Source organism: Neolamprologus brichardi, chromosome 18 (assembly GCF_056152115.1).
Source record: "Neolamprologus brichardi isolate AB-2024 chromosome 18, ASM5615211v1, whole genome shotgun sequence".
NCBI classification, from domain to species: Eukaryota; Metazoa; Chordata; class Actinopteri; order Cichliformes; family Cichlidae; genus Neolamprologus; species Neolamprologus brichardi.
Genome location: NC_142121.1, coordinates 522,995 through 587,995, shown reverse-complemented (window position 1 = coordinate 587,995; position 65,001 = coordinate 522,995). Strand labels below are relative to the sequence as shown.

The 65,001-nt window shown below is 43.2% G+C and overlaps 3 protein-coding genes and 1 pseudogene across 5 annotated transcripts; 3 read left to right on the top strand and 1 right to left on the bottom strand.

Moving 5' to 3' along the window:
- Window positions 1–6,066: 6,066 nt before the first annotated feature.
- On the top strand, window positions 6,067–16,275 carry LOC102784602 (uncharacterized). 2 transcript variants are annotated; one of them, XM_087831898.1, is made up of 2 exons: window positions 6,067–6,172; window positions 14,834–16,275. In XM_087831898.1, exon 2 carries the CDS (start codon window positions 14,858–14,860, stop codon window positions 15,950–15,952), a length of 1,095 nt encoding a protein of 364 aa, XP_087688024.1. In that variant the 5' UTR covers window positions 6,067–6,172; window positions 14,834–14,857; the 3' UTR covers window positions 15,953–16,275. The 2 variants fall into 2 exon arrangements, with proteins under 2 accessions (XP_087688024.1, XP_006807046.2); XM_006806983.3 differs by having other exon boundaries at window positions 6,107–6,172; window positions 14,843–16,275.
- Window positions 16,276–17,786: 1,511 nt separating this feature from the next.
- LOC148097213 (uncharacterized) lies at window positions 17,787–23,723 on the top strand (annotated as a pseudogene).
- Window positions 23,724–26,277: 2,554 nt separating this feature from the next.
- Window positions 26,278–33,951, top strand: LOC148097212 (uncharacterized). The gene is made up of 3 exons (XM_087831860.1): window positions 26,278–26,535; window positions 27,310–27,591; window positions 32,344–33,951. The coding sequence occupies exons 1-3, from the start codon at window positions 26,364–26,366 to the stop codon at window positions 33,537–33,539; spliced, it is 1,650 nt and encodes a 549-aa protein (XP_087687986.1). The 5' UTR covers window positions 26,278–26,363; the 3' UTR covers window positions 33,540–33,951.
- Window positions 33,952–55,031: 21,080 nt separating this feature from the next.
- LOC148097211 (uncharacterized) lies at window positions 55,032–61,320 on the bottom strand. 2 transcript variants are annotated; one of them, XM_087831861.1, is made up of 3 exons: window positions 61,032–61,320; window positions 59,973–60,251; window positions 55,032–56,544 (listed from the first exon to the last, which is right to left on the bottom strand). In XM_087831861.1, exons 1-3 carry the CDS (start codon window positions 61,201–61,203, stop codon window positions 55,358–55,360), a joined length of 1,638 nt encoding a protein of 545 aa, XP_087687987.1. In that variant the 5' UTR covers window positions 61,204–61,320; the 3' UTR covers window positions 55,032–55,357. The 2 variants fall into 2 exon arrangements, with proteins under 2 accessions (XP_087687987.1, XP_087687988.1); XM_087831862.1 differs by having other exon boundaries at window positions 55,032–56,512; window positions 60,211–60,251.
- Window positions 61,321–65,001: the final 3,681 nt, after the last annotated feature.

Sequence of the window (65,001 nt, the reverse complement as noted above, 5' to 3'; positions counted from 1 at the left end):
CACAGTTACTGTCCCTCTGTTTACAAAGGCAGAGGCGTCACGCTGTGATTATTTTACATGTAGTTGTTTTTTTCCTGTGTAATAATGTTCAACATTGCATCAATACATTTTTCAAAAAATGCAAAATGTGTTCAAAAACATAAACAGCTGTTGGATCCTGTTTGTCTGTGATTTGAACCGGGGAACAAATCGTGTCAGGATCAGCCTGATGTTATTTGTATCCTGCTGTAACTTTACTGTATAATGTATAGTATAGTATGTATATCTCCAAAATGTCAGGAGTAGTGAGATATTGACAGATTGTCAATATCTCACTACTAGAGTCATTACAACAAGTGTTTGTGCACTACAAATCAAGAATGTGGGATCCTGTTTGTCCGTGATTTAAACAGCCCAGCGCTGCTCCCAACACAGGGAAACCAATCCTGCAGGGAGACCTACCTCTGCACCTGTGCAGGTGAAGCCAAAGGGAAGATTTGCTTCACCATATTTTCTAGTCTTTGTCTCAGAATGAAGTTGGTTTGGAAACATATTCAGCGATGCTTCATCTCCTGCTTTGCGTTTGTGTGGGCGCCCCGTGCTAGCAGTGTCCAAGCGTTTTGTTTCTTTCCCCCCCCTTTTCATACCGTGCCCCCTAGGGGGCGGGCCCCACACTTTGGGAAGCTCTGGGTTAGGCTAACAGAGAACAATAATTGTGGTTCTTCTTATGTAAAACTGATTATCTGTGAACGAACAGACTCCAGAACAGCTTTTACAACAGCCCTCATCAACGCTCACAGCTGAGCTGATTGGCTCCCTCCCTGGACTTTTTTGGGGCAATAACAATAATAATAAACATGCACTCATTCTTTTATTTATTTCCTTTTTTGCGCTTACCTTTCTGACACTTCAAGTTACAGTGTTGTGTTTAGTTGTGCGTAGCGCCGACATGCGACAGTTTGAAGTTGTGCTTGGTGTGACCGTGCAATGACAATAAAGACTTGTATTATGTTAACAGGCTTTTGGGTTTTGTTTAACCCAGAGAAAGCTGGCTCTCTGCAGCCCTGAGACCAAAGCTGACAGCAGGCGTCTGCAGCCTCGGCCTGATGGGAACCTGCTGGCCTGCTTTGGTTGTTCTGACAGAACATTTCCAGCGATGATGTTTGCTGTTTTGTTAAACTGTCCTGCTCGTCCCCCTCGTGTCCGCTCAGACAGACCACATGTTTGAGCGAGAGTAAACAGTGAAGGATCCGCGTGCACGATCCCTGCTTCTGCTCCAGGAAGCAGCTGTGATTAACATTTATGTTGCTGCAATCGCAGTGATTTAGTTTGGTCACACATCTTGTTGGAGATGAAGTGAAGCTTAGGTTGATGACTTTAGGACCAGCTGTGGGTCATCGTGGGCTGCTGAACGCGTCCGGATCTGTTCGCACGACGAACACCGTCACTGAATGTCGTCAGGCAACTTTGTAAATCCACAACAGGATCTGAATCACCGCGAATCACACACAGATGAACAGTGCTGTCTGTTTCAAAGTTCCTCTCAGCTGTTGTCTCGCCACAGCAGACGGAGCCACAGACACCCCCGTCTGTCCAGCCTTGTGACCTCTGACCCACGGTTCACAGGCGCTTTGCCGCAGAGCCACAGCTGAGAGCTGGATTTCAAGATCCAGATCAAAGAAGCAGCTTCATCTATGACAGAAACGCTGAAGTCGCCCATTTCTTGGCTCCACTGGGTTAAAATAGATGCTCTGCTCTGTATGAGCCGGTTGCCATGGTGAACGCTCAGCATGGGTCCTAGCAGGAGGCGAGGAAGAAGCTGCAGCTCAGGAGTTATTCACTGACTCTGCTTTCACACCAGCACGTGTGTTTATTGAGCATTTCCATCAGTTTGCATCGCGCTGACTCGAGGCTGCAGGCGCTCTGTGAACGACGACTCTGGGGTCGCTCTCCTCCGTGACTCTCAGTTCACTGTTTGGATTAAAGTTACAATAAAGTATCATTAAACCTGAACTCCCCAACATGAATCTGCCGTTAAAGGTCAACGTGGCGTGCTCGACCCGTATGAGGCCAGAGGCCTGTGACCGTTCTGTGCTTCCTGAGTTCTGTACGTTCAGGTGCTGTGGCTGGTCTCCGGTCGGCCTCTGTGCACGTGTCAATGAAGGAAAACAAGCAAAGAGTCTCAATGATGTCAAAGCTTTCCTCCAAGGAGTTTGTACTCCAGATCAGGCTGTCAGTCGCAGTTTCTCGCTCCGTGAACCTGATAAACTCCTCCTCCTCCTCCTCTGCAGCTTCTCAGCTTTCTGTGGGCACCAAACTGCACTTTTTCTTCTGCCTGTCTGAAGGTAATCCTCAAATAAAACAAAGACTGCTGTTCATGACTCGGCACACAACATGTTCATGTTCTGTAATTTCACAACATTTACAGTTCTCGTGAGTTATGAGGAGGCGAGGAGAGGTTGGTGCTCTGTAACCCAGCCTGACGATGCCGTCCTCTGCACTAAACACTCGTTAGTGAGTACAGCAGGATCATCTTCCCCTTTCATCACCCTGCTGTTCCTACACTGTAAGCTTTTAGACACCTTAAATAAGAGAAGATAAACCTTTATCAGGGAAATTTGCTTGAACATGAAACAAAGTGGACGATACAAAGATAAGAGCGGCAAAAATTAAGAAAAACAGTAGAATTGAATAGAATTTAATGTCAGTTGTTGTATCGGAAACATTGTAGCAATACTGTACATAAGAGAGACGAGAGGCGACCATTGTGTGATGTTATCTGTAAATCAGCTTCAGGAGAGTTAAAAGAAACTGTTGGATCTGTTTGTAGAGCTGCTGGTTTCCCAGCCGAGCATTCACATTCACAGCAAGTGTCATGAAATTCTTGTGATGTTGGGAAGAAGGAATGTCCAGATGTAGAAGCAGGAAGCGGAGCGAGGCGGCACACATTCGCTCATTATTAAAGTAGAAATCACGACTTGTTCTGTGTGTCAGATTCTCAGCACAGCTGCTCCAGGCTTGCTGATCATTTATTATTATTATTATTATTTATTATTATTTATTTATTTATTATTATTATTATTATTATTATTATTATTATTATTTATTATTTATTATTATTTATTTATTTATTATTATTATTATTATTATTATTATTATTATTATTTATTATTTATTATTATTTATTTATTTATTATTATTATTATTATTATTATTATTATTATTATTATTTATTATTTATTATTATTTATTTATTTATTATTATTATTATTATTATTATTATTATTATTATTTATTATTTATTATTATTTATTTATTTATTATTATTATTATTATTATTATTATTATTATTATTATTATTTATTATTATTTATTTATTTATTATTATTATTATTATTATTATTATTATTATTATTATTATTATTATTATTTATTATTTATTATTATCGACTGAATGCTTCATTTTCAGCTTCTCTGATTTTGGTCAACAGTCCTCGACAGTGATCAGATTTCTGTTCTAACAGCAGCTCTGTACTGCACACGCACAAATGTGCAAATATGAGTAAAGCTCCACGTTGTGAGAGGCAGGTTGATCTCAGTGTGTTATAGGAGGCACGAGTGCTGAGTGTGTTCACACAGACGAGCCCACTGCGGGCTGCTGGAGGGCCCGATCACCTGTGATGACCTCGGTCCTCTCCTGGTGATGCAGGTAGCTGCGCTCACTGGGACTGGAAGAGGAGGAGGCGGTCTTGTGATTCATATTTGGACTGGAATGAAGTTGAACCTGATAGCTTCTTTCTGCTGCCTGCTCTTAAACACAGCAGCTGGTTTCTGTCCGCTGCTGTCGTGTCTTGCAGACGTGCGACGGACTGGCGCGAGTTTGGGTTCGGATCAGAACTCGCCTTTAATCTGCAGAGAAGAAGAGAAACTCTTGGCTGTCTCTCAGAATTAAGATGCCTCAACTGGACAGAGAAAAGTTCTGCTCGATCTGTCTGGATCTGCTGAAGGATCCGGTGACTCTTCCCTGCGGGCACAGCTGCTCCATGCTCTGCATTAACAACCATTAGGATGGAGAGGATGTCGCCCGTGTCGCCCGTATCAAGAACCGCTACTGGCTCCACGAATGTATTAGACCAGCATCCAGTCCGTGTTTATGACACAGCGTTCCTGTCATGATCCGTCTGCCACCGTGCACTTTGATGTTTTATTATTGTTGTTACACATGAGCGTAAAATTCAGTTTTACAAAAAATCAGATTATTATTTGATTAAAGCGGTTAAGTGACGTGACGGAGCTGCTGGCTCAACTATAGGTGTAAAAACATGAAGTCACGTGTTTGTGTTTCCTTGATTTAACACGTTTTGACAGAATCTTACAGGATCCGAGTTTCTCCTTTTTATGGCAGGTAGTCTGATATTGTTTGAGCACTTCACTGGTTTATTAAAGCGTCTGTATCTTATTGTTTGGTGGCGCTACTTATTTCTTCGTGTTTGTGGAGATTTATGCTTGTGTTGTAGCGCCCTCTAGAGGACACTGGGCGCACATAAACCCTGGTAAAGCCTTCGGGTCACGTGTTGGTCTGTTTGTTACATTATTCCACTCGTGATATTTTTGTACCTCCATGCTGAAGATGTTGGATCAGAGCAGCGTCTCCTTAAACTGCAGACAGACCACAAACCCTTTGTGGGCGTAAATTCATATGATCGCGTGTTTCTGAGAATTCACAGCAGTGTTTGCAGTAATTATTGGTTACAAAGTAGCCCGCAGCCCTTATGATCTATAGATGAGTTATATGAGTTTTATTTGCACTCAGCTGAAGCAGACTTATATAAACTAGGTAACATTTATTCACAGAGAGGTCGTAGGTCAGCTGCAGCACTAAACAGGCCGAATGTTAACAGAAGCTGTGATTGTAAAGAAGCTAAGCAGACTTTGGTTTTGCAGCCCTCAGGACTGCCACAACTCCATGACTGAGCACCTGTGTGCACAGAGTTTTAAAGATCACGTGCCTTACATCGTTTACAGGAGCTGCAGCGTTATTTCAGTGTGGTACAGAGTGGACGCAGCAAGAAGGAGCTGCCCGCTGATGTCACTGCATCGCATGTGGGGCAGGAAGTGTGGTCCATCAGAGCTGAGAAGCCATTCTCCTCACTCGCGCAGGAGATGGTCGATGCCCCCGCAGTCAGGAGTGCCCGAGTGCTCCGGCTGCAAAATGTCAACACATCAAAACTCTTAGAATGTGTTGCATATGTGAAGATGCTGCTCTTCTCTGTGTCAGCCTGCTGAATGACCACAGCATCGCGCTCTGCCTCCATACAAACCTTCAGTAGAAGATATTATGAGTGCACTCTGACGCTGTGCTGCCATCTCTACACACGACAGCTTGTTGCCACGCTCTGCTGCTCTTTGTGCCCTGAGTGAAGCTAACTCAAACCTGTTTGTGTCTACGTGGATTTATTTCACATTTCCATAACAGGACATGCTTTAATCATCATCATATCTCATTAACTTTGGCACAGAGAGGTGTGCGTTTGCATTTTCAAATCTAGACGTTATGTTTTGAACTTTTTCCACCAATGAAGACTCTGAGCACGCCACAAACACATTTAATTCCTCATTTATTTTAGACCTACATCAAACAATAAAATATTATAAAGCCGTGTGTTAGTATTCATTCACATCAGACTCTTTGGTGTTGAGTATGTGAATGATCAGTAGTAGAATGGATATGATTCATTATGGATAAAAACCTGAATGAGGCCTTTTCTTTCCATTTTCTCTCCTTTATTATTTATAACACGCTGTTTATGTATTTATGGCTCAGTTTGGTACATTTAAATAGGTTTTAGGAAGAAAGAAGGACGTTTATTCCAAGCGGAACAAAGTATTTGAACATCCTGCTCCTGCCGGAACTTCAGAGCGGGACATCCGGTGGAAGTAAACAATGAAAAGGCGGCAGTATGGTTGTTCCAGCGTGAACTTTTGGAGGCTTTGTGCTGTGTGTGAGCTGTGGCAGCAACAATGCCTTCAGTTCAGTATCTGAGAGAGTTTATCAACGAGCGACTAACTGCTGCTGCTGAACAAATATTCTTGGAGTTTGAAAAAACGATCGTCCAGTACGAGGAAGAGATCGACCGTCAGCGCAGACTGCTGGATATCACCTGGAAACCCGAAATCAAGCTGCACAGGACAGGTGAGTGTCCCTCTGAGGGAGGATCCTGATCACAGCTCTGCGGGACGTTAAGTCTGCGCACAGACGCGCGTGCACCGAACAAAAGGTCTCGTGCGTGCTGCGCGGTCTGGGCTCTCTGGAAGGTCGCCAACAGCTCAGCCACGTGATCAAATATCAGCTGATCGATTTGCAGCGTACACACGTGGTAAACTGTCGCGATCGACTCCGGACGTGGCCCCTGACGTCACACTGGGTCTGTTTGATGAGCCCGTCTCCTTTCCCTGACCTGGAGCGCGAGGGCAAACTACGTCACCACCATGTTGTCTCTGTTTGTGAAAATAAACCCGGGCTTCATTAAAGCGTGGGTGAGGACACGCCCCGTGGGCTCTCAGGCAGCAGGGATTTAAAAAAGCTCTCTACCGGCTTACCTGAGCACACCTGCTCGGTCCGCCTCACACCACCTCCACCTGTTTTATAGGCGTGGGTCAGCTCCAACCAGGCGCAGATGCGTGTTGATCCTTAACTGTGGGCCTGTCAGGAAAGAAAAACCCAGAGTTATGAAGGTCGTGTAACCGTACAGCACCACCACGCCATGAGCTCGCTCTGACAGCAAACCGTGGTGCAGTCAGCTGTGCCTCTCAGAGCTCTGTGTTATCACTCAGCTCTGCCTCCACCTGAGGCTCAGTCCTCAGGTGGAGGCAGATTATCAGCAGAGTTCTCCCTGATGGCACAAACGTCCTCTCAGACAGAAACACAACCTGCGTGCTGCTGTTTGAGCTGCACGGCTGTCGGCTGCTTATTATTAGTGATGGGCAGATGAAGCTTCATGAAGCACTGAAGCTTTTCATCCAATTGGTTCACCCCAGCACAAAGTGTCTTGAAGCTTCATTTGCTCTAGTAGGACACCTACTGGACGTAAAAATATTAGTTGGCATGAATTTGAAGAGTGTGGCCTTTTGCACACAGCCTGTAAATGTCAACAACAAAAGGAGTGTGTAAAACATGTATATTGTAGTGATGCAGTATACTGTGTATATTTTTACTGGCAGTATGGAAAATGATCATTTGGAAATGCTTAAAATGGAAATGATCATTTACTGTGAGGTGTGGTTGGGGTGTGGACAGTGGTTGTGCTTTTGTAACATTGAGGTATGGACAGCTACACACTGAGGCCTCAGTCCTGCCTGTTCACATTTTATTCTGTAAAAACTAAATTTTCACTGCTTTTATGGCCTTTTTAGTGAGGAGAACATAGCTAGGATTTAATGATTTAACAAATCTTTTAAATCCTTTGTCCTCCACAATGCTAAATGGCTGGGAGTCCTCAATCACCATGCTAACCAGGTCTTCATCTATTTGAGATTGTTCTCCTGAGGAAAGACAACAAAAACAAAGCACAAATATAAATATCACACACGTCACTTATTGCATTGTATAATATTGTGATATCATTTAGTAACATTACTGCATGCTATATCATCATGGCATTTGATGGCTCACCTGGTCTTGCTCCACAATCGGTGTTTCCCTTATTCTCATGCAAAGCTCTGTAGTGCCTCAGCATGGATGAGGTGTTGTTGTTATATCCCAGCTCCCTGGCACATAGCAAACACTTCACCTTGTACAAAAGTAAAGACAGCTTAACATAAATTGTATTGCACCATCATTATTATGAAAATACATCTTCTGTAGAAATTTACATGCCTTGTTGGGAGGAATCAAATCAAAATGTTCCCACACAGGGGAGGACATCCTCCTCTTCTTAGCTGGCTCCATTCTCTCCTGACTTTCTCTCCTCACTCTCATAAACCTCCAAACTGTCTCCAAACTCTCACTAACCGCAACTCTCCATCAAACACCCACATTTTTGAATGAAGTCTGAGGGGTTTATATCGATGTCATATCTCGCGGCAAAGTTCGAACCACTTCATGAACCAGTCACGTGGTACAGCCGGGCAGCGAGGCTTCGGACGTCATCATTTTCAGCTCCTCCCATAAATGAAGCAAGCCTCGATACGCGCTTCGCGGAAACGCCCCCTCAATTACTCGACACACGCTTCGAAGCCTCGATACAGAACGTCACATCACTACTTATTATTACACGTTGTTGTTATTGTCACCATACGTAGCAGTTATTTAATCCTATTGTTTTTATCTGCTTTTTTATTTAAGTGTTTATTGAAGTTATGTATAAAATGAAATGCACATCGTTTAACGGCTTGCTTAGTTTTAAGACTCGTATAAGTACAGAGGAGCATTGTAGTCTAGGTGTGTGCACTCACTTCAGGTACTTCTCCTTCACACAGGTGTGAGGACAGAAAAACTACACATGTACAGATAAATGTAGTTTGTAACTACGTACATGCATGGTGACATTAGTACGTGTTACTATACAGAGTAAAAACATTTAAACATTTATTCCTTCAACGGTGACTATCAGCAATATCCAGTGAAGCCATGTCTCCTACTCTAAAGTCAATAAAGTTTAAAATAAAGTCTTTTCCATCTTATAAATCTGTAACGTTACATGAGTCCAGCTGGGTAATGTTGGTGGATCCTGTGTTTGCCATCTTTTGGTCAGCAACACACCAAATATTTATCTACACCCTGTGTGTCTGAGGGTGTGTGTCCTCTAGGGCTGCCACATAATTTTGATAGTCGACTAATCAGATCATCATCCATTGGACGTAAAACGTACAGCTTATTGCACCAGCAGCATCTGCTCTTATATAACTATCATTAGCTTACAGCTTTAAGTGTTTAAGGTATGTGCTAACTAAAAATAAAGACAAGATGATAGTTTATTACATTTTAATGAAATTTGCAGATTGTTTTGGTGAAGTTTAATAAACTCCTTGCTATCTAAAATATAACAGGACACCGGAGTAAATTCTGGAGCATCTCACACTTCTGATAATCAGCTGTCTGCTTGACGTTTATTCAGCTGTGTAAAAACTATAACTTTAATCTCAGCCAAACCGATTTACTCAGGAACAAATAAAATACTGAAAAAAGCCAAACAATAACATTTTTAAGTTATCTAAGTGACTTATATATCATGTTTAACCTGAGTAGCGAAAGACGGCGGTGGGTTTGAAAACGATTAGCCGGGAGTCCGGTGTTCTCACGGCTCTAGTTAGCCTAGCCCTCGGCTAGCTATCGAGCTAGTGGGTAACAGACGTCTCCGAAAACGTCGGAGCGCTTTTGAAAATATGTGGTGTCTTGATAAACTGAGCAGATATTTGAGGTTTACACAGCTACATTCTCGCCTGAAAATATGTTAAACGTTTATTTTGTGACCCAGAAAGAATAATAAGAGTAATATTAAAACTAACTAGCTGCCGCCATTGTTGGAAACTGAGCTGGGCTGCGCTATGAATTCTGGGACACAGCTTCTTCTTCTTCGGGTTTAACGGCAGCTGGCATCCTTGTACATGCAGTGCTGCCATCTTCTGTTTCAGTCCGTTATTACACTCTTAAATCCTGCTACTTATTCCTGCGTCTTTTGGGATCTTACAAAGCTTCAAACGACGCGTCGACTATTAAATCAGTCGTCGACGATTTTGATCGTGATCGTGACTAGCCGATTAATCGTGTCAGGCCTAGTGTCCTACAAACATGGATTTGAAATCAAAGAGTAAATATGTGATAAAGATGTTTGTATCACTTTATGAACGTCTCTGCAGCAGTTCTTAATATTCTTACAGTCCCAACACACATGGTAGTGGTGCGCTGCCTCGTAGCCACAGTTGTTGTTGAAATCATGAAGACTTTTGTATATTTGTGAGATCACAGCTTTCTTAGTTTCTGACCTTTCAGCATTTAGAAAGAGTTGGATGAACGGCCTCGCTGCAGTGGTTTTTGGTCTTTAATGTTTCGAGTATAGAAGTTTCTTAGCTGGAGATGTCTGTAGTGGTCTCGATTTTCTAAATGAAATGTTTGCTTTAAAGTTTGGAAACTTCATCTTCCTTCACAACGCCACATATGGAGTCCTTTTTCTATCCAGTTTTTGAAACTAGCATCTATCTGATTCTGAATCATATGCACACATTTTGATATTTTGTACACTTCTCCAGCTTATTTTCTTTTATCACCATTTTACCCTGTAGAGTTGTGTCTGCCAGCACTGCCTGTACATGCATATTGTTGTTCCATATGATGGATCCCACCAGTGCATCATTGCTCAAGTCTAATATGTTTTTGAACGCGGTGGGCCCAGCCATTGTTCTCTTTTAATGTTTTAGAGCTCGTTTTATCCTGTTCAGTAAAATCTTTGTGATTAATCCTGAGTGGGAGGCTCTGAAACACTGAAACATACAGAAATCTTTTGCTGGTTTCTATTGTAGAGCTTATGCTCGGAGGTATGATCCTGCCTGGTTGTAATTTTGTTTTCCATTTCAGTGGGTCTGCTTGTTTGGGTTTTTAACATGGACATGGACCTCAGTTTACATCCTGTCGTTGGACCAATGTTTTTGAGTTCTTTACCTCAGGCAGGGACTGCTCGGGTGTTTTGAAGTATAAAAGTACATCATTGACATTTAACACCTGTGATTTTTCTGTTGCAGCAAAGAGACGAGGCACAGCCATGTCTCACTCACCTCTCCAATGTTAGACGTTGAGGTGACCATTAATCTTAAGCCTTGCAGCTGGAGTGTCATATAATGCCTTTACATTGGTTTTAATGAGCTGGTGATGAGCAGATTTCTGCAGTTCTCTGTATCAGCACTGCCAACTAACAGAGTCAAAAGCCTCTTCAAGGATCCCAGCCCGCTCTGTGTCGCTGTCTTGTATCCTCCTGGGTTTATGTTCATGTTGAACGCCAGCTTGATCTCCTTTTTTGTGCATTGATGTTTCTGTGCCAATCATTTATGTCTTTGTCTACAAAGTAGCATCTGTTCAGTCTCAGAGTGTATCTGAAGTTCATTTGATTTCTTGTTTTAGTGTATTCAGATTCCGGTTCAGTGCACGGCTGTTTTCCAGCTCTTTTTGGGAATCGTGCCGTTTTTCCTGCTAAACTTTCTTTTTCCTTGAGGCTGCTGCAGTCGTTTTATCTTTGAGGACACCTCTCCATTATCATTTTCTTTCATGTACTTTTGAATTTCATTGCTCATTTCTTTCCTGAGATTAGCATCATTAGGCTAATCTTAGGCTGGGCCTAAGTGTCCATGTTGTTTCTCTTTAGTTTCCCTCTAAGTCGACTACAATATTTATCAGGGCGCATTCGCTCAGGTTCCGACGTCCGACTCAATAGTTCTCGATCTGTCCCTGCGCTGGACAACGAAATGGTCTATTCTGATATGATGAGTGTGGAACAGGGAACACCAATCAAACCCACGCCCTCCATCAGCTCTTTCACTTTTTACCGGTGGTTTTGTTGGAGCCTGTTTGTTTGGGGTTTAAGTGCATGTTCAGACCTCCACACACCTTTAGACTGGCTATTCATCAACTTCTGCTTGTAAAAAGAGAAAGTACTGCAGGGTGGGATATACACACCTGTAACTGCCTTTTACTATTATTTTGGTTCTTACTGAGGAGATTTCCTTCAGCAGACCTGGAGCTCGTCTCTGCTGCTGCCTGATGCTCCATGCTCGCTGGATCAGCTGCTCCACAGGACAATCAGATAATCATGATCGAAATAAATCCTCCAGTTTGTTGCCTTCATGTCTTTCTTAATCCGTGACTGAGAACCTTCACAGACGTGCTTCAAGCAGAATTTCGTTTCGTAGTGTGAAAGGTGATCACTATCGATCTGAGTCTTTCGGTGGAGGCGGGCTTGGAGGCGAGCGCTCTGTGTCATCGCTCAGTGTCCGGTGGACTGTCCGGGTTTTCTCTGAGTTTCTCCACAAAACCTCCCCTCTTCATTTTCTGTGACATTATACATCCTAATATTGTCTCTCCTGTCGAGCTTGAGCTTTGAGCACATGTTTCATCACCTGCTCCAGTATTTGAGCTCTGCTTTCGCCTGCTTCAGTCCGCTTTTCCACCTCTCCGATCCTCCTGTTAGTCTAAGACATCTAAGGTAAAATTACCTTTTATATCTTTGAGCTGTGTGTTTTGCTCTCCTTTTGAAATTCTTGAATTTCTTGTAAGATTTTCTCCGTATTTACCCCAGCAGGTTGGTTGATGTCTGCCTCATGTTGTCTTCAGCATTGCCAGCACACAGTAGGCCCACGAGTGCTCATCCATTTACTGCGTCAGGTTCTTTCTTTTCCAATCGTTTCCATTTTTCCTGCTTTCAGCGTTTTTAACATCAAACAGGTTTTAAACCTCAGTTTGCAGGTTTCTGTTTTTGATCGGAGGAGGTGTGTCTATGCGACCATCATGAGAGAGGGCGGAGGAAGCCCTCATCGTTTGTTTTCATTCCTCCTACGTGTCATGCAGCCGTCTGCCACCAGGTGGAGCATGACTGTCCAGAAACACTGTCAGAGTCAGAGAGACTATTAATCCTTTAAAGCCGGTTGGAGCAGCACGCTCTGTTTTGCGTAACTATTTTTAAATCCCGGTAGCTCTGCAACCACGTGAGCTAGCGCAATAATTTTCTTTGCATATGAAACCGGAGGAGTTGTACTTACATCTTATGCCATCAGCTTGTCCTCGGTCACAGTTTCCTTCCACATATAGCTTTGCAAAAACTGCATAAAAAGCACTTGCAGCAACAAAAACATAATATTCCAGAAACACGCTTTGCCGATCCGATCAGCTGTTTGTAACACTTCCTACATTGGAATAGACGTCAGCGTGAACTATCGCATGTCCTCCATGACCTGCCCGAAACCAGAAGTGACGTCATTTCGCGGTAAATGTAGTTTGTTTTTTTTTTTACCATCAGAGCCTCATGAGCCTATACTGGTGTTTTTAAAAGTTATGTTTGACTTTATGACTTTCTGTGTGGTTTCTGGGATGCTTAGGACTCATATTGCACTGCTGGAAATAGTTTATTTTGATGCATATGCTGCTTTTTTGCAAATTTGCACTATAATATTTATTTTCCTTTTTCCTGCAGTATATAAAAATTGGTGTATTACAAAAATAAAAATATGAAGACACTCAAAATAAATTTCCTGTGGTGGGAAACTATTTTGTGCAACTTTTTTGTATTTACAGTTTTGAGGGATAAGCCTCTTAAATTTCTCTAACTAGAAATATATGTTAAAAAAACAAAAACGATTTTCAATTTTTTTGTAGTTTGTTGCACTTTTTTGCAATTTATGTAATTACTATGCACTTAATGCAGACATATTATTAAAATCTGTAATGGTTGTATTGATGTATAGCAACTTGAAATGTTCCCAAAAATGGCTCCACAGCATGTAAACATATAATATCAGCTCTGGCGGACTTGGTTCTATGGCAGGTCTTAAAGGGTTAATCCCAGAGGGAAATTGAGTTGTCATAGCAAGAAATATATAACCAACAACAAGCGCTCGTATAAAACGAGAGTAGAGGCAGAGATATTGATAACTATGAGGTGTGACGAATCCCGTTCCACATGTGTGGATCTGACACCAGTGGATGAATGACAGCAGCAGAAGCAACGAGCTCCTGTTCCTTCACACAGCCAGGCTGAAGGAACCTGCTGCAGAAACTGGGGGGGGAGCTTCAGAGCTGCACACACTGAGCCGGCTCAGACTGTAGGCAGCGTCCGTGCTGGCAGACCTCGCCAGCTTCTCATCCAGCTGGACTCCCAGATACTGACAGGATGTGACATCAGTGCCACCGAAGCAGGCAGGCGAGGGTCGGGATCTGTTGTTGTTGTTTCTGTTAAAGGCACAAGTGGAGGCCATCATTCATCATCATTCATGGTGCGCGGCACAATACGCCACGCTGTGTCATCGTCTCTGTTTCAGATGTTACGTGTTTTGTAGGAACTTTCATGTCTCGTGTATATACGGCCGCTTTATTGTCCACGTTGTTCTTCAGTGTTCAAAGGTGCCGCACGCTCATTAAACGAGTGATGTCATTAAAGCTGATTAGACGGTTTTTGGCGTTTTCCATGAAACGCAAAAGCAGCACATGTTCCAGACATTTCCACGTCTCGCACGATTTAAAGTGTTTGTCCTCGTTCCTGATGTGCATCTTTCAAACACAAAGCGTCCGGGTCGAGGCGTATCTTTCACAAACGGGGCGATATATCTCCAGATGTTCTGGGCGTGCGTTCCTCTGTGCTGTTGGACGACCACGCAGCATGTGCGGGCGTTCCCTTTGCAGTGACAGGAGGACGCAGCAGCTTTTAAACCAGTACTGTGCTCGTGCTCCAGGTCAGGTCCTCCTCTGTGTCACTGGGATTGTCTCATCCTCAGAATTGATGATGCTGTTGCTGGACTGGGTGGGGGTGTGGGTGTAAAGGGTGGAGCACAGCCGCATGGGGAGCCAGCGTTTAGGCTCGGGTGATGCGGGGCCCCGCTCGTCTACCCTGGGAGCAATCACACAAAGTGAGGCAGTGAGGGGTCGTCAGCTGGTCTGTGACCAGGACATGAGCTGACGTCCACAAAGAGCAGCTCACCTGAGGACGAGGGAATCCCAGAAATGTATAAAAGACGACGTGTTGAATTGAACAAATCTGTTTTATCCCGCGGCAATGAAACCGAAATAAAGATGCTTTGTTTTCAGACAACAACTATACGTTTATGTGTGTTTGTAGTTTGAACTAACGTTTTCGTGGTTTGTCTCTCTGTCTGTGAGGAGGAGCAGCTGTGTGACCTGAAGATGAACTCCAGTGAGGACCAGGAGGAGCCGACGCCTCTACACATTAAAGAGGAACAGGAGGAAGTGCGCACCAGCCAGGAGGACGAGCAGCTCGTCCTGAAGGAGGAGGCCGACGCCTTCTTGGTGACTGCTTTTGATGACAGTGACCACAGTGAACCAGAGGCTAACGGTCACCAGCTTCACTCTGACGGCGCTCCCGGCAGCTCTCCGGTGTCAGAGAGTCAGCGTGACGCCGACTCGAGTAAAAAGCCGTTTAAATGTAATGTTTGTGGAAAAGCCTTTAAGAAAAACTCTTACGTAAAGGAACACCAGAAAATCCACTCGGGCGAGAAGCCGTATACTTGCCAAACATGTGAGAAGAGCTTCACTCGGAGGGCTCACCTGTTGGGTCACATGAGAACCCACACGGGCGAGAAACCGTATTCCTGTGAAACGTGCGGGAAAGGTTTTACTCAGAGCAGTCACCTGCTGAGCCACATGCGGCTTCACACAGGTGAGAAGCCATACGCTTGTGAAATATGCGGGAAAGGTTTTATTCAGAGGGGTCACCTATTGGTCCACGTGAGAACGCACACCGATGAGAAGCCGCACACCTGCGAAGAATGTGGGAAGAGTTTCCGATTCAGCGGCACTTTGTCGGTGCACATGAGAACGCACACGGGCGAGAAGCCGTACTCCTGCAAAGCCTGCGGGAAAAGTTTCCGTCAGAAAAAGATTCTGTCTGTGCACATGCGCACGCACACGGGCGAGAAGCCGTATTCCTGCGCAACGTGCGGTAAAGGTTTCGCTCAAAAAAGCGATCTGACGATCCACGAGCGCACGCACACGGGCGAGAAGCCGTATCCCTGCAAAGCCTGTGGGAAGAGCTTCCGCCAAAAAAACATCTTGTCCGTGCACATGAGAACGCACACGGGCGAGAAGCCGTACTCGTGCAAGAGCTGCGGGAAAAGTTTCCGTCAGAAAAGCATCCTGTCCGTGCACATGAAGACGCACGCCGGTGAGGAGCTGTTTCCCTGCGGCGCGTGCAGCGCCAGTTTTCCGTCTAGTCGCAGCTTGTTGGAGCACCTGGACACTCACGCAGGTGAGGAGTCGTAGCCTGGAAAGCTGCAGGTCGGAGCGGGGTGTTGGCGTCTGCCTCCCGCCTCGACTTTTGGCTCCGACGGCAAAGGAGCTCGTCAGCTCGTGTCGTTCACGCAGCCGTTTTCCTTCGTCCATCCAACCCTAACTGTACCAACGCGCTCTGTTCCTGTCTTGTTCTCATCTACGGTTCCTGGATTCTGTCGATCCTCCCAGTTTCATTTTACCCTTCGTGTCATACTTACGGTAACTTTGTATCATTTTGGACTTTAGAGGTGACACTAACAAAGTGTAGATTGTTGTTAAAGTAACCTGTATAAATAAAGTTCCTTCTAAATTGTGATCATGTTTTTCTTTTGCCCTGTTTATGAGATAAGAGAAAGTTTCACCCTCACCTCCGCGCACTCTGAGAGAAGCCCTACCCCTGAACGATTATTCATATCTGAGCTGTTCCACACGTCACAGCCACAAACTTAAATGTGTTTTATGTGACTGGTAAACAGAATAGAGCTGAAAATGATTGAGCAGGTTCACATGTTAGAATGTCAGAGTTCAGACATACATGGATGCTCTCCATCCACTGACTGAACTCAATAACATCGACTGACCTGCTGCGGCGAGCAGCTGGAATCTCGTCATTGATCCACAACAACAAAATGACTCGACTCAGTTTATTTATGGTTGTTTTTGTTCACTAAAGCTCGTCTCCACGTCACCAGCGTTAACCCTGGTTTCTTCTTACTGGGGCATATCACCATGGTAACCTACTCTGCAAACAGCTTTGAGATCAGCAGGTATGAAAATGCCTACTGACCAATCAGAGCTCCGGAAAACGCCACCATTCCTGGAAGATCCCTCGTAGGAGGTCCAGACGTTTCTCTAAAGTCTCGTGTTTCTGTGACGAGCCTCTGGAGGAAAAACAGATTCTCAGATTCATCCTTTCTTCTTTTTTCCTGTTGGCTGCAAACAGCTTTCTACAACTGTTAATATGTGACCTGAAACAGGATCGTTTGTGCCCGTTAAGTCCTGTGTTTGAATTCTGTTTTTATTCTTTAGTCGGAGCTCGATAAACAGCTCTGACGGCGCGATGATAAAGCTGAACTAAATCAACGGCTGTGGGAATAAATCAGAGCGTATGAATACTGATGGTTTTCTTTTAAATGGAACATTTGGGTTTTTCTGTCGTCTGAAAAGAGATTAAACTCCAGAAGAAGTCATAGAGCAGAAGATATAATCTCAGTACTGAGGTTTGGTCATACAGTTTATATCAGCGGTCTCCAACCTTTTTTGTGCCACGGACCAGTTTGTGCCCGACAATATTTTCATAGACCGGCCTTTAAGGTGTCGCGGATAAATACAAAATAAAACTAGTACAGAAAAAAAGAAGATTTATTCATAACACCCGTGAAAAGACCCAGGAAAACCGAGTTAACGATAAAAACGATGACAAAATAACGCTGAAAACCAGATATTTCACACCTGAGCCTCAACTCTCACGGACCGGTACCGGTCTGAGGCCCGGGGGTTGGGGACCGCTGTTTTATGTGACACTAAAAAGGTGTGAATCATCTTAGCAAGTAATGTTAGAATGTGGTTAATATAGATGGGAAAGGCAAATCTGACTTACAGAAAAATAGAGTTCAATTATGGATAAAATAAATATTACAAAGCGACACAGGTGATGTAGTTTCAGGGTTTTAAGAGCAACAGGTGTTTTTATGAGGTGTAAAAGCTGTTCTCATCCAGAAGGTGGCGGTAATGCACCGGAAGTTGAAGAAGAGCTGCCGGAACTGTGAGGACGAACATCCGGTGGCTGGACCGTTAGCTTTGCTCCGGTGTGAGTTGAGTGTGTGAGCTGTGTCAGCAACAATGCCTTCCGTTCAGTATCTGAGAGAGTTTATCAACGAGCGACTAACTGCTGCTGCTGAACAAATATTCTTGGAGTTTGAAAAAACGATCGTCCAGTACGAGGAAGAGATGGACCGTCAGCGCAGACTGCTGGATATCACCTGGAAACCCGAAATCAAGCTGCACAGGACAGGTGAGTGTCCCTCTGAGGGAGGATCCTGATCACAGCCAGGGCCGCGCAGACTGCTGGAGATCACGGCAGGTGAGCCTTGGCTCCGGTTTCCTCTCGGCTTTTTTCCAAAACCTTTATTAAAAACAGTATACAGAGAATGTGCACGAATTAACAAGTTACATACGTTAAAATAATTTTAAATAGCACAAAATCGTTTTAAGTGATCCACGAATCAATCTTGTGTAAGATAGAGTATCATTATAGTGGAGTTTAAATTAGGGTTTGGCTGCTGTTTTTGTGGAAATAAAATGTAGCTAAGATAACTAACAAATTTATTGTAAAGTATATATCACCTTCTTCTTTTGCCTTCGAAATAAACAAAATCTAACATTTTCCCGTTTCAGAGTAAAGTGCTTGTAGAGATGTCCAGTGATGAATGTGTGAACAGGTCAGAGGTGCTGCTCAGTCTCAGGATGGCTTCATATTTATGTCCCCTTTGACCTTTGTCATGTAATGATTAGCAGGATAATATTTATGAAGTATTTTAAATGAAACTTATTTCACTCTATTTGTTCCCAGATACTTGTTAGGAATTTTTCTCGTTAATGTCACTGACGAAGGAATTCCAATAAGAGATTCTCTCTGGAACAAAGCACGAATGTTCGTATTACCAGATTCTTCCAGTGTGTGAACCCACAGGTTGAATACCTGTAGATAGCATTATAATACACGCAGGCATCAAATAATATGACATATTCTTTGGATGTGGCTGGAAATTTATAAGTGTTTAAAAATTCTGGATAAGACATAATCTGCCCATTAGGATTAAACAGCTGTTTCACTAAAACAATCAGTTTCTCAACCCACCTAGAAAAAAATTATGATTTATTTTTATGCACTATGTTCCTATTATTCCAGATTAAACACGTATGGGGAGTAAAGTTGTTTATATAGAAGGGACCAGGCTAATAGAACTTTCTGGAAGCTTATCTATATCATAATCACAACCTAAGACAAAACTTAGACCCCCAAACTTAGAGAAAATGTAGTCTCCAGATGGAGACCTGATTTTTAGGAAAATGTTTTGTCTGGTTAATCTTTAATGTATTGTTTAGAGCACCGTGTTCATAGTCATTCATCACTACACTCCTGCTGACGTGATGTGTCCCGTTTTTCCAGAGGAAGTTGAAGAGCATTCGGTCAACATCCTTACAAGTTTTTCCGTCCACATGCAGAGAAATTGCTGCATAAGTCAGTCGAGACAGACCTTCTGCTTTTCAGAGCAATACCCCCCTTTAAACTTAAATCTCTCTGCAACCACTGATTTCATTTGGTTTGAGATTTTTTAATAATTGGGGGGGAAAACTTTTCAAATTCTGTTGTTTTTGTTTTTTTATCTTTGCTCATCAGACCTAAATATGCTTCATTTTTAACTGTAATATTACAAATACTCTGAACATTACACTCTTTGACATTTATTTAAGTTTAGCATCAATCCAGACCCTTCTGAGACATCCTGTAAATGTAAAGCAGTCAGCACCTGGCTGGCATGTTTAAGAAAGGTTGTGGTATCATCTGCCAACTGACTGCTGTGTTTATGCCCTTCACAGGGCTGTTCAAAATATGAGAGGCAAGAATTTGGGTGCAAAGTAAAAAGAGATCTGCGCTGATCGGCCTACACCTCGATTGAGACCAAAACGAGAAGTGGTGCCATTTTTCATTCTAACACAGCTATTTGCACTGGAATACAGAGTTTTGATAGCTCTGCAGAAGATATCACCAAAACCACATTTCTGAAGTGTGAGAAATATAAACTCAAAAGCTTTATAGAAGTCCAGGAGAAGGATCAATGAGTCATCAGATGCTGAGTAGTCCAGAATATCCCAGACGAGTCTAATATTATTGGAGATGAGCCTGTTTGTCATAAATCCAGACTGTGTCTCGTCTACAATATCATCCAAAATACATTTAATTCTTCTAGCTAGCAATAGAGCTCAGGGCTCTAGACTAACTTTTTGACATGGGCGCACCGGTACGCCTAACTTTAAAGGCACAAAAGTTAGGTGCACTCAAATTTTTCAACCGCATCACTTAACACCGTAGTTTTACATGTGCACTTTCTTTGGCGGGGAAGTCCATACAGACAATATTAATTTCTAAATTATTAACTAACAAACTTGTGCTTAAAGTGCTTTGTCAATATTGTAGAAAATGTTAAACTTAATCATCATCTCGGCTCCTCTGACGACCTGTTTGCTGCTGAAAGGCAGTGTTCGAGGGGACACTTGGGCATTTATTGCAGCATATAATGTGTTTCCTGGATACACTGCTGCTTTTTCAGCATTCAGAGATTGATGGCACCGTGTCAGAGCTGGCTATGAATTTCAGACGGATCAGGCCTTAACTTAACAGAAAAGTTATCAATCGTTCTTTTCATCTTTTCTTATTACAGCTACATCCACTTTTATCGGGCCTAGGCTGCTCACTGGGGCTGGGTATCATCACTGATTTCTATAATCCATTCGATTCCGGTTCTCAAAGTCCTGATTTGATTCAGTTTAGCCTCAGACAGTCAGAAATATTATAATTCTGATCATTTATCAGCACTGATACATGTGAGACTTCATCAGAGGTGTGAACATCACAGCAGATGCCTTTGTGTGAAAGTAACTGAGAATAAAACAGAAAAACATGAAGGAGAGTTTCCTGGTCTGGCTTTTTATAGCAGATAACCTTAAAATATTCTACAATATTCTGCAATTTTGCATAATTTTAAGAAGTTTAAATTTCTTCAGTATTGAACAGCAGAAATTAGGCTTTCTTGTCCGAGGTCATTTAAGTGAAAAAAGAAAAAGACAGCGCTGTAAACAACGGTAGACTGGTGGGTAATAAGCGAATGATATATTATTAGCCTTGTCTATAAAGTGTTTTATAAGGCGTGTAATACGCTCTTTCTCTTTGGAGCTTTTCTCTGCCTTTGACATCTTTTATCTTCTCACATGTAAAGTCCGCCATTCTTCTGATTCCGGCAAACGCGAGGTCATCCATTCTTTCGTTTATTAGCTTTGATAGTTTCAGCAACATCCACGCTATCTTCCTTTGAGTGCAGCGCTTTCTTTGGCGCCGGAGACTGGCTGGATGAGACGGGTCAAGGTGGAAACTCGCCCATCACATCCTCAGTTATTGGGAGAGGTAGTGAAATAGCCGAGTAGTCACGGCACTTGTTAGTTTACCGACATGGCTGTTTGGCTAGCATTAGCCTTTAGCAGTAGCTTTGTGCTAGCCGAGGGTCTTTTATTATCACGCTGTGACATTTTGGCGCTTTATTCATCAAATTCAGCCCTTTTCCGGATTAAATACCGAAGAAGCTTCTAAAGTCTGAATTGACATGATGTTCCTACCATATTATAAGCGTACGTTTGCTAAGCTCGGCAGAGAAGTTTATTGTTAGAACAATAAAGTTTTTACATTATAACATGATGTAGCTTCTGTTTTTTGTTTGTCTGGGTGGCAGCTCGACACTTCTCTCATGCAGCGCTTTTCACAGATAAAAATCATAAAGTGCTTCACAATACTGGGAATCAAAATACAACAAATAACAATGTAAAACAATCAAATACAACATAAAAATAAAAAGTAATTGAAAGCTTGTCTATATAAAAATGACCTGAGTTAGTAAAATTTAAGCCTTAATCCAATGAAAACAGGTGAGTTGTAACAACATCGTCCACCATACAGGAGGATGTTGTATCTGTAGCAACCAAACCAGTTTCTGCATCGGGCTGTAAACATATGCATTTTACCAGGGGATTCTGGTAAAACACAGCAAAGTTTATTTGCTGTGTTTTTAATCATGTCTCTTCTTTCATTTGTTGTTGACACTCCAGACGTCCAACAGGAGCCTGTCTGTAAGGAGGAGGAGGAGGTTCTCCCTGAGCAGCAGCTCTGGAACCAGGAGAGGAGCTCCAATGTGGACCAGGAGGAACCAGAACCTCCACAGGTTAAAGAAGAACAGGAGGAACTGTGCAGCAGTCAGGAGGGAGAGCAGCTGGGACTGAAGGAGGAGACGGATACCTTCATGGTGACTGAAACCTATGAGGAAAGTGACCACAGTGAACCAGGAGGAGACGGGGAGCAGCTTCTCTTTGAGAGTTCTGTGAACAACAACAGCAAAGATCAGCGAGCAGAACATTATAAAGAAGCAAGATCAACCAAAACCGTAGAGTCAAAAAAGAAGCATCGGAGTAACAATGGAGACGGCTCAGTAATGTCAAAGCGCGAGAGTAACACAGGTACAGGTGTGAAGTCTGTAAAATGTTACATTTGTGAAAAAACTTTCAAGAAAAAATCTCAGATGCAGATACATTACAGAACGCACACAGGCGAGAAGCCGTATTCATGCAAAACATGTGGGAAACGATTCAGCCAAAGCTGCCATTTATCTGTTCACATGAAGATCCACAAAGGGGAGAAACCGTTCCCCTGCAATGTATGTGAAAAAACCTTCCGAGACACACTAACACTGAAATATCACATGAGGGTTCACACGGGCGAGAAGCCGTACTCATGCACAATTTGTGGGAAAGGTTTCTGTCAAAGTAATAACTTAAACATCCACATGAGAACACACACGGGCGAGAGACCTTACCCCTGTCACATCTGTGAGAAAAGATTCATTGACTCGTCAACACTTAAGAGACACATCAGAACTCATACAGGTGAGAAGCCGTATGTTTGCAAAACATGTGGGAAAAGCTTCATTCAGAAAAATATTCTGTCTGTCCACATGAGGATCCACACAGGCGAGAAACCACATCCCTGTGAACTCTGCGGAAAAAGCTTCCGGTCTCGTGAACTCTGGTTAGTCCACGTAAGAACACACTCAAAGTAGTATTTCTGTGAGACTTGTGGGAAACGTTTCAGTGATCGTGGTATTTTTACTGCCCACATGAGAGGGCACTCAGGTGAGACGCTGTAGCTGTGGGAAACTAGAAAAGGACTCACGTGTAGCAGGTTCTTATTTGGTGCATACATTTTTCAAAGTAGAAAAGAAAAGCTGTCCTCATACTGAAAGCACCTTTGGACTGTGCTTCACTGTGATTATGTTAATGACATGTGCCAACAGGATAGAGTTCATGCTAATGGTGAGGTGTCAAGCTGTCCTTTGAATTCTTACAGAAAAGCATCTCATTAAGTAGTAATTTATTTATTTTTTTGGAAATTGTCTATGCAAACTTTTACAGGAAACAGGAAGTGTGTTGTTGCCACGGATTCGTCAAATTATACTGTGAGCTGTTTCTTTTCATTTTGAAAAATCTAGTTCAGAATAAGTTGTGAAGTTTGTTTTTGCTGTTTAGCGTTATATTTATAGGCCTGCAGGGTTCAGGTCTGTGGTGTCCTCCTCTGTCTTGTGGCGGACATTTTTTTTATTTTTTTTTTACTGGCACAATTTGTGGGCCATCTTATTGTGACACCTGATTGTTCTCTTGTTTAGTTATAGCAGTATTTTTAAATGGTTGTACACAAATTGCATTGCATTTTTAGATAAATAGTTGTTTACAAAATTTGTGCATACGTTTTCAACATGTACAATTTATATTTGCATTTCAAGTTATGAAAATAATTCATTAAACAGGTGTGATTTCTATAGTAAAAAAATATAACTACTGCTAGGATTTTGTGTTTTTGTTTTTTATGATTTCAGATCAGTTAACACAGTATGTCAATGAAAAAATAACTGTAAATTCAGAACCATGAGGTTGAGCTGAAGAGAATGATACCAAAAAAGGTCAGAACATTTGAAGGTGAAATATAAATAATGTAAAATCAAAAGGAGTCGAAATGGACAATTATATTTTGGACCCCAGAGGGTGAACCTAACAAATCATGAAAAATTAGGTTTAATTTTTGTTTATGAAGGTGCAGATTCCTGACATTTTGTGTAAATGTAAACATGTAACAATCTGATTTTTCTAACAAGGCTACACAGTACATGACATCAAAATTCACATGTTTATGTAACTGAGATGTTTAACCTCCTAAGACCCGAACTCTTCCCTGGCTGATTGGGACCAGATGAATGTTAAAACAAAGAATTACCTGATTTTTTTTTTTTTTTCACCTGATTTTCGTTTCTGAGAAAAATGAGATCCAAATATGAGGATATTCGTTTTAAATCTCGATAGGACAGTGGAAGTGTAATGTCATAAGTGGATATCAGGCCCTTATAGAGAAAACTTTTGTATTTTGGTCAAAACAACCCAAAATGTGATGTCCACATATGTGGACGCCAGGTCCTAGGAGGTTAATTATGCAGGCTACAGAAAATAACTAGGTTATAGACTATATTAATGTGAAACGTGTATACTTGCTGCATTTGAATCATTTTACCCATATGTATTCAATTCAATTTTATTTACGCAGCGCCAAATCACAACAACAGTTGTCTCAAGGTGTTTTATATTGTATTGTAGACCCTACAATAATACAGAGAAAAGCCCAACAATCATATGACCCCCGATGAGCAGCACTTTGGCGAGAGTGGGAAGGAAAAACTCCCTTTTAACAGGAAGAAACCTCCAGCAGAACCAGGCTCAGGGAGGGGCGGGGCCATCTGCTGTGATTGGTTGGGGTGAGAGAAGGAAGACAGGATAAAGACATGCTGTGGAAGAGAGACAGAGGTTAATAACAGATATGATTCAATGCAGAGAGGTCTGTTAATACATAGTGAGCGAGAAAGGTGACTGGAAAGGAAACACCCAGTGCATCATGGGAATCCCCGGCAGCCTACATCTATTGCAGCATAACTAAGGGAGGATTCAGGGTCACCTGGTCCAGCCCTAACTATATGCTTTAGCAAAAAGGAAAGTTTGAAGCCTAATCTTGAAAGTAGAGATAGTGTCTGTCTCCTGAATCCAAACTGGAAGCTGGTTCCACAGAAGTGTACAACTACGCTCTGTAGTTCCAGGCGGCAGCGTTACAGTTGCCATGGTTACAGGGTGATGCTCTCTCTCTGCGTGTTTCCTGGGTGAGAGAGCGCCTGTTGTTGTTGTGCTAAGCTAATAGGCAGAATGCTACAGGTATAGCTCTAAAGAATGTAGCATCATGGGCAGTGTAGTCCGTGCTGCAGGGAGAATGGACTGCCATACCCGTTATGTGTCTGTGAGCGAGGGAGGGAGAAAAAGGAAAAGTACGAGCTGTCATCGAGCAGAAACGGGAGCTGGAAGCATGTAAATATAATAATAACCACTGCAGCCAAGAAGAGAGCCTGACGAGCCCAGCTGTAAGTAAGCTATTAAGACTCGACTGTACACCGTGTTCGTGTTTTCCTCTGAAACAATAAGTTCTGTTGGAGCAGCCTTTCAACGCCTCTCTCTGTCTCTGCTAGCAAAGTGACCCAGACAACAAAGTAAAGCTAGTTTTCAGCTACGAGCCCGACACGAACCCACCGTATTAGCCAGAGGTCCCTTTACTACGGTTCAGAGCCGCGGACCTTCAGTAACAGTAATAAATCAGGTTCTGGTTCCTCCTGCTCCACACTGGAGTTCCTCTCCTGGTTCCAGAGCTGCTGCTCAGGGAGAACCTCCTCCTCCTCACAGACCTCCTGCTGTGGGACGTCTGGAGGAACTGAAGAAAGAAGTTACTGATGCAACCGCAGAAACATTAACAGGACTTTACAGCATGACTGCATCACTCATGAATGTGGACAGGCACCTGAGTTCACTTGTTTTGTGGTTTAAAAGCCACAAAGACGCTGTGTTTAGAGAAAATGGGTCTCAATTGTTCCCATACTGCTGACACATACGGGATCACTGAGGGTTTTTTCTTCTCCAGCTTTGACAAAAGTCCAGCTGGGATAACCACATTTACTCAGGGTCAGCTTTTCATCCATTTCATTAATAGTAATAAAAATCACACAGCAGTAATACGTCAAAGATACTGAAGTTTGATTTGATTTCCACCAATGAAGACTCTGAGCACGCCACAAACACGTTTAATTCCTCATTTATTTTAGACCTACATCAAACAATAAAATATTATAAAGCCGTGTGTTAGTATTCATTCACGTCAGACTCTTTGGTGTTGAGTATATGAATGATCAGTAGTAGAATGGATATGATTCATTATGGATAAAAACCTGAATGAGGCCTTTTCTTTCCATTTTCTCTCCTTTATTATTTATAACACGCTGGTTATGTATTTATGGCTCAGTTTGGTACATTTAAATAGGTTTTAGGAAGAAAGAAGGACGTTTATTCCAAGCGGAACAAAGTATTTGAACATCCTCTTCCTGCCGGAACTTTAGAGCGGGACACAGGCGGAAGTAAACATTTTTTAAAAGCGGCAGTTTGGTTGTTCCAGCGTGAACTTTTGGAGGCTTTGTGCTGTGTGTGAGCTGTGTCAGCAACAATGCCTTCAGTTCAGTATCTGAGAGAGTTTATCAACGAGCGACTAACTGCTGCTGCTGAACAAATATTCTTGGAGTTTGAAAAAACGATCGTCCAGTACGAGGAAGAGATCGACCGTCAGCGCAGACTGCTGGATATCACCTGGAAACCCGAAATCAAGCTGCACAGGACAGGTGAGTGTCCCTCTGAGGGAGGATCCTGATCACAGCTCTGCGGGACGTTTCTGATTGTGAGGACTTTTTGGAGATGTGAGCTAACAAAGAGCAAACAGAGGACAGGACTGCACTGCGCTCCATTCAAACAGCAGGCGCTGAAATCAGCTGGATCTGAGCTTTTCTCTGACCTGCATCCATCACTCAATCCTGTGAATCGTTTGAAAAACTTTTTGTTTGGCGGTGAAACGTGTGTTTGATGGTGCGTTCAGGTGCACCTTCTAAACTCAGTAATCCAGCCTGAAAAGGTTTTTCCTTGATTTCCTTTCTTCTTCTGCTGTAAAGAGTTCAGTGTTAACGTCATAACAATCAGTCTTTTTTATTTCTCCATCAGTGACGTCAGAGTGGTCGCCCGGGCCCTTTGTGATGATGTCACATAAAAGCTAAAGTCGTCCACAGCACGTGCACGGTTCCCGTGGTCACATTTCCACACGTGTGAGAAAAACAAACCATGTTGTTGTTCAGAGTCACGGACGCGACTGAAAGAAGTGACACAGAGTTTAATGTGCAGCCTCGCACAGTGAAAGCTGATATTGAATTTATGAAGTGTAGTGGCAGCTGCTGCTGTGCTGAGGGGGCTTCACCTTCCAGATGTTTGTCTGAATAAATGCAGATCTGAGATCAGTGACTTACAGCTGATTGGACGGCTTTACTCTCACACACGAGCGACGCAGTCATGCTGTAAAGTCCTGTTAATGTTTCTGTGGTTGTGACTTCTTTCTTCTGTCTCTCCAGACGTCCCACAGCAGCAGGTCTGTGAGGAGGAGGAGGAGGAGGAGGTTCTCCCTGAGCAGCAGCTCTGGAACCAGGAGAGGAGCTCCAGTGGGGAGGAACCAGAAGCTCCACAGATTAAAGAGGAAGAGGAGGAACTGTGCAGCAGTCAGGAGGGAGAGCAGCTGGGACTGAAGGAGGAGCCTGAAGTTCATAATGATCCTGTGCAGTACGAGGAAGAGATCGACCGTCAGCGCAGACTGCTGGATATCACCTGGAAACCCGAAATCAAGCTGCACAGGACAGGTGAGTGTCCCTCTGAGGGAGGATCCTGATCACAGCTCTGTGGGACGTTTACTTTGAGGCTGCAGGGATGTTTCTGGAGGACAGAAGGTGGATGTGTCTCTGTTTAAACAAACATTCAGCTTTAAACTCACCCGAGGACGCTGCTGTGAGGCAGGACTGGGGTTTTCCTCTCACACTTCTTACTGGGTACATCACCATGGTGACTGATGGCTTTTTGCAGCATAACTAAGGGAGGATTCAGGGTCAGCTGGTCCAGCCCTAACTATATGCTTTAGCAAAGAAAAGTTTGAAGCCTAATCTTAAAAGTAGAGATAGTGTCTGTCTCCTGAATCCAAACTGGAATATAACAGGACACCGGAGTAAATTCTCGAGCATCTCACACTTCTGATAATCAGCTGTCTGCTTGACGTTTATCCAGCTGTGTAAAAACTATAACTTTAATCTCAGCCAAACCGATTTACTCAGGAACAAATAAAATGCTGAAAAAAGCCAAACAATAACATTTTTAAGTTATCTAAGTGACTTATATATCATGTTTAACCTGAGTAGTGAAAGACGGCGGTGGGTTTGAAAACGATGGTTGTTGATCAATGGTCATGAAAATTTGCATAATTAAGATTAAGGAACTGACCTCCCAGCCATATTGTTCCTTCAGTGGGCTGGTTTCAGTCATTATGCAAATGTACTGTTTATAAGAAACCTGCAGCTGAGACTGAAGACGTCACCTGATGATGACAAAACGTTTCTCCCACAAAACGCTACGTCCAGATGAACAGAATCAACTTTTGGAGATTTACTAACCTGGATGATTGAGCATCAAGATAAGATGGAGCCTGATTATTTAATACCTTGTATGTGAGGAGCAGGATTTTCATTTCCTGATAACATTTACATTTACAATAATTGATTACGCAGCAGTGGAGAGTGGACTTTATCAAAGTAGATGTCTTTCTGAAAGCGCTGTAACTAAGTTTAAGAATATAATCCAGCCACTGTTATCATCGTCAATGCCCTGTACCAACACAGAGCAGAGCAGCTATCTGAACGCTACCCCAACAGAGGTCGATTATCTTGTTAATAATTTCACCTCCTCACTACGTACGACTCTGGATACTGTAGCTCCAGTGAAAACTAAGGTCTCTAATCAGAAGTACATGACCCCGTGGTATAATTCTCAAACACGTAGCCTAAAGCAGATGACTCGTAAGCTGGAGAGGAAATGGCGTGTCACAAATTTAGAGGATCATCATTTAGCCTGGAGAAATAGTTTGTTGCTTTATAAGAAAGCCCTCCGCAAAGCCAGAACAGCTTACTACTCATCACTGATTGAAGAAAATAAGAACAACCCCAGGTTTCTCTTCAGCACTGTAGCCAGGCTGACAAACAGTCAGAGCTCTGTTGAGCCAACCATCCCTTTAACGTTAACTAGTAATGACTGGGGGGGAGTGAGTGGGGTGGGGTGGGGTGGGGGGTGGGGGGGGGGGTGAGTGTCCAGCGTGTGAGGGGTCGATGATGATGCTGCTGGCTTTCTGCTGAAGTCTGCCAGTGTAAATGTCTCGGAGCGGGGTTATTGAAGAGCTGATTGTCTGCTGCCCTCACCACCCGCTGCAGTTTCCTCTCGTCCTCCGCGGTGCAGCAGTTGGAGCAGAGTGTGCAGCAGGAGGTCAGAAGGCTCGATGGTGGAGCAGTAAAAGTTTATTAGCAGTCTCTGGGGTAACTGGGCCTGACGTAGTTTCCTGAGGACGTACAGCCTTTGTTGTGCTTTCCCTACCTGGTGGGAGATGTTTGTGGACCAGGTAAGGTCGGCGGAGATGTGGACTCCGAGGAGCTTAAAGCTCTCCACCCTTTCTACCTCCTCCATCAGTGCAGAGGGTGGAGTGCTCAGATCGCTTTGTTCTGCTGAAGTCGATTACATCTCCTTGGTCTCGGCTGTGTTCAGGTTGTTGTCGTCACACCATCGCTTCAGATGCTGAACCTCCTCTCTGTAGCTGAATCATCGCTGTTGTCCATCAGTCCTATGACGGTGGTGTCATCAGCTAATTTTATAATGGTGTTACTGGTGTGGATTGGTGAACAGTCATGGGTGAAAAGTGAGTATAAGAGGTGTCTGAGGACACACCCCTGTGGGACTCCCACATTCAGAATGAGGGTGGAGGAGGTGTGTGAGGGCTGTTATTATGGCGTCCTCTGTCCACCTGTTTGCCCTGAATGTAAACTGGTGTGGATCGAGGTCTGCAGGGATGGCAGCTTTAATGTGCGACATGATGAGCTGTTCAAAACATTTGGTAATTATGGCTGTTCAAGCAACTGGACGATAGTCATTCAAGCAGCTCACTGTGTTCTTGGGCACTGGAACGATGGCTGCTCACAGGCAGGATGGTACGACAGACTGTAGCAGTGAGAGGTTGAAGATGGTGGTGAAAACCTCTGCTAGTTGGTCTGCACATGCTTTAAGCACTCTACCGGCTACACCGTCAGCACCAGCTGCCTTCCTCGCGTTGACTCTGCACAGTGTGGCTCTGACCTGATGCTGCCCCAGCTGGATGGGGGCGTCGTCCCTCTCTGTAACGGCAGGATGGGTGATGGTGTCCCTGTTTCGTTGGTTGAAGCAGGTGAAGAACTGTTTAGGGCTGGGCCATATCATACTGTTCAAGGTAACACCGGTGTAATGTTGGGCAACGATAGGAAAATGAAATATGGCGATAGAATATGGGTAAAACACGCATGTGCAGTGCCTTTGTTTTCATACGCACATGGCGGCGACGCAGAACGAGAAGGCAAGGCAAGGCAAGGCAAGTTTATTTGTATAGCACAATTCAACAACAAGGTGATTCAAAGTGCTTTACAGAGACATTAGAAACAAAAACAAATAAAAAGCATGATTTAAAATTGATTAAAACAAGCAAACAAACTAACTAATTAACAAACAAACAAACAAACAAACAAACAAACAAAACAGTATATAAAATCAAAACAGATAAAATCAGAACAGTAGATAAAATCAGTAGTTAAAATGTAAGTTTTGAGTGCGGATTTGGTGCTTTATTCAAATGCAGCTGAGAACAGGTGAGTCTTCAACCTGGATTTAAATAAACTGAGTGTTTCAGCTGATCGGAGGCTTTCTGGGAGTTTGTTCCAGATATAAGGAGCATAAAAGCTGAATGCGGGTTCTCCGTGTCTGGTTCTGACTCTGGGAACTGATAAAAGACCGGATCCAGATGACCTGAGGGATCTGGAAGGTTCATACTGGGTCAGGAGAAGAGTGAAAGCGGATCGTTGAATGAAACAGATGAACCTGAACTGGTTTGTAAAAATGCTGCAGCTTCACTGGTGGAACTGGTTTAGCTTTCGTCCGTCAGATACACAACAAAGCACTATTTTTGGTAGCGCATGCTAGCGGGCCGTCGTTATTACCGTGTTGTTTGGAAAATACTACACTTAAAATCAATCCTTTGATTATTCTGAAAGTGGACAGAGCCCCTTATAATCCCGTGTGCCTTATGTATGAACTCTGGTTGTGTTTACTGACCTCGAAACGATTTTATGTGCACGGCGCTCGAAAATCTGTCAAATGTTTCAGTACGACTTTGCTAAGCTACGAAGCCGCACCGCTTGATGGATTGTCGGAGCATTACGGCTATCGTAGGCGGAGCCTCGCGGAGTGATACGTACTGTGCTTCAACATAATATTACCGTATTGTGTGTGTATAACTGTTTTTACGTTTTGTGGATATTATTCATGGTTATGCTGAGGATACGTCGGCCAGAGAGCCCAGGAATCGAACCGGCGACCTTCAGGTTACAGATGCGCTTCCCAAACATGTTGGTGCAGACTTGGTCCAGTGTGTTGTTTTCCCTCGTCAGAAAGCTCACATTTTTAAAGAATCCAGGCGGGACAGATTTCAGGAATCTCCTGCCACGATCACAGCGCAGTCTTGTAAGTCTTAACAAGTTTACAAAGAGTGACCTTTGACCTTTAAATGTAAATGGACAGCCGAGTCTTGTGTCTCGTGGAGGTGGCTCTTCTGTGTTGTGCCATGCATTTGTGAAGTGGCTGTTTGGTCTCTCCAATGTAGAGGTCTGGGCATTCCTTGCTGCACTGTACAGCAAACACCACATTGTTAAGTTTGTTTAGGAGTTTTGTCCAGTTTCTGTCAGAGTGTGTTGCTGGGTGTGAAATACACTGGGATGTCACGCTTGACAAAAACTGGTTCAGAGATGAAACGTCTTTAAGCATCTTAAAGAAGTCCAGACGCTTTTCTCTCCAAGCTACTTAGATGATGTAAAGTGTTGTGTCATCAGCATAAAATTGAAACTGTACTCCTCTATGGTGGGGAATATTTGTGAGAGTAAAGGGAGAGATTGTAAATAAGAGGAGTCCCAACACTGACGGTTCTGCTGTGAACGAGCTGTTTTGTGTCAGATAGGAAGGATGTAAAATATCGTAAAGCTGTGTCCATGATTCCAATACTGGCCAGTCATTCTAACTGGAGAGGATGGGAGATAGGGTTAGGAGCATCACTGCTGATAAGAATGGTGATAAGGTTGGTCCCAGCTCACTGGTGATGTCAACAGTAGCTGTTTCAACACTGCTCCTAGAATGAGAAGTTGATCAAATGCCTTGTAGAGCTTATTGAGAACTCAGTTGGCCCGGAGCTGAAATGCTGTCTGGGTGATACAGAAGTGTTTATGAAAATGGATAGCATGATGAATATATTCACCATTTTTCATGTATCCGATTTTTCTCTCCAGACATCCCACAGCAGCATATCGATGATGAGGAGGAGGTTCTCCCTGAGCAGCAGCTCTGGAACCAGGAGAGGAGCTCCAGTGTGGAGGAACCAGAAGCTCCACAGATTAAAGAGGAACAGGAGGAACTGTGCAGCAGTCAGGAGGGAGAGCAGCTGGGACTGAAGGAGGAGACGGATACCTTTATGGTGACTGTTGTTGAGGAAGGAGAGCACAGTGAACCAGGAGGAGACGGGAAGCAGCTCCTCTGTGATGACTCTCCTCAAAGTGAAAGCACAGATGAAGAATCCAGCAAGTGTGAAGAGTCAGGGTTAAGTGAAACTGTGACCTCAGTACCAAAGAAGAGACAGAAGCGAGACAGAAGTCATGATGATGTAGAGAGCTGGACTGTGTCAGAGAGTCCCTGCAATGCTGCCACAGGTAGAGAGTCTGATGTTTGCCAAAAATCCATCAAGAGTCAATCCCAAAGAAAGAAACCCCACACTGATGTGAAACCGTATCCTTGTGATACCTGTGGGAAAAGTTTCAGTGATAAAAGTACGTGGAAACGTCACCTTAGAACCCACACAGGTGAGAGGCCATATCCCTGTGATACTTGTGGGAAAAGTTTCAGTCGAAGCAGTCACTTGTATGATCACATGAGAACCCACACAGGTGAGAGGCCATATCCCTGTGATACGTGTGGGAAAAGTTTCCATAAAAAAATGAATTTATCTATCCACATGAGAACCCACACAGGTGAGAGGCCGTATCCATGTGACACTTGTGGGAAAAGCTTCAGTCACAGCAGTTATTTGTATAATCACAGGAGAACCCACACAGGTGAAAAGCTGTTTGCTTGTAATACCTGTGGGAAAAGCTTCAGTGATAGAAGTACCTGGAAACGCCACCTTAGAACTCACACAGGTGAGAGGCCATATCCCTGTGATACATGTGGGAAAAGTTTTACTCGAAGAAGTACTTTGTATATTCACATGAAAACTCACACAGGTGAGAGGCCATATACCTGTGATACATGTGGGAAAAGTTTTAGTCGAAGCAGTACTTTGTATATTCACAAGAAAACTCATACAGGTGAGAGGCCATATACCTGTGATACATGTGGGAAAAGTTTCAGTCAAAAAAGTAGCTTGATGTGTCACAAGAAAACTCACACAGGTGAGAAGCCAGAGGCTCATAAAACGTTTCAGTGCGAGTAGGAATTTGATAGACTGCATGAGAACTCTCACAGGTTGTTTTCCAGAAATATCTGTCTTTTATGCTGTATTCCTGCTTTCAATTCAATTCAATTCAATTTTATTTATATAGCGCCAAATCACAACAAAAGTCGCCTCAAGGCGCTTCATAGTTTGTGTTTGTGTGTCACTGTTTTATGTGAGACTTTGAAGTTGAAGCTGAGAATCCCTCTGGCCTTTTCTGCCTGCTTTAGTCTGTAATGGTTTGTTTAGAGCATGTTGTATATTCTCATGCGTTCATGTATTTTGTAATTTCATCCACTTGTTATTGTTTCAGCCTTTAGAGGTGATCCTAAAAACCTGCACCCTCATGTATGTATGACACATATTTTGGTTTACAAGGTTACAAAACTTGCAACTACAGAATCTGATTTACAAGTACAAAATAAAAGTTCAGTTTTTTAACTTTTCTCACGAAGCTTTATTTGCAGAAATCCCGTGTTGCATGTAACTTAAAGAAGTATATGTGTCTGGCCATTTCACTTTTAATCTCGTCACGCATTGGTATCTGGCAGTGCTCTTGTTTATGCTTAGGTTAAATCTCCAGGGTCCCTGCATACTCGCAGTTCTTTACTTTTGTTCCATTTCTCCATGCACAGCATTGAGTTCGGTTCTTCCACTTTTGTGATGAGCTGCAACTGTGACATCCTGTCCAGCTCTTTTTTTTTTTTTTTTAAGACTATCCCTAAGCGGAGCTGGGACTCTCCGTGGAGCCTGGATTAGCGGCTTTGCATCATCTTTCAGCTGGACACTGTACAGTGGCTTGCAAAAGTATTCGCCCCCTTGAACTTTCCCACATTTTGTCACATTACAGCCACAAACATGAATCAATGTTATTGGACTTCCATGTGAAAGACCAACACAAAGTGGTGAACACGTGAGAAGTGGAACGAAAATCAAACATGATTCCAAACATTTTTTACAAATAAATAACTGCAAAGTGGGGTGTGCGTAATTATTCAGCCCCCTTTGATCTGAGTGCAGTCAGTTGCCCATAGACATTGCCTGATGAGTGCTAATGACTAAATAGAGTGCACCTGTGTGTAATCTAATGTCAGTACAAATACAGCTGCTCTGTGACGGCCTCAGAGGTTGTCTAAGGCTGTATCCCAATTCAGGGTCTGCAGCCTTAAAGGCTCATTTTAAGGCCGATTACGTCACCGCGACGCGACGAAGGCTGTCCCAGTTCGAAGGCTGCTCGAAATGCGGCCCTCAAATGCGTCCTTCATTTCCCTGAATTGTAAGGATGTGGCGGTGTAGACTTCGTGGCCCAACATATCCCAGAATGCATAGCGCGGTGGTGGGTGTGGATAATTTTGCCGAAAAAAAACGGCGGATGAGGGGCGCCCGAAGAGTAAACTTTAAGTAAGTACTGAATATTATGTCACTTATTTATGTGCAAATGTTTAATAACGAAGAACATTAAAACATTACTGTTGGCCACATGTCGGCAAAGTCATGTGACATTAGTGACGTTTGTACTAACTTGGTTTTAAAGCCTTTACTTTAAAATATACGCCGTTCAATAGCTGAGCTTAATCAGAGAATGATCAAAGCTCATGTAGAAACAAACAAACAAATGAACAAAAGATTTTCTCCTTCTGTCAAACAAAGCTGTATGAAACGTTTCCAGCTGTTAGTATCATGGTTGCTAGGTAACCTGGGCAGCGCAACGGAGGCTACACCGTCCCATTTCACAAGCCTCGCACTTCCGGCCTTAGCGGTCTTTAAGTACGCGGCCCTTGAGGATCGTTGAGGCTGCAGACCCTGAATTGGGACACAGCCTAAGAGAATATTGGGAGCAACAACACCATGAAGTCCAACGAACACAGCAGACAAGTCAGGGATAAAGTTATTGAGAAATTTAAAGCAGGCTTAGGCTACAAAAAGATTTCCCAAGCATTGAACATCCCACGGAGCACTGTTCAAGCCATCATTCAGAAATGGAAGGAGTATGGCACAACTGTAAACCTACCAAGACAAGGCCGTCCACCTAAACCAGGGGTGTCCAAACTCCGGCCCGCGGTCCATTTTTAATTGGCCCGCAAGTAATTTTATAAATCGACTAGAATAAGGCCGCACTTCAACTTTTGCTTGAGTGTATTGCACTTCTTAGTTTTAACACCAGGGGGAGCTGCTGTTGATCAAGGCAGTTGCTCCAACAAAAAGGACAATCACAGAAGAAATTTACCCCAAGTTACTAAACAGGTCAGAACCAAAGAAGCGAAAGAGTGAGTGCAGAAAATTTCAGACACGGTGGGAGAGTGAATATTTCTTCAAAGAACTCAAGGGGAAGTGTGTCTGTTTGATCTGCACTGAAACTGTGGCAGTTATGAAAGAGTATAATGTACGACGTCATTGTTAAACCAAACATCAGGCCTATGCATCCGACACTGGTGCTGAGCGAGAGCAGAAATTAACTCTCCTGCAGGGTCAGCAACAGTATTTATTTCGTGCTCGAAAGGTCCAGGAAAAGGCTCCAATAGCAGCTATGAGGTCGCCCAACTCATCGCGAGACATGGCGAGCCTTTTTCAGACGGAGACCTCATAAAACACGACCTCGTTAAAGTCACCGAAATAATGTGGAAAAAGTGCAGGACTTCAACAACGTCAGCGTGTCCAGAAATCCAGTCGTGCGACGCACTGAAGACTCGTCAGCCAACATTAAACTGCAACCGTCTGATAAAGCTGTGCTTTTGATGTTTACTCCATCGCATGTGATGAGAGCACCGACGCCACAGATGCCGCATAGCTGCTATTTTTTTGCGGGGAGTGGACGAGAGCACAAGCGCTTTAGGTGAGTAAAAATATATCCCACAGTACCCGTGTGTTAATGTGCAGGTACACATGCTTCAAATATCAATAATGTGCATCGATTCTGTCACTACTCTGCTTTTGTGCACCACTTTCTTATCTGCGTTTTTCTTGTTAACACACAGAGTACACACCGCTGTGCACAGCGCTCGCACACGCAGTCAGCTGATCTCATCCGATGCACATCTGCTCCTTGATCAAGTGACATTTGATTTTTGGCACGAGTGGCGATCAGCACCATAGCTGGATGGCCCGATTTACAAACCCAGCACAGCTGATACTCACCAGAAGAATTTACTAAAATGATGCACTCCTGTTATTAAGTCCAGTTCAGTCTGTTAATGTTGATAATCGTTTCAAACGGACGTTAACAGGTGTGTTGCTGAGCCTAATAACTTAAATAACAAGCTTTCTTTATTGTTTTTTCTCTGTGCTGTAAATCTTTATGGCTTTAAAAAAATATCGAGATATATATCGTATATCACCATCCAGCTAAAGAATATCGAGATATGAATTTCGGGCCATATCGCCCAGTCCTAGTTTCATGTTGTTGGGAGTATATGCTTCATAACCTGAGTGCCTCTCACTTTCTTCTGCTTTATTGTGCTCAGTTTTTACATTTCCAGGAGACACTGTGCCCACAAAGAAAGTCGCACCTCGTTGCCATAAGCAGGACACTGTCAGGGTTCATGTCTGCCACCACATGGCTTTCAGGAGTAGGGATGGGTATTGATAAGATTTTCACGATTCCATTTTCGATTCGATTATCTTATCGATTCTTTTTTTAAAAAAGGAGAACACTAAGGTCAATTAGGTTAGAACTTTGTTTTATATCTTCTCTTTGAACAAGGTAGAAATTTAGGAGTAACATGGCCTTACAAACCCAGCAGTGAGATCTTCAGACATCCACAGCCTACGGCTCTTCAATGGGGCGTCACAGGGTCCCCAGGAAAAACATTGTAAATGTAAAATAATAAAATAAATATTCTTCTGTAGCAATAACAAAGTATAACATAAATTATTCTGTAGCAATTACACAAGAATATCCAGTAATGTCCCTGCCTACAATTAAACACATTCACTTACTGAAAATCATCTGCTGTGGCAAACGGCTGCAAGCCTTTGACCACAAACTGAGTCTCTGCTCGGTGACATTCGTCTATCCTGCCTGAAAGGAGACGCTACGGTAGACTGCAGCGAGAACTGCCAGCATCTGAGCCAGACTCTGTCTCATCATGGTCACCTAAACGCACAGTAATGGCAGGTTTTGTAATAATATGCACTGTTATGCTGGGCTTACACTGTGCGGCTTTTTTTGAGCCGATTTGTCTATCGTGCGACCGTTTTGGTGATCGCCCGATTTTGGCCTTAATCGCGCGACGTGCATCGTGTAGTATACATGGGGTAACAAGAAGCGATTAACACCTCACAACCAGCTCCCGATCATCAATCGCTTGGTCGGTTGGTTGAAATCCTCACGACCGTCGTGAGGGTGTCACCGCAGCTTCTCACACTGCGCACGCGCAAACATATAAATGTCAGTGAAAAAGACGGAGCAGCACGGCAGTGCAGCGTGTGATCTGGACACAAGCGATGGAGGCACAACTTGTAGAACTTTGGAAAGCTCATCCGAGCCTTTTCGATGTGGCCTCACAAAATTATCACGACCACAACAACCGTGAAAATAGTTGGATGGACATTGCTGCTCAATCACAGCTGCCTGATCATGTTTTTCATTAGCAATTTAGCAAAGTTGATGGTGGTGTGTGTCTGTGTGAGTGAAAGACAGAGAGGGAGAGCGAGCGACAGAATTTCTGTTATAACCTTCATTTTATGGACGCACAGTTTGAGCACTCAGGTCGCATCAGAGCATCGGGCCGTATAGTGTGAGACCTGCATCGTGACCTACGAACTTCTAACCCCTGCGAGTCAATCGTACAGTTTGAGCAGGAGCTGAATAACGTGACTGAAAAAAAATCGCAGTGTTTGCCCATAAGTTGCATAAGTAGATTATTTACCTGCCGCATTAACGGGAGAGGACGTGCAAACGTTACCGCTGCTGCTGGGTTGAGATTCACGAGTCCGGAATTAAAAACACGACATTCATTTAAGGTCATCGCGTGTTTGTGAGCAAATGCTTTTGCATATTCGTAGTGTTTCCTCCCTTAAATGAAATATCTGCTTTGCAAGTATTGCAAGTTGCCCTGTTGTCATCCGTTCTCATAAAGTAAAACCAAACCTTTGAGCGTTTGAGCCGCCATGTTTCCTGCCAGGTAAATGACGCTCCGCAACGTGGTGACATCATTCGGGGCGACTGGAATCGATAAGGGAATCGTTTGCAAAAATGGCAAACAATACCAAGGAATCGAAACAGTGGGAACCGGTTCTCAACAAGAACCGGTTTTCGATACCCATCCCTATTCAGGAGTACATTGGATTATCTTTGCTGGTGACACATTCTTCTTCATTTTCTTTTAACCACAGCTATTTTCACACTGTCGTGTACTGCAGTGACACTTGTTTCATTAAATGCCTTTGCATGCTGCGGGGCTAACTCACTTGCATGACGCAGTCTTTCTGCTTCATCCACAGTTGGTTCGGCACGTCTGAGCAGCCGTTCTCTAGCCCGTTTGTCATGGATCCCATTCACAATTGGATCACAGACCATAGAATTTTTTAGCTCTCCAAAATCATATGACTGTGCTTTAAGCTTCAGATCAGTCACAAAGCAATCAAAAGTGTCTTCTGGTTGCTGCATCTGAGATCAGGAGATGTACCTGTCATATACTGTGTTCTTCTGCGGTCAACTTTTTAACCACTTATTTCTGTCACCAACTTCCTCGAACTTGAACGTGTTGAAGACTTCAGCGGTGTGAGGACCGGCCACCGTGAGCAGCAACACAATTTTCCTGGTGTCGGGTTCAGAGTCCAGTCCCATAGCAGCCATATACAGCTTAGACTGATGAACTGAGACTGGTGTCCACATCCCCACCAGTTTCAGCCCTTCCAGTGGATTCAAACTTTTCATCTCCTAGAGTATTTAAAAGTAGAATGGGAGGGAGAGCCTTCAGTTTTCAGGCCCCTCTTCTGTGGAACCAGCTTCCAGTTTGGATTCGGGAGACAGACACTATCTCTACTTTTAAGATTAGGCTTCAAACTTTCCTTTTTGCTAAAGCATATAGTTAGGGCTGGACCAGGTGACCCTGAATCCTCCCTTAGTTATGCTGCAATAGATGTAGGCTGCCGGGGGATTCCCATGATGCATTGAGTTTTTCCTTTCCAGTCACCTTTCTCACTCACTATGTGTTAACAGACCTCTCTGTATTGAATCATATCTGTTATTAACCTCTGTCTCTCTTCCACAGCATGTCTTTTATCCTGTCTTCCTTCTCTCACCCCAACCGGTCGCAGCAGATGGCCCCGCCCCTCCCTGAGCCTGGTTCTGCCGGAGGTTTCTTCCTGTTAAAAGGGAGTTTTTCCTTCCCACTGTCGCCAAAGTGCTTGCTCATAGGGGGTCATATGATTGTTGGGCTTTTCTCTGTATCTATGAAGCGCCTTGAGGCGACATTTGTTGTGATTTGGCGCTATATAAATAAAATTGAATTGAATTGAATTGAATTGAATCTTGAGCAGAACTTTGGACGGCTGTCGCTTTCACTTTTACCTTTTACTCCTGACACTTGATCTGATGTGCTCTCCTCTTCTACTGAATCTTCCCAGGGTTGCCGTCTTTCACCCCTCCTGTTCATTCTGTAAACGAATGAGTGTCGCAGGAATTTCACTAACAGACACATCCTGAAGTTTGCTGATGACACAGTGATCGTTAGTCTTCTTTTGGGGACGAGTCAGGCCATGGGCAGGTTGTAGAAGATTTTGTGGCTTGGTGTGATGAGTCCTTCCTTTCATTAAATGTGTCAAAAACAAAAGACATCAAATCAAAGTTTATTTCTATAGCACATTTTAAAAGACTGGAGTATATCAAAGTGCTTCACAGTAGTACCGCTATGCAGGTAAAATTCAAGGCAGAGCATGACGAGTAAAACAAGGTACAGACAGTACAATTAAATAGTGCAATGCACCAAATGAAAGTCAAACTAAATTGCTTCAAAGACAAAATTAAACAAGTGGGCTTTTAGGCGTGATTTAAACAATTGAATGGACTCAGACGTGCAGACATCAACCGGGAGATTGTTCCAGAGTCTAGGTGTGGCAATAGCAAAGGCACGGTCACCTCTGGTCTTTAATCGAGACCTTGGTTACACTAAGAGCAGTTAGCTAGATGATCTTTGTGGTCTCTTGGGGTTATACAAGTTGAGGAGGTCAGTTAGGTAGCTAGGTGCCAGGTTATTTTTAAAAGTAAGCAAAAGGATCTTAAAGTCAATACGGTATTTAACGGGAGTCTTTTATCAGACTTATCTAAGTCTTTTTATAGGTCATCACCTGCTATGATTAAAGCTGCTGATATTGAGATTGCGGAGTGTTACAAGTATTTAAGGTTGTTCTTGACCACAAACTGTGTTTTGAGCCTCATGCTGATGCCACTACATCATCAGCATCAGAACAAGAATCGGTTGGGACTTTGGGCCCATCTCTACACATGACTGTCAGCTTGTTGCCCCGTGTCTCAGGTAGTTGTACTGCCCTCTTGTGGACAAGAATGTAATTGTTCTGCCCTTTACTCATGGTGGTCACTTAGAGTACCAATCAGGTGAAACCGGATCATCTTTTACAGCACACCTGATCATTTCTCACAGCACACCTATGTGCCGCGGCACAGTTTGGGAAACACTGAACTAGAGAGTTGAAAAATACGTTTGGAGAAGTGCAGCTGGCTAAAATTCACGGGGATGGAAACTTGTTGATAGTGGTTAAGACAGAAGGACAGAAAAAGTGTAAGAACACTGTGGGAGAGAAAAAGGATATTAGGAGAAAGAAAAGTGACATGGGGTGATTATAGAATAGAATAGAATTCAACTTTATTGTCATTGCACATGCACAGGTACAGGGCAACGAAATGCAGTTTGCATCCATCCAGAAGTGCTTTAGTGATATAGATATATTACAATATATATATTAGCAATAATATAGATATGTGAGTATATTACAGAAATGGGTCTATTATGGTATGTTATAATGTACACGGTATGAAGTATGTTATGAATATGCTATAACTATAAGTATGTACAGGCTATGAACAGGATATAAATATGAAATAAAAACTATACAGAAATCTGAGATATACAGTTATACAGAAATGTGAACTATGCAGGTTATAAACAGTTGTAGGATTAAAAATTATCGTATGTACAGAATGATTATTTACACAGAACTATACAGTAGTGCAGTTAAGATAAGTGAGATATGTGGATAATTTCTATAGAGGTATATAAAGTGATAGTGATTGTGAGTGGTGGTTCAGTCCATGTTATTATTGTGTGTTTGAGGGTACGGTTGTCCATGTGTGTGTGTGTAGGTGGTTGTGGGTGTGTGTAGGTGGTTGTGGGTGTGTGTAGGTGGTTGTGGTTGTGTGTATGTTCAGTCCATGAGTTAACGTGGGTCAGATGTCAGGAGGCAGAGTTCAGGAGTCTGACAGCTGTGGGGAAGAAGCTGTTCCGGTACCTGGTGGTCTTAGTCCGGAGGCTCCTGTAGCGTGTGTGTGTGTGTGTGTGTGTGTGTGTGGGGAGGGGGGAGGGGGGGGGGGGGGGAGACAGGATTTGAAGTGTGCTAGGACCAGCTGCTCTAAGCACTTAGTGATGATGGGGGTGAGTGCTACTGGGCGGTAGTCGTTGAGGCTTGATGGGTTGGAGTTTTTGGGTATCGGGATGATGGAGGTGGATTTGAAGCAGGCCAGTACCACAGCGTGGGCCAAGGACAGGTTGAATATGTCTGTGAGCACTCCTGCAAGCTCCCAGAACACGCTCTGAGAACACGCCCGGGGATGCCATCAGGACCTGCAGCCTTGTGGACATTGATCCTGCTCAGCACCGCTCCTACATCGGTGGGGGAGAGACTCAGAGGTTGGTGGTCTGGCGTCACGTCTGTTTTGGTTGTGGTCGTGGGGTTCCTTCGCTCAAAACGAGCATAAAAGTTGTTGAGCTCGTTGAGGAAGGAGACATCAGAGGATGCAGTGGAGGGTTTGGTGGTCCTGTAGTCTGTAATGGTCTGGAGTCCTTGCCACATGCGTCGGGGGCTGGAGTTGGAGAAGTGTTCTTCTACCTTCTTTTTGTAGTGGTGTTTGGCTTTTTTGATGCCCTTCTTTAGATTAGCCCTGGCTGTACTGTAGGCGTGTGCATCTCCTGACCTAAAGGCGGTGTTGCGGGCCTTCAGGAGGAGACGAACATCCCGGTTCATCCAAGGCTTCTTAGATTATAGGTATTCCAGTAGAGGAGGATCTAGAAAAGCTCAAGCAGTTTATTCATGGTGGTGAGGTCAGCAGGGTAAAAGACTATTAAAAACAATGAATGGGAAGAGGGCTGGTAGCGTGTCAGCACTTCTGGACTTCAGGAGGCTATCCTGCCAGATAGAGTTCATATAGGATGCATGAGCTTTCCTTTTAGAGCATATGTTCCCCTGCCCCTCGGGTGCTATAAATGTCAAAGATATGGGCACATCGCTGCAGTTTGCAAGGGGAAACACAGGTGCCCCAGGTGTGGAGGTGAACACAGATGTGAGGATAGTGTACAGGATAAATGCAGTAACTGTGGGGGGCAGCACAGAGTTATGGGCGTTGTGAAGTCAGAAAGAAGGCCATGGAGGTCAAACAAGTTAAAGTAGTTCACAACATAAGTTACAGAGAGGCTGTCAACACGGTACAGAAGGCAAAGGACGAGACAGGAATGGTTCACCCTATGTCAACATCTGATTTAGTAGAGTCCCACACCTGGAGCTGATTCTGGGTAATCAGTTTGAGGATTTGAGCTCTGCGTTGACTCTCCGTCACCGCCAGTTTGTCAGCTACCTCAAGTTGGTAATTGGCTCCATGTTCCATGCTACTGGCTCTTTGTACTTCACTTACGTTGTTGTCCTGTGCTGTGTACTCACCTGACACTCCACACCACTTACCTTCAGCTGCAGCTTCTCTAGGACAATCTCTCCAGTCTGGAAACCTCTCTGATCCTTACCTGCCTGCCCTCCCCATCTCTCAGTCTCTCGGACACAGCAGAGCTCAGCCAGCTCATACCAATACCTGGCTACTCACCACCTTTCCCTCAAAGCCAAGCTCCACTCCAGCTACAAGTAAGCAAAATACCAGTTATACTCACCATCTCCAAGCCCCCTCTGCGCTCCACCATCCTAACACAAACAGCAGCTCATGGAATGAAATGTGAGTCACAACATTAATGAATATTTAGCCAACCTGCTGCTTTCATAGGTGATGTGTCACTGTGAGCTGTAGGACGGGAAATGGATGATGTGGTGATGATTCTTCATCCGATGTAAAAAGACTGAATCATTACTAAGTTTAGAGAACATCCTATGAAGCTTGCAGGCTCAGTCTGTCTGCAGAAAGATCTGCTGTCACAGGAGGAGACTGTGACCTCTGACCCCAGGTAAATGTCCAGTGCAACACTTTCAGGCAGAGACTCAGACCTGTGGAGGCCGCTCAGTGACGTCTCGGCAGCATGTGAACACAACCTGAGCTCTTTCACAAGTCTGAGCAAACCGTGATTATTTTACCACAGAAAGTAGATTCTGTTCATCTGGATGTTTTCAGTTGGAGAAACTCATCCAAGTAACTTCTTCGGCCTCAGCTGACTGCAGGTTTCCCCAACCTTCCAACCAAACTGAACATAATGACTGAAACTAGCACCGCTGCTGAGCACTTCAGTCCAGTGCTACTTCCTCAATGTACAAATTAGCCACAATGAGTGAAACTGGGGAACCCATGGCACACCCATTTTTTCCGCCTGTAGTACTGAGCCTTGTATATGAAACGTGGAATAAAGACACAGTTCAAACACTGTTTATAAGGTTGGAAACCTGCTGTTAATGAGGAGGTTCAAAGGAAGGTGGAGGTTGTTATTACCATGGCCTCATGCGGTCAGGATGTGAATAAAACAGCCACCAATCTATTGAAGTATCTCGGTTTATTGAACTGTAATCAGCAGCTCAGTTTCAGTTTTATTTGTCATATGCAAGTAAGCACAGGGTCATCATCGCAATGAAATGTATTTGACGAGCAGCAGACAGTCACTCAGCAGAATGGTACAGTAGAAGAAAATAAAATAAAATAATAGAAAAATAGTAAAGAGCAAAATATTAATAAGATGTAGTAAAAGAAAAAATAGATTTCCAGTTAACTTACTAAATATATATAATTCAATTCAATTCAATTTTATTTATATAGCGCCAAATCACAACAAATGTCGCCTCAAGGCGCTTCATAGATACAGAGAAAAGCCCAACAATCATATGACCCCTATGAGCAAGCACTTTGGCGACAGTGGGAAGGAAAAACTCCCTTTTAACAGGAAGAAACCTCCGGCAGAACCAGGCTCAGGGAGGGGCGGGGCCATCTGCTGTGATTGGTTGGGGTGAGAGAAGGAAGACAGGATAAAAGACATGCTGTGGAAGAGAGACAGAGATTAATAACAGATATGATTCAATACAGAGAGGTCTGTTAATACATAGAGAGTGAGAAAGGTGACTGGAAAGGAAAAACTCAATGCATCATGGGAATCCCCGGCAGCCTACATCTATTGCAGCATAACTAAGGGAGGATTCAGGGTCACCTGGTCCAGCCCTAACTATATGCTTTAGCAAAAAGGAAAGTTTTAAGCCTAATCTTAAAAGTAGAGATAGTGTCTGTCTCCCGAATCCAAACTGGAAGCTGGTTCCACAGAAGAGGGGCCTGAAAACTGAAGGCTCTGCCTCCCATTCTACTTTTAAATACTCTAGGAACAACAAGTAGGCCTGCAGAGCGAGAGCGAAGTGCTCTAATAGGGTAATATGGTACTACAAGGTCATTAAGATAAGATGGGGCCTGATTATTTAAGACCTTGTATGTGAGGAGCAGGATTTTGAATTCAATTCTGGATTTAACAGGAAGCCAATGAAGGGAAGCCAAAACAGGAGAAATATGCTCTCTCTTTCTAGTCCCTGTCAGTACTCTTGCTGCAGCATTTTGGATTAACTGAAGGCTTTTCAGTGAGTTTTTTGGACATCCTGATAATAATGAATTGCAGTAGTCCAGCCTGGAAGTAATAAATGCATGAACTAGTTTTTCAGCGTCACTCTGAGACAGGATATTTCTAATTTTAGAGATGTTGCGCAAATGGAAGAACGCAGTCTTACATATTTGTTTAATATGTGCGTTGAAGGACATATCCTGGTCAAAAATGACTCCAAGGTTCCTCACAGTGTTACTGGAGGCCAAGGTAATGCCATCCAGAGTAAGAATCTGGTTAGATACCATATTTCTAAGCTTTTCAGCGCCGAGTACAATGACCTCAGTTTTATCTGAGTTAAGAAGCAGAAAGTTAGTGGCCATCCAGGTCTTTATGTCTTTAAGACATTCCTGCAGTTTAACTAATTGGTGTGTGTTATCTGGCTTCATAGACAGATAGAGCTGGGTGTCATCTGCATAGCAGTGTAAATGTATGCTATGTCTTCTAATGATGCTGCCTAAGGGAAGCATGTATAATGTAAACAGAATTGGTCCTAGCACTGAACCCTGTGGAACTCCATAATTAACCTCAGTGTGTGAAGAGGACTCTCCATTTACATGCACAAATTGGAGTCTATTAGATAGATATGATACAAACCACTGCAGTGCAATACCTGTAATACCTACAGCATGTTCTAATCGCTCTAATAGGATATTATGGTCGACAGTATCGAATGCTGCACTAAGGTCAAGAAGGACAAGCACAGAGATGAGTCCACTGTCAGAGGCCATAAGAAGATCATTTGTAACCTTCACTAAAGCTGTTTCTGTGCTGTGATGAGCTCTGAAACCTGACTGAAACTCTTCAAATAAACCATTCCTCTGCAGATGATCTGTTAGCTGTTTGACAACTACTCTTTCAAGGATTTTTGATATGAAAGGAAGGTTGGAGATTGGCCTATAATTAGCTAAGACTGCTGGGTCTAGAGATGCTTTTTGAGTAAAGGTTTAACTGCAGCCACCTTGAAGGCCTGTGGTACATAGCCGATTATTAGAGATAGGTTGATCATATATAAGATCGAAGAATTAATCAATGGCAGGACTTCTTTGAGCAGTTTTGTAGGAATGGGGTCTAAAAGACACGTTGATGGTTTGGAGGAAGTAATTATTGAAGTTAACTCAGAAAGATCGATTGGAGAAAAAGAGTCTAACTTAACATCAATGGAACTAAGAGTAGCTGTAGATAATATTACATCTGTGGGATGATTATTGTTAATTTTTTCTCTAATGATAAAAATTTTATTTGTGAAGAAGTTCATGAAGTCATTACTAGTTAACGTTAAAGGGATGGTTGGCTCAAAAGAGCTCTGACTTTTTGTCAGCCTGGCTACAGTGCTGAAGAGAAACCTGGGGTTGTTCTTATTTTCTTCAATCAGTGATGAGTAGTAAGCTGTTCTGGCTTTGCGGAGGGCTTTCTTATAAAGCAACAAACTATTTCTCCAGGCTAAATGATGATCCTCTAAATTTGTGACACGCCATTTCCTCTCCAGGTTACGAGTCATCTGCTTTAGGGTACGTGTTTGAGAATTATACCACGGGGTCAGGTACTTCTGATTAGAGACCTTAGTTTTCACTGGAGCTACAGTATCCAGAGTCGTACGTAGTGAGGAGGTGAAATTATTAACAAGATAATCGACCTCTGTTGGGGTAGCGTTCAGATAGCTGCTCTGCTCTGTGTTGGTACAGGGCATTGAAGATGATAACAGTGGCTGGATTATATTCTTAAACTTAGTTACAGCGCTTTCAGAAAGACATCTACTTTGATAAAGTCCACTCTCCACTGCTGCGTAATCAATTATTGTAAATGTAAATGTTATCAAGAAATGATCAGACAGGAGAGGGTTTTCAGGAAACACTGTTAAATGTTCAGTTTCTATGCCATATGTTAAAACAAGATCTAGAGTGTGATTAAAGTGGTGGGTGGGTTCTTTTACATTTTGAGAGAAACCAATTGAGTCTAACAACAGATTAAATGCCATGTTGAGGCTGCCATTTTTAGCATCAACATGGATGTTAAAATCACCCACAATAATTATTTTATCTGAGCTCAGAACTAAATCAGATATAAAGTCTGAGAAATCAGACAGAAACTCTGTATAAGGCCCAGGTGGACGATAGATGATAACAAGTAAGACTGGTTTCTGAGTTTCACAGCTGGGGTGGACAATGCTAAGCATCAGGCTTTCAAATGAATTAACAGTCTGTCTTGGTCTTTCATTAATTAATAGACTGGTGTGAAAAATTGCTGCCACACCGCCCCCTCGACCTGTGCTTCGAGGTTTCTGGTAGTTAGAATGACTCGGGGGTGTTGATTCATTTAAACTAACATAATCATCCTGCTGCAACCAGGTTTCTGTAAGGCAGAGTAAATCAATTTGTTGATCAATTATTAAGTCATGTACTAACAGAGACTTGGAGGAGAGAGGCCTAATATTTAATAATCCACATTTCACTGTTTTACTCTTTGGTTCAGATGTGGATACTGTATTGTTCTTTCTTTGTAAATGTTTAAGTTGTTTGTTGCTGGTTTTTAGTTTGTTTTTTGTCTTTTTGGAAGCAGACACAGTCTCTATGGAGATGGGTTTTTGGGGGGGTAGCAGGAGGAGAGAAGCTGCAGAGAGGCGTGTAAGACTGCAACTCTGCTTCCTGGTCCCAACTCTGGATAGTCATATTTTGAGGGGTTTAATAAATTTGTTGATATTTCTAGAAATGAGAGCTGCTCCATCCAAAGTGGGATGGATGCCATCTCTCCTAACAAGACCAGGTTTCCTCCAGAAGGTTTGCCAATTATCTATGAAGCCCACATCGTTTCTGGGACACCACTCAGACAGCCAGCAATTTAAGGAGAACATGCGGCTAAACATGTCACTCCTGGTCTGATTGGGGAGGGGACCAGAGAAAACTACAGAGTCCGACATTGTTTTGGCAAAGTTGCACACCGATTCAATATTGATTTTAGTGACCTCCGATTGGCGTAACCGGGTGTAATTACTGCCGACGTGAATTATGATTTTACTAAATTTCCGTTTACCCTTAGCCAGCAGTTTTAAATTTCCTTCAATGTCGCCTGCTCTGGCCCCTGGAAGACAATTGACTATGGTTGCCGGTGTCTCTAGCTTCACATGTCTGAGAACAGAATCACCAATTACCAGAGTTTGACCCCCAGCGGGTGTGTCACCGAGTGGGGAAAAACGGTTAGACACATGAACGGGTTGGTGGTGTACCTGGGGCTTCTGTTTAGGACTATGCTTCCTCCTCACCGTTACCCAGCCGTCTTTCCCCAGCTGCTTGGGATCTGCCGGGGAACAGCTAGCGGGGCCTACGCTATCTTCGGCTGCACCAGCTACAGGGGCCTGGCTAGCTAAGGGTGAGAGAAGGGTGCAAAGCCGAGTCTCCAGTTCAGTAATCCTGGCCTCCAGAGCTGCAAATATGCTACATTTGTTACAGATATCATTACTGCTAAAGGAGGCCGAGGAGTAACTAAACATCTGACACAATGAGCAAGAAAGTGCAGGAGGGACAGGTGAAGTAGCCATGGTGCTAACGGGTCGGCTACGAGCTAAGCTAGCGAAACAGTACAGAGACAGTGAGTGAATACTATAAATTAGGTAGTGAGTACACAGAAAGTGTGCTTCGGATGAAGCACGTGAAGATTATACTGTGAAAAAAGAATGTATTTAAAAGTTGTTAATTAAACTGCTAAGCAAATAAGCTACTCAGAAACACCACTGTGTTTGAGCAGGAACAGGAAGCGATACTATACCACAGAGCGAGCGAACACCATATATTATATATACATATATATATATATGTATATATAAATATATGTACACACTAGTGATTAAATAAAGAAAATCTTAAATAGGAATGTGGAGGGGGGGGCAGAGGGGATATTGCACAGGAATGAGCAGCAGTACAAAAGTTTTTGTTTTTTGTGGCAGTTGTTAGCGTCAAATCCGGCTCAAGCAAGAGTCTTTCTCTTATGCTGGGGTTAGACACATGTAGCTGATCACGGATCATTTCTTCTGTCCTGTCATCAAACATTTAGAAGCAACTCAGTTCAGAGATATCAGCAACAACATCTACCTTGGGTGAAAAGTGTTGTTCAGTAACAGCAGAGGCGAAAGTATCACCTGTATTTGGCAGTGAGTAGAAAATCCTTCTGTTTCCAAGCAGTGAAGTAAAGTAGCTCTTCTTCGTGCTTCAGGCCAAGCATTCCCTGTTGCATTGATCACAAGCAAATAATTGTTGAACATACGCATCCACATGTTGAAGGGCAAAGCAGGATCTCCAGGGCAAAAACATCGGCGGTGGATGGACGTTTGCAGCCATGATGGCTGCCATGAAGCAGAAAAAACACGCAGGGTTACTCGCTGCCAAAATGTAGCAGCGGCCGGTAATGAACCAGTCCTCATCAAGGAATAGTGCTCTTTAATGAATTCAGCACAGACTTTACATCGTAGGGAGACACATCAAGTTATCAGTTAGCTATCTTAACTATATTCTAACTCTAAAATTTTACCGACTCCACTTTACTCTTATTTCGCGACACCACCCTCTAGTGGTGCAATATGGTACAATCATTACAGGACACAACACAGGTGGACATGATCAAGCTAATGAAGTTTCTCCCTTTTTCTATTGTTGTTGGAGACCAGAGATGGGAGAGTGCCAGACAGCTGGTGGATGTATGTGCCGAACCAGGAGAACAGTAACACGGGAACAGTGTATCGGGTCACGGTCCTTTCTACAGTTACCTTTCATAGCCATTCTAACCCTTTTGTGTCAAGTTCTGTGTATGTTATCAGGCCCACTCACCAGGGTAAACTTCTGATCAGGATCATTTGGGTAATTTGTGTCGTGATTGTGATTTAAAAAGAGTAAACACCGTTGTTTGACAATAAATGTCTTCAGCCAACCACTAACCATGAGTGAAAGAAAAACTTGTCTGAAAAATGGTTAAGAAATCATGAATTCTGCCAGGATATGCACAACTGTACAGCATTTTAATCATCTTTGCAACAGACTCCAGTTTCAGTTCACCTTTATGTGTTATACATACCGTATTTTTTGGATTATAAGGCACTTTAAACGAAACAAAACAGTCAGATGAGTCAAACTTTACTCAGCTCGTTCTTCTTGCTTCCTCCACTTCTGTATCATTGATTCATTAATGTTGAATTCTCTCCAGTGGCTCTATTCCCATGTTGTTGCAGTATATTAATGACTAACCTCGTATTGTGGATGGATTATCTCAATTGTTCTCCTGACTGAAGTTTGGTCCGTTTACAGCTTCCTGCCATGTGATTGCATTTGTCCCTAACCATCAGGAACCTTCATGTTAACTTTTATCCAGTGGAAAAAGTGTTAGCGTTCACCCTCCAGCTTCACTGCGTTTATGCTATGCTAACATAGCTGTTTTGCTAGCGATCACGTAGCACATCATTATATAGCAGCTAGCCCAACTTCAGTAACCCTACAAACGCCACTGCTGTTTAGTTTTCTGTCTTTATTTATGTTGGAAGTGATAGCAGAGCTGTACGTTTGAATTTTTTCAGAAATCTCTCAGTCAGAACATGGTATATCATGTTTAGATGGAAGCTAGCGAGCTAACTTCCTGCTAACTTTTTAACTCTGTTAAATTTAATAAATTCTGTTTTCATGGATGCCTGGATGTTAAACTTAATTGTTTTTGGGTTTTTTGCAGCAATATGTTTATTGAGTTTTTAGAACACAAAATACAGGTCAAATAAATCGTATACAGAAACAGATTACTCATCAGGAAAATAAATAAAACAAAGAACAAAAAACCCAGATGGACTATATAAAGTGTGATTCCACCAAATCCCTCACAGTTATATCTTCTATCACGTTATGTCTCTCCAAATTATGTGACTCCAGGTTCCCCGGATTCCACCAACACTTGTGAAAGGTCTGCTCCTTCTATAATATAATATATTCTATAATATAAAAGGTTTCCAAACAATTTCAAACAGCTCCTTCTTCCCTTTCAAAATATAGGTTATCTTTTCCACAGCCAGAGATGGGGACATGTCCCGTAACCAATGCCCCAGTTTTGGTCTATCAATTTTTCTCCAATACAATTAGATGTTTAGCATGTAAGAGGCACATATTTGTGAGGGTCCTTATTTCTTTTGAATTGTAGGAGTTGGTGAATAAAGTCCCAATAAAAATAATTTGGGGTCTGAATTTAGAGTTATACTTACCATACTATTTATTGCTAAAGTTATCTCCCTCCAGAACTTCCGTATCTCCTCACATTCCCGTAAGCAGTGGAAAAGAGTTCCCTTTACTATACCACATTTCACACACGTATCTGGGATATTATTATCAAATGAATGCAACTTAACAGGGGTTAGAGAAGTTGGGATGGACCAGTTAACCTGTAAAAGCTGCAATCTTGTGTTAACAGTTAGAGCATGAGCTTTTAAGCACACCGATTTCCATTCTTCTAAAGATATCTGTTCCTATATCGTTCTTCCGCGCGTTCAGCCGGCAGGCAGAGGATTCAGTAGAATTGAAATAAACATATCATACAAATATGAGATCTGCCGCTCTGTGTAGGGATGGTGAGAAACTGCTTTTTCTATTAGTGATAGGTCAGGTAGGGTCAAACTGTTATTTTGTGAGGTTGCCACAAAGCTCCTTACTTGTAAATATCTAAAAATAACGTGTTTTATGTAAGTTAAAATTTTAACTGTCAGCTGTTCAAATGACATCATTACACCATCACAAAAAAGGTCTTCGATCTTATTCAGCCCAGACCTAGTCCAAGTTCGAAATCCTGCATCGATCATACCAGGTTTAACATGTTCGTTTCCCTGAATCGGACTAAAATGAGACAGGGGTTTCCTTACTCCCAAAACTTCATGTACTTTGTGCCATACATTGATCATGTTCAAAATAATAGGATTGCTATGCTTCTTTTAAGAGGTTTAAATGCGCTGAGTACAAATATGCACTCAAGGGCAGTTCTGAATTAAGTAAGAACGATTCCATGTAAACCCATGCCGGAGGTGGATCAGATGGTACATCATCATACACAACTGTGCAGCCCAACAGTACCACTGAAAGTTAGGAGCATTAAGCCCACCCCTGTCAAATGGCAGATATAGTAGAGTTAACTGAAGCCGATGGCAACGATTTTGCCAAACTTGCTCGTTTCATTCAGCAACATTAAAGAGGATTTAGAGTTGTTTACTTTGCATCCAGAGAAGCGTCCAAAGGAGCTAATTATGTTTAATAAAGTTGAAATTGAGCTATCTAGTTGTCTCAAAAAGAGCGCAACATCATCCGCATAAAGTGCTATCCGGTTGTCTTGGTTGCCCAATTCAATACCAGTAATCTCTACGTGCTTCCTAACAGCCACGGCCAATGGTTCTATGGCCATCGTGAAGAGAAGTGGCGATAGAGGGCACCCTTGATGGGTTCCATGAGAGATATTAAAGGCCAGAGAGACAATATTATTAGTGAGAATTTCAGCAGCGGGCTGGGAGTAAAGAGGTTTTACTTATTTACAAAACTTATTACCACATTCAATTCGAGCCAGTACATCAAATAAGTAAGGCCATTCAACTCTGTCAAAGCGTTAGTGTCTGTTAACCTTCGTGCGTGACCCTCAAAAGCGCTGGATACAATATCCCGTAACGAATTCCTTTGGCTCGCAGCTTCTGTTTATAGTTCTTTTGTTATTTATGAAGCTCTGCCGAAATATCTGGGAAAAACATCACTTGCTGGTTTTTGTAGAAGAACTTCCCTTTCTGTCGAGATTCTGGATTAACACTTTGGCTGCGTTCACTCTGCAGGTCTTAATGCTCAAATCTGATTTTTTTGTCTGCTCGTTCACACTACAAATAAAATGCGACAGCAAATGCGCTCTAGTGTGAACGCTCAAAGCGCCCGCATGCGCAAAAGAAGACGTCACACACAACGCGCTCAGTTTAGACCCAGAGCAACAGTAGTGTTTGACTGATGGCCTTAATATAAAGACTTGTTTACATTTCCCAGTTTCCTTTAAGTTATAAAGTTATTTTGTTATCTACATTTGGCCTAATAATGATCCTTATTGCTGTTTTAGAGGAGCGGTGCTTCAAAGGATAGTTGCAGATTTCTGTCAGAATCTGCAGATTATACAGCACAAATAAAATGTTCACGTTGTCTTCCCAACAGTTTCACGGGATGGAAGCGATCACGATGTCTTCTCCGGCGCTGATAATTGGCGTCTGTCTTGTGTCAGTGACGTAAAAGACGTATTTAATGCGACTTTAGTCGCTTTCTAAAACATCAGATATGTATCGGATTCAGCTCCACATACAAAAGTGACCCAGATCGGATTTGAAAATATCGGATTTGTGCCATTCACACTGTGTTCAAACCATCATCGGATATGGGTCACATTGGGTCAGAAAAGTCAGATTTGATGCGCTTTCACCTGCAGTGTGAACGTAGCCTTAGTCTCTGACGTTAACAAACTTCCAAATGACGGGCCGAGGCACCTCAGGATTATTTGAGAGAAGACTGTGACATCCTTCAACATCCAGTGGGCTCCTTAGCGCGCTTCGGAGAGCCAGCTCTTCATGAAAGCGCATGCATCTCCTCGTTCTGCTCCTTCAGGTAGGTTGATCACTCTCAAGTTGGATCTGCGACTTCTTCCCTAGGTCATTGATCTTTGAACGGAGCGTCTCTGCCTCCTTTTCCAGCTTTTTAACTGCGATTCTCCACTTGTGTCACTCTCTCAACACATCCCTGTATGTCTTCTCGCACAGCGGAAAGCAAACGGTCCAGTCTGCCGGAAAACTCTGACTTAAGTGTGTCGATAGCGTTCATAATTTCACATTTATTTTCAACTGGCGGTGTGTTGATGTAACATCCTTGTTAGTTTTGTCCTCGTCCTCAACGCCATCATGTAGCACGCTAGCCGCAAACTTTGTCATGTCCATTTCCTTGTGAGACATTTACCTTGTTTAGTTGGCATTTTAGCTTGTCTCTTCCTTCCGGTATAACAAGATAAGAGTTTATAAAACTGAAGTAGGAAATTTCAGAATTGGAAAAAAAATGCAGCAGAGCTCCGAAACATGTGGCTTACTGCTACACCGTCTTAGCCAGAAGTCTAATTTAATTGTTACACCTGGTAGAGAAGCCACACTGATCATTTTATTCAAGATGAAAGAATTTAGTTTTTAACTCTCAGTGATGCACAGTGTTCGTTTGACTTTGGGACCTGAAGCAGACGGAGTTTTGGACCCAGATTACTCCACGAGGATCATGACTAAGGTAGCCATAATGATCTGAATATCCATCAAGCGGTGCGGCTTCGTAGCTTCGTAGCTTACCAAAGTCGTACTAAAACATTTATTGACAGATTTTTGAGCGCTGTGTACCACATAAAAATCTGGTTGAGGTCAGTAAGCACAACCAGAATTCATACATAAGGTACACTGGATTATAAAGCGCACTGTCGATTTTTGAGAAAATTAAAGGATTTTAAGTTTGCCTTATACTCCAAAAAATATGGTACATAAGGTTACAGATTTTTAGGATTGCCTCTAAAGGCTGAAAAGAAACCCCAAAACAAGTGGATGAAATCAAAAAATAAATGAACGCATGAGAAGAAACAACGTGCTCTAAACAGACCATTACAGACTAAAGCAGGCAGAAAGGGCCAGAGGGATTCTGAGTCTCAAATAAAACAGTGACCACAAACAGGAATACAGCATAAAAGACAGATATTTCTGGAAAACAACAACCTGTGAGAGTTCTCATGCAGTCTATCAAATTCCCACTAAAATGTTTTATGAGCCTCTGGCTTCTCACCTGTGTGAGTTTTCTTGTGATACATCAATATACTTTTTTGACTGAAACTTTTCCCACATGTATCACAGGTATATGGCCTCTCACCTGTGTGAGTTTTCTTGTGAATATACAAACGACTGCTTGAACTGAAACGTTTCCCACATGTATCACAGGGATATGGCCTCTCACCTGTGTGAGTTCTCATGTGAATATACAAATGACTGCTTCGAGTAAAACTTTTCCCACATGTATCACAGGGATATGGCCTCTCACCTGTGTGAGTGATAAGGTGGTATTTCCAGGTACTTCTATCAGTGAAGCTTTTGCCACATGTGTCACAAGCAAACAGCTTTTCACCTGTGTGGGTTTTCTTGTGAATATACAAATTACTGCTTTGACTGAAGCTTTTCCCACATGTATCACAGTGATATGGCTTCTCACCTGTGTGGGTTCTCATGTGGATATACAAAGTACTGCTTCGACTGAAACTTTTCCCACACGTATCACAGGGATATGGCCTCTCACCTGTGTGGGTTCTCATGTGATCATATAAATTACTGCTTCGACTGAAACTTCTCCCACATGTATCACAGGGATATGGCCTCTCACCTGTGTGGGTTACAAGGTGACGTTTCCACGTACTTCTAGCTCTGAAACTTTTCCCACAGGTATCACAAGAATACGGTTTCACATCAGTGTGGGGTTTCTTTTTTTGGGATTGACTCTTGATGGATTTTTGGCAAACACCAGACTCTCTACCTGTGGCAGCATTGCAGGGACTCTCTGACACAGTCCAGCTCTCTACATCATCATGACTTCTGTCTCGCTTCTGTCTCTTCTTTGGCACTGAGGTCACAGTTTCACTTAACCCTGACTCTTCACACTTGCTGGATTCTTCATCCGTGCTTTCACTTTGAGGAGAGTCATCACAGAGGAGCTGCTCCTCGTCTCCTCCTGGTTTACTGTGCTCTCCTTCCTCAGCAGCAGTCACCATAAAGGTATCCGTCTCCTCCTTCAGTCCCAGCTGCTCTCCCTCCTGACTGCTGCACAGTTCCTCCTGTTCCTCTTTAATCTGTGGAGCTTCTGGTTCCTCCACACTGGAGCTCCTCTCCTGGTTCCAGAGCTGCTGCTCAGGGAGAACCTCCTCCTCCTCACGGACCTCCTGCTTTGGGACGTCTGGAGCGACAGAAGAAAGAAGTTACTGATGCAACCGCAGAAACATTAACAGGACTTTACAGGATGACTGCATCACTCATGAATGTGGACAGGCACCTGAGTTCACCTGTGTCGTGGTTTAAAAGCCACAAAGACGCTGTGTTTAGAGAAAATGGGTCTCAATTGTTCCCATACTGCTGACACATACGGGATCACTGAGGGTTTTTTCTTCTCCAGCTTTGACCAAAGTCCAGCTGGGATAACCACAGGGTCAGCTTTTAGATGTCCCCCATTGCTGATGGAAATCTCACAGTCTAAGAAGGCTAACCTGCCTTTCATATCCTCCCTGGTGAATTTGATGTGTCAGTCCACCGAATTAATGTGATCCGTGAATTGTGGTACGTCCTGAGATTTGATTTTCACACAGGTGTCACCTTCGGCACAAACGATTATTCTGATAGTTGGCTAATCACCGATTATTTTTGCGATTAGTCGACTAATCAGATCATGAATCCACCAGCATGTTGGCTCTTATATAACTATCATTAGCTTACAGCTTGAAGTGTTTAAGATATGTGCTAACTAAAAATAAAGACAAGATGATAGTTTATTAAACTTTTAATGACATTTGCAGATTGTTTCGGTGAAGTTAAGTAAACTCAGCCGTCTGCTCCTTTCTATCTAAAATATAACAGGACACTGGAGTAAATTCTCAAACATCTCACACTTCTGTTTAGTCAGTTTTCTGCTTGACGTTTATTCAGCTGTGTGAAAAGTAGAGATGGCACGATACCACTTTTATGTCCGATACTGATATCATAAATTTGGATATCGGCAGATATCAATATCGTGTATTTTTTAATCAATAAAACAGTTTTTAATATCTTGCTGCATTTTGTATAAGTTCATACTCCAGTTTAAATAAACAACAACACTAAAGCTATTCTGTTATACCTGTATGTAAAAAACACACTGCAGCCAAAATATTTCATAGTTCAGCAAAACTGATCAATCTAATAAACTTAAACCTCCATCCTCCTATTCTGGTATTTTAAAGAGTACTTAGCAGAAATATTAAACAGCCTGACTAATAGGGTTGCAAACTCCCAGCAACCAAAAAAAAATGCACAGAAATAAATTATTTTTCAAGAATAATTAAATAGATTCAACATCTTTCTTCAACAGAGCTGCAGACTGCACAGATGGTTCCCAAAGGAAAAAGTACTGTAGCTTACTAGGGTATATTAGACTTAACAGTTACTATATACAGTAATGGACTTCTATACATTTTACATCAGATTAAAACTTTGGGTGTGAGATTCAGATAATTATTTATTAAAAGCTCGACATTTTAAATGAGAATAAGAAAGAAAAGTATGTCTTTGTGCCCCCTTTTCCCTGTTCATGCCCTATCGGCCCCCCTGGCTACACTTTGCTAGCTCCGCCCCTGCACAGTTACGTCAGCTGTAGAAAAAGATCCTGGTGTAGAAAGTGTTATGAATAAACATATTCTCATATTGTCTAATTATATTGTTTTATGTACTTTAATAATGAAGGCTTGAAAAGGCCACTTTTGACTCAAACTAAGTGCTCAGCCACTGAAAAACAGGAAGTTAGTGTGCAGCTGTACAAGTATATTAATAAACACAGGAAACTACACAGAAAAGAGGAACTACTAACATATAAGGATTTGTTTGTATCGAAACTGTGACGTGTAAAGTACCAAAATAACACCTTTATGAGACACATGTTTAGCTTCTAATGTCAGAGATTCTGCAGCTGGCTTTGGGCTGTGCAGGCAAGATGATTGAATAAAGAACTATAAATGTTTGGACCACTCTGGGTTTTCTCTGCTCGGTCATGGGGATCAAAGAATTGGGTTTAATATTTAATAAAATCTAACAACAGCTCATCAAGCTTAAACGTGCTGCTGTTGTTTATCTGCTGGTTTCCTCTTTCTGGTGCAAAGTGGGCGATAAACTAACAAGAGAGACGATCAGCTGATCATTGATCAGTTTCATGATTGAAGTAGAAACAGGAGAGAGAGAGAGGCAGTCGCTCCATAGTTAGCCAACTAACACAAAGGGGCGCTGCTCTGTTTTAACTCTGTTCTTAACCGTGGTTTTTTTGCCGAGATGAGATCTTCTCCACCTCAGTTTTATTGTTGTTGGCGATATTCACCTGGAGTCTTTCACTCTCACTGACAATCACTTATACACACACGAGGAACTGTTGGTGGTCCTGTTTGTCTATGTACGACTCTTCTAATGCTCAGATGTGATTCTTGGTGAGGATTTATTTGCCCGGTTGAAGACTAATTTTGGAAAGCCCCGCCGCTTGAGAAAACGTGGAAACAAAGGCAGCGTGCGTCGGCGTGTAAGAAAACTTCGGAGGAAGAATCGTGTCTCTGCTTTCTGTGATTCTGGCCAACGTCCAGTCTCTTAGGAACAAAACGGATGAATTACAGGGAAATGTGCTTCATCTACGGGAACACGGGGAGGCTGATGGCGCTTACCGAGACGTGGCTGACTGATATGACAGTGACACTTCACTGTGAATCAGCGGCTTTGGGAGCCCTGTCAGATCGGATTTTATTCTTGGTGATTTTAACAATTGTAATCTTAAGAAATCACTGAACATTTCTTTCAACATCTCACTCGTCCTACAAGGAATAACAAAACGCTGGATTTGTGTTATGGACCAATTAAGGGGCACATAAGTCTGTGGCCGGACCTGCGCTAAGATCACAATGTTGTTCATCTCCTCCCTGCTTACAGATCTGTGGTTAGGAGGGAGCAGGTGAAGCGGACTAATGTCTGGACAAAAGACAGTTGTGTTGCCCTTCAGGATGTTTTGATTGCACTGACTGGTCCTTGTTTCAAGAGAGCACTTCACTGATGTGGTGTGTAGCTACATCTGTTTCTGCAAACACTCTGTGGTTCCAGTCACCTTTCTCACTCACTATGTATTAACAGACCTCTCTGCATTGAATCATATCTGTTATTAATCTCTGTCTCTCTTCCACAGCATGTCTTTATCCTGTCTTCCTTCTCTCACCCCAACCAATCACAGCAGATGGCCCCGCCCCTCCCTGAGCCTGGTTCTGCTGGAGGTTTCTTCCTGTTAAAAGGGAGTTTTTCCTTCCCACTGTCGCCAAAGTGCTGCTCATAGGGGGTCATATGATTGTTGGGTTTTTCTCTGTATCTATGAAGCGCCTTGAGGCGACTTTTGTTGTGATTTGGCGCTATATAAATAAAATTGAATTGAATTGAAGTGTGAGAGGAAAACCCCAACCCTGCCTCACAGCAGCGTCCTCGGGTGAGTTTAAAGCTGAATGTTTGTTTAAACAGAGACACATCCACCTTCTGTCGTCCAGAAACATCCCTGCAGCCTCAAAGTAAACGTCCCACAGAGCTGTGATCAGGATCCTCCCTCAGAGGGACACTCACCTGTCCTGTGCAGCTTGATTTCGGGTTTCCAGGTGATATCCAGCAGTCTGCGCTGACGCTCCATCTCTTCCTCGTACTGCACAGGATCATTATGAACTTCAGGCTCCTCCTTCAGTCCCAGCTGCTCTCCCTCCTGACTGCTGCACAGTTCCTCCTCTTCCTCTTTAATCTGTGGAGCTTCTGGTTCCTCCACACTGGAGCTCCTCTCCTGGTTCCAGAGCTGCTGCTCAGGGAGAACCTCCTCCTCCTCCTCCTCACAGACCTGCTGCTGTGGGACGTCTGGAGGACAGAAGAAAGAAGTCACAACCACAGAAACATTAACAGGACTTTACAGCATGACTGCGTCGCTCGTGTGTGAGAGTAAAGCCGTCCAATCAGCTGTAAGTCACTGATCTCAGATCTGCATTTATTCAGACAAACATCTGGAAGGTGAAGCCCCCTCAGCACAGCAGCAGCACCGCACTGCCACTACACTTCATAAATTCAATATCAGCTTTCACTGTGCGAGGCTGCACATTAAACTCTGTGTCACTTCTTTCAGTCGCGTCCGTGACTCTGAACAACAACATGGTTTGTTTTTCTCACACGTGTGGAAATGTGACCACGGGAACCGTGCACGTGCTGTGGACGACTTTAGCTTTTATGTGACATCATCACAAAGGGCCCGGGCGACCACTCTAACGTCACTGATGGAGAAATAAAAAAGACTGATTGTTATGACGTTAACACTGAACTCTTTACAGCAGAAGAAGAAAGGAAATCAAGGAAAAACCTTTTCAGGCTGGATTACTGAGTTTAGAAGGTGCACCTGAACGCACCATCAAACACACGTTTCACCGCCAAACAAAAAGTTTTTCAAACGATTCACAGGATTGAGTGATGGATGCAGGTCAGAGAAAAGCTCAGATCAGGCTGATTTCAGCGCCTGCTGTTTGAATGGAGCGCAGTGCAGTCCTGTCCTCTGTTTGCTCTTTGTTAGCTCACATCTCCAAAAAGTCCTCACAATCAGAAACGTCCCGCAGAGCTGTGATCAGGATCCTCCCTCAGAGGGACACTCACCTGTCCTGTGCAGCTTGATTTCGGGTTTCCAGGTGATATCCAGCAGTCTGCGCTGACGGTCGATCTCTTCCTCGTACTGGACGATCGTTTTTTCAAACTCCAAGAATATTTGTTCAGCAGCAGCAGTTAGTCGCTCGTTGATAAACTCTCTCAGATACTGAACTGAAGGCATTGTTGCTGCCACAGCTCACACACTCAGCTCACACACAGCACAAAGCCTCCAAAAGTTCACGCTGGAACAACCAAACTGCCGCCTTTTAAAAATGTTTACTTCCGCCTGTGTCCCGCTCTAAAGTTCCGGCAGGAAGAGGATGTTCAAATACTTTGTTCCGCTTGGAATAAACGTCCTTTTTTCTTCCTAAAACCTATTTAAATGCACCAAACTGAGCCATAAATACATAAACAGCGTGTTATAAATAATAAAGGACAGAAAATGGAAAGAAAAGGCCTCATTCACATCTTTAAAATCGTTGACAGCCTGACTCAGATTCATCAGACAGAAGACAAACTGGCTGTGTTGTATAATGTTGGTGTAATAGGGAACGGATTGGTTTTTATACCAGGAGGGGGCGCTGTATTTTAGAGGAGCAACAGGGTAGCACACATTAATTGTCCCAAAATTTCATCTTGAAAATTAATGATCACATCATAAATTACAGGAACAAGGCAATGAACTTGGGCGTGTGGTTCGACACAGCTCTGCTTTTAGTCTCATGTGAAAGAGACAACAAGGACCGCCTGTTATCACCTAGGGAACGTTGCTAATATCACGTGACACTGCACAGGTTCTTGTCCATGCATTGATTTGCACATCGATTATTGTAACGCTCTTTTTTCTGGGTTACTGAGGTTTACAGATGTTACAAAATGCAGCTGCTCACATTTTAACCAAAACTGCGAAATGTGAGTGCATTACCCCAGGACTCAAAGGTCCTGTTGCTCAACTACAGACTTTAAATGGTTTGGCGCCTTCATATCTCTCTGAGCTTTTGCACCTCTACGTTGCGTCCTGTGCTCTCCGATCTCAGGATACTGACCTAAGAGTTCCTAAAGCATGAAAAAAAAAATATTGGGGAGCGAGCTTTTTTCTTTTGTGCCACATTTTTGTGGAACAACCTCCCTCAAGATATTAGGCCGGGAAGGTCATCCAGGTCATCGTAGTCTAAGGAGCTTGCAAAGAAAAGCGTCTGGACTTCTTTAAGGTGCTTGAAGACGTTTCATCCGAGAAGCTTCTTCAGATCTAAGGTCAAATGGTGGAGAGTCCCAGATATAAGCCCTGTGGGAGTTTCCCCCCACAGAGGGACAATGGACCCCCAATGATCCTCTACCAAATCCCACAACACAAGGTGTGAAAACAGGTGTAGGTCACAGTACGGGAATATTCTCAATAAAAGACAAGTGACCTCAGCAAAGCGCTCTAAGGAAACAAAAGCCAGGACGAACACTGATGAGAGCTCATCCATGTGCTCAACATGACCACAGAAGATGAGCTGCTGCTACGATGCAAAGACAGAATCAAGAGCAACTATAAATGTGCTGCACACAGTATTTGTTAACTGTGAACTTACCGATCAGCACATGTACTGGCATGCAAGATTAAATCATCTGCAGACAACGATTTCCACAAACAGGACAAGTAGGAGAAGGAGGCAGCACGGTGGCACGGTGGTTAGCACTGTTGCCGCACAGCAAGAAGGTCCTGAGTTCAATTCCACCATCAGGTCTTTCTGTGTGGAGTTTGCATGTTCTCCCCGTGTTTACGTGGGTTCCCTCCGGGTACTCCGGCTTCCTCCCACCGTCCAAAGACATGCAGCTTGTGGGGATAGGTTAATTGGAAAATCCAAATTGCCATTAGGTGTGTGCGAGGGAATGTGAGTGCGAATGGTTGTCTGTCCCTGTGTGTTGGCCCTGCGACAGACTGGCGACCTGTCCAGGGTGTACCCTGCCTCTCGCCCTATGACAGCTGGGATAGGCTCCAGCGCCCCCCGCGACCCTGAAAAGGAGAAGCGGAAGCGAATGGATGGATGGAGGACAAGAAGGCTGAAGAGGACACTGCAGCTAGCATGCCTATTTAAAGTCCAAATCTTGCACAAACTGCTGCAGCTAATTAGCAAATATTGAAACAATTGAACAACAATGTGAATTTTGTACTCTGCATATTACAGTGTGAACTACAGCTGCAGCTGTGCCGGGTCAGTCATGCTTTCACACTCAGCTCACTGGGAACGGCATACACTATTACACTTTTATGGTGAGTACATGCTGCTCACAGTTTCCATTGACACCAAACCTTACAGCTGTTTTCAGCACATGCATCGACTTTAAAATAAAAGGACTCTTGCATGTCACCGAGTGAAGCATAATCTTCTGCCCTGCCAACTTATGAAGCTTTGCTGTTTAGTACACGTGGTAGTGATGTTAGTTTTACTGGTGAATCTGGCTTACGTAAAAAAAGGTTTAAATGTGACTAACAAGTAACTGAGGAGGCATCGTCACACCACAGGTCTTCCACTGAGACATTTTGCTGAATTTGCAGCATCATGTGGAAGATGTGTAGCATCAGCTTGGAGAGGCACAATATAAAGTGTATGCTTTCCATTGTTGGTGGCCGTCCCTGTAGATTTCTCTGAACAGAAGTAATGCATTCACAGCAGTTTTGCTACAGGCTGAGAACAGTTTTATCAAACTGTTGAATGGATCACAAGACAAAAACAAAACCACATTCATATTCACAGTTCAAGTTTTAGGACAATGGTGGTGAGTTTCAAATTGCATTTCATAAGATAAGATTTTAACCGTTGGATGGGTGAAAACACAATCAAATGCCTTGTAGAGCTTATTGAGACTCAGTGGGCCCGGAGATGCTGTGTGGGTGACGCAGAAGAGTTTATGAAAATGGATAGCATGATGAATATATTCACCATTTTCATAAGTAAAAGTTATTTATATAGCGCTTTTCACAGATAAAGATCACAAAGTGCTTTACAACAGAATGGAAATACAACAAATAACAATGTAAAACAGTCAAATACAACATAAAAACAACCGTTCATGTATCCGATTGTCTCTCCAGACGTCCCACAGCAGCCTGTCTGTGAGGAGGAGGAGGTTCTCCCTGAGCAGCAGCTCTGGAACCAGGAGAGGAGCTCCAGTGTGGAGCAGGAGGAACCAGAAGCTCCACAGATTAAAGAGGAACAGGAGGAACTGTGCAGCAGTCAGGAGGGAGAGCAGCTGGGACTGAAGCAGGAGACGGATACCTTCATGGTGACTGTTGTTGAGGAAGGAGAGCACAGTGAACCAGGAGGAGACGAGGAGCAGCTCCTCTGTGATGACTCTCCTCAAAGTGAAAGCACAGATGAAGAATCCAGCAAGTGTGAAGAGTCAGGGTTAAGTGAAACTGAGACTCAGTACCAAAGAAGAGGCAGAAGTGAGACAGACGTCAGGATGATGTGGAGAGCTGGACTGTGTCAGAGAGTCCCTGCAATGCTGCCACAGGTAGAGGGTCTGATGTTTGCCAAAAATCCATCAAGAGTCAATCCCAAAGAAAGAAACTTGTTTAAATCCTTCAAAACATGGGAAAAGCTTCAGGTTGAAAAAGACCTGGAAACACCACATGAGGACTCTCACAGGTGAGAGGCTGGAGTTGTACAAACAACCATTGTAATCACACTCTTAGAGATGGAGACACTGAGCTGGTCCCGAGCCAGCTAAGACATAGAGTCTCTCCATTATGTCCAGATGGACCACAGCGAGTGCAGGAGATCTGAGAGCTGCTGAGGGATCTCTGAGTCAGTGAGTGATGGCAGAAGATGTTCACTCGGTAACAGACTTGACTGGGATCTTCAGGGAAAGGTGAGACGAGGCAGCCGTCTATGAGCAGATCTCCAGTCTGCTGAGTGAAGCATTCGTGTTGCAAAGCGACACAGTGAAACATGTAACGCTTGAACTTCAGGTGCGTGGGTCAAGCCGG

Excerpts from the sequence above, each read along its gene's own strand:
- LOC102784602 (XM_087831898.1), top strand. The coding sequence starts at position 14,858 with ATGAACTCCAGTGAGGACCAGGAGGAGCCGACGCCTCTACACATTAAA.
- LOC148097212 (XM_087831860.1), top strand. The coding sequence starts at position 26,364 with ATGCCTTCAGTTCAGTATCTGAGAGAGTTTATCAACGAGCGACTAACT. Across the intron at positions 26,536-27,309 it reads AATCAAGCTGCACAGGACAG|ACGTCCCACAGCAGCAGGTC; the intron begins GTGAGTGTCCCT and ends CTGTCTCTCCAG. Across the intron at positions 27,592-32,343 it reads AATCAAGCTGCACAGGACAG|ACATCCCACAGCAGCATATC; the intron begins GTGAGTGTCCCT and ends TTTTCTCTCCAG.
- LOC148097211 (XM_087831861.1), bottom strand. The coding sequence starts at position 61,203 with ATGCCTTCAGTTCAGTATCTGAGAGAGTTTATCAACGAGCGACTAACT. Across the intron at positions 60,252-61,031 it reads AATCAAGCTGCACAGGACAG|ACGTCCCACAGCAGCAGGTC; the intron begins GTGAGTGTCCCT and ends TCTGTCCTCCAG. Across the intron at positions 56,545-59,972 it reads AATCAAGCTGCACAGGACAG|ACGTCCCAAAGCAGGAGGTC; the intron begins GTGAGTGTCCCT and ends CTGTCGCTCCAG.